The following is a 72,089-nucleotide window of genomic DNA, read 5'->3' as shown; positions in this document are numbered from 1 at the left end:
AAAATCAGTAAATGATGAAATGGATGAAATGGAACAGAAATTATTGCGATATTCACTCTATGACTCTGTGTACCACTTAATAACACTAAGGATGGAAGACACCTTCATCTATATATGCTAGTATAATTTAGAAATAAATAGCTTGCTGCCCTGGAAGGCAGCAAACAATTGCTCCATACTACAGCCTTAATTCAGCAAAGTGGATGAGTCAGTGTTGAATGGAGCTGCATCCAGCCGGTGTCCAGTCACCAATGGTGTTCCTCAGGGACTAATACTGGTCTTAGCCTTGTTTAATACTTATATCAATTATCTGGATGAGGGGATTGAGAGCCCCCTCTGTCAGTCTGAGGACAAGGCCAGGCTGGCTGTGAGTGCTGATCTGCTGGAGGGCAGGGGGGCTCTGCAGAGGGATCTGCACAGGCTGGATCCATGGGCCAGGGCCAGTTGTGTGAGTTCAGCCAGGCCAGGTGCTGGCTCCTGTCCCTGGCTCACAACAACCCCTGAGCTCCAGGCTGGGACAGCGTGGCTGGAAAGCTGCTGAGTGGGAAGGGGCCCGGGGGTGCTGGTTTCCAGTGGCTGCACACGAGCTGGATGTGCCCAGGTGGCCGAGAAGGCCAAGGGCAGGGGGCTTGTGTCAGCACCAGAGGGGCCAGCAGGAGCAGGGCAGTGCCCATCCCCCTGTGCTGGGGCCAGGGGTGAGGCCACACCTGGAACCTTGTGCTCAGCTTTGTTTGCCCACAGCAAGAAGGGCACTGAGGGAGCTCGAGTGTGTCCAGAGAAGGAAACAGAGCTGGGGAAGGGTCTGGAGGAGTGGCTGAGGCAGCTGGGGGTGTTCAGACTGGAGAAGAGGAAACTCAGGGGGAAACCTTCTCACTCTACAGCTCCCTGAAAGGAGGATGCAGCCAGGTGTGAGTTGGACTCTGCTCCCATATAGCAAATGACAGAATGAGAGGAAACAGCCTCAATGTATGCCAGAGAAGGTTTATTTGGACGTTAGAAAACAAAAAATCTGGAAAATTTTGTGAGACAGTAGAACAAGCTGCCCAGGGGGAGTGATGGAGTCACTATCCCTGGAATGGTTTAAGACTTGTAGGTGTGTAGATGTGACACTTGGGAATATGGTTTAGGGGAGGAGTTGACAGTGTTAACAGTTGGACTAGATCATCTTGAAGTTTTTTTACAGTACTTCGGTGCTGTGTCTCCTGTTGTTAACCATGCTGACAGCAAGAGTTTTAGAAAAAAATTTTCCTCAGTCCTTCTTCCTCTTGGAGCTGGCCAGATTTAGCATTTTTTAAATATGGGTGAGAGGGAGAAATTTTAAAATTTGTGGTTCTGTGAGACACCTGAATTTTAGTTGCTTGTACAAAACAAAAAAAAAAAAAAAAGGAAAGAAAAAGAAGAGTTAGAGGAATCTTTCTTCACCTTTCCAGGAGATAAAAAATATTGAAGCATTCTTTTAAGAGATGAGGTGTATTGCTCAAATGCTGTCAAAAGAACAAACGAATTGAAGCTGTTCTAGTCACTGAGTTTTTGGTTTGAAGGAAAAGCAACTCCAAGGAAATTGCTCTCCATGGTCTGAACTCTTCTTGCAAGTATATGACAACTAACTCATACTTCAGAATCAAATGTAGCATTTCACTCAAAAAAAAAAAAAAAGGAAGAAATAAAAGGAGAAGGGAAAGAACCTTCAAACTTAGTTTGTACAACCTATTTTATTTGTTTATTTATCTTTTGCTTATTTTTCATAAAGATATTCCTAGTTATCTCCTATGATTTTCTATGATGCCCTTTCATTTAAATTTAGATGAAGTTTGAAGAGTATTGGGAAGCCTACTTATGTTGGAGAGCATTTCTGGTATATGATTCTGGAATATATAATCCCTCATTAAAAACAGAGACTTCCTTGGATGTATTTATTTATTTAAAATAAAAATCAGATTTTATTTTCCTTAAAATTAAGCTTATTTTGTTTCATTTAATTCCATTTAATTTATTAATAAAATAGCTGAAGGTAATTTTTCCCATAGGAACATGAAGATGAATGTATTAACAAGAACCAAGGTACTTCAAAATTAGTTAAATGTCCCCTGCTGTCCTCAGCCAACTTTCATTTGCCTGATTTATATTCTTTTTGTTGTACTTTCTTTGGATTTTTGGTTGTTCATTAGTTTGCTTACTTTAAAAAAAAAAAAAAAAACAAACTAACAAAACAAAAAAGAAAAAAGGAAAAGTTAATAAATGATGAATTTAAATGAAAGACAATGGGATTCAAAGAGAGGAATAAAAGAAATAATCATTTTAGAATCCATAACGACCAGGTTATGTTATATAGCATAAAAAGATCTTATTTACATTGAGAAAACCCTTTTTCCACTTTGAATTTCACAGAGAGCATTTAAGTTAGGGATTTTTCTTTTTCTGAAATCAGGTCAAGTTTTAAGTTTTCTAGAACACAGTGCCATTATTCTAAAACTTTGCATGGGGGACAGGAGCCAAAAGCAGTGCAAGGATCCAGCACACACAAAACTGCCTTTCTGCAGACAAGTGGGAGATTACAGTATGTCAGGGACTTGGGCTCCAGACAAAGTGAAACCATATGATCAGCAAAACTGGACCTTGATCTCAGTGAAGATCTCAGCAAAGACCTCGAGTTCTACCTCTGTTCCAATCCTGTTACTGCTATTAAATTTCTGTCCAAAAGTGGTCTTAAAAGGAAATTGCAATTGTTGGCAAGAAGTGCTTTCTCTTGATTCAGCCCGTGTCTGCTTGCATTGGGTTGTAATTCTCTGCTGGGATCTGGCATTACCAGAGGGCAGGTTTCCCAGCTCAAAATGATGATTATGGTACTGGTCCTGCTTTTATGCAGTAGTTGCTAAGATCTTCTGGCTACCAGGAAGTATCCAGACTGAAAGTTAGTGATTTTTTTAAAGTTTTGATCTTGGTGACAACATTCATATATTGATGTGAAATCCTGATAAAACTGAGACAGAAGATACAATATGCCTATATACTTTCTATTTAAGGAGCATACCTACACATAATTCTAAATGGGTCCATAACTCAGATTTACTGGTACTAACCCAAGAAGTTTAATACTATTCTCTACAGATTAAGAAAAAAGTCTAAGAACAACCTCAACATTCTTGCAATTCCTCCATGGTAAGTGCTTAAAATTTCGGACTCCGAGAGGTGGATTCTGTTCTCATCTATTTAGATCTTACACCAGAGTAGTTCCATTGGCTATATCAAAGGTCCTTTTTTTTACTGGTGGAACTGAGGGTAGATGTCACTATCCATTTCACAGAATATCTGTTAAGTATCCTTTATAGTCTTACACAGATCCTGCTCCCCACCCCATGCCCCCAGGGTGCAGCACACTTCAAAGTACACTCATGTCAGGTCAGCTCCTATCATCTAGTTAAAACCAGGCTTGGCAATTTGTTATTTCTGATAACCTAGAGATGTCATCCAATACCTGGAATTTAAGCTAAACTTATTTGGACAATCAGCTTCTGTTAAAATTGATTGTTTGATTAAGCATGACAGAAAGCATTAGGCCAAAAAAAAAACCCTGAACAATTTAAGACCTTAAGGTGACTTGGCAAAGTTCATAAGGGATCTAAATGTAGTTATAGTTTAAATAAATAAATCTGAGAATTTTATCTTAGTGTGTTTTGAAAACACTCATTAGAGTATTGTTATGTTATTTTCATTTATCACATATTATTGTCAGAAGATGACCCTTTGGTGAGATGAATAAACGCAGAAATATAGTTCTATACTGGTTGAATCTACAAACAATTCTGTTGCATTCTTTTATTTGTCCCTCTGAAGATGGAAACATGCTTTTTTATTTTTTTTCTTCCTCCCCAGAGAAGAATAATCGGAGAAAAAACAGAGATTAATTTATTAAGGATATTCTAATAACATTTTTTAAAGATGTCTTCAGTGTGTGATCAGTGGAATGGTACTGCACACATCTAATTAATATATATGGTTTGCTAGTTAATCCTTTACAAGGAACATTCTAGAAGTACAGTAATTCATTGTTACCACTGGAATTCTAAACAAAAGCATAGCATTAAACAGATGGTGAGATATATTTGTCCTGTTTACGCCTCATCCTAGTAAACATAGCTATCAAAATGATTGGCTGGCACTTTTTTTGTCATGAATTTGATACTGATGGCTACTATTATGATAGCTATAATAATAATAATAGCAATCATAATAATAAGATTTTTTCCTACTACTTCCACTGAAAGACCTCAGTTAAATTAAGATTCTGCATGTCCTGTGAAGGGAAATTATTTTCATTCTTTCTTACAAATATTTAATACAAAGTAAAAGAAAGTTACATTGATTTGTATTTGCATTCTTTCCTTTTACTTTTAATTTTGTTCTTTGTTGCAGGGATGAATTTTATTCAAAATAAAACTGTAAATTATCATGCAAAATGAGGCATTTCAGTCATATGGTAGTTTCTCATTAGGTTGGTCAAGTGTGTATGTACAAAATAAAGGTTATTTCACAGTCTTTACTGCCTTCATTTGAGTTTCCATCTTTTACTTGACAAGACATATCAATCTCACTTTTCTTATTCTCATACTTTTTGACTTTTTTCTCTGTGTTGAAGTAGCTTGCTTGTATTACCCTTGAGCTTATTTTGAATTTAACACGGGGAGAACTTTTACTCTTTTTCTAGAATCATAAAATGGCTTTTTCTAGAATCATAAAGTGGGTCCAACCCCTCTGCTGTGAACAGGGGCACCATCCACTAAACCAGGTTACTGAGATCCCCATCAAGTTGGTCTTTATTTTCTTGATGCCCATAAATCTCCTGCCCTATATTCAAAAATAATTCTTAGGAGCAGAAGAGGGAGTATGCATTCTTATATGAAGAACAAAGGAATTTAAAAAGTGATATGATATTAATTTCTACCATTAAAAAAAAAAAAAATTAAAAAATTCCACCCCAGACTATTCTCTTTTGTTGCTGGTGTTCCCATCTGCCCTTGGTGTCGGCACTGTAAAAATTTCCTATGCTTGTGAACAAAACATTGTGGACAGTCAGTCCAGAGTACACAGATATCTATCTCAGCATGGACAGTTTGCTTCTGGATCCAAGGGCCTCACTTCCAGACATCACTGGGAATCACCATGCCTCCTGATACGCATCACTCTTGTCCTAAAGGTTCTTGTAACAGATAGGTTCAGACAATGGTGGTATGATAAATCTCCTCTGAGAAAAATACCACCGCAACCAGTGAGATTCACTGCTTTATAATGCTGAATATTGCATGATGTGGCCTTGTTTTTGGCTGAGTCAGAAGAATGACTGAGGCACTTGAATACAGCAAGAAAGCTCCCCCTGAGTCTTCACGTGTTAAGGAGAGGTGGAAACTAGAAGTTAAGTAGTTCCTGAAAGACATTCACCTGAGTAGTAATCTGATGACATCCTTTCACCTTTTCTCCATCAGAGGTTTTTCAGCACAATCTGCTGTGCAGATTGGGAATGCAGAACTGAAGTGGTTGAACCTGTTCAAATCCCTGAGTATGCCAAGCTGTTGTGTTCCAACCCAGTTCCAAATATTGCCTTCCTGGACACCCTTTCCACCCTTTCCAGCTGCATGAAAAATCACCCTGGGGACACAAATTAGTTTAAATCTGCATCTGTCCACTAGGAAGCAGAAATTTGAAGCCTTGGCTGCATCACACTTGTCCTATTAGATCTCTTCCTCTCAACTGTTTTTTCTGTATTGAAAAAGGTCCGGAGAAATGGAGCCTACGGTAATGAGGAGAGAAAACAACATTCAAAAGGTACAAAATACAAATAAAAATGAAGGAGAAATAGTCTTAAAAGCTAAAAGAGGAACAAAGCCAGCTTATATTCAACAGCTCTTCAGGTAGCAACTCTCAAAGAGCTACTAGTTAGTATTCTATTTCCAGGCTTTTGCAAGCACTGCATCCCATTATGAGGGAATATAATCTTCTTTTTGCTATATCGTTTGTTTTTAATAAATCACATGCAGAGCTTTTATAACATAAGCCTCCAAAGTAAAACTTGTGTACACACATTTCACATAAATAAATAAAATAATAAACACACATGCACACTCACACGAGCAGAAGCCAAATAATTACTGTGTTGCCAGGGTCCCAAATGCTGGATTGTAAATTATAAATTAGTTTGAAAATTTTGCCCTGTTTGACTCAGTTATGATAAATATGCTTAAAAATGTAAACTGTGTGATGTTGATATACTGTGGGTGTATTCACAAGGTGTCTGTGTTCCTCTGATATATTATTGTGGCTAAAGACAAAGGTCAGAATTTTACCTGCTTCTGGAGGAACGACAAACACTTTTAGGTCTGCACAATACCATGAGTTTTCTATGGCAAACTATTCTCTTTTATTATGTTAAAAGTGGGAGCACTAATTTCATACTTGGCTACCATAAGGACAATAATGTAATTTTCTAAAGAACAGCATTTAAAATCTACTGTCCAGATATGCACAGTAAAACACGTGGAATTATTTAAAATTAAGGTCTTTACTACAACAATAATGTAGCTTTTTGGCTTGCCTGATAGTTTTGTTTGTGTGGCTACTTTTAGTTCATGCTTCTCCAGCTTCTTGAAACAAAAGCATGTAAAAACTTTTAGGATCAAGCAGGCTTTACCTTAAGAAAGTCACACAGCTTTATGAATTTAGGAATATAAGTTCAGATTTAAGAAACAAAGTAGATTTTTTTGAGATGGAACAAACTCATAGCACAAAGTATATTAAGTATTTATGGCATGATATTTTGTACTCATCGGAAATTACACGGCCCATCTTTGTCCCTGTGTACTACAGGATGAGGGTAAGAATTTTCTCTCAACAAGTCTCTGGATGACATAAAATTGGAGAGAACTACTATGACTTTCAGGGATCTCCACAGCTTGCAGAAAGGAGCCTTGGTAAGTTTCATGAAGTTCTAAAAAGGCAAATATGAAGTTTGGAATCTAAAATGGAATAATGCCAGGCAACAGTACATACTGGGAACCACCCAGCAAGAAAAAAGCTTTGCTTTGTTCTTTCTAAATATAACTGGGGTTTTTTTTGTTTTGTTTTTTCTCACTATGTAATTCCTCAGTCTAAAAGGCAAAAAAAAATTGATGGAACTGGGTTTTTTTGTGGCTGTTCCATCAGTAATTTTTCCATGGGTTGCTGCTTCAAAAAACAAGAAGAAATGGTTGAGAACCAATGCCAAAATGGCATTATCCCTTTATACTTACACATAGTCTTTTTTCATTGCATATTGCTCACATTTTTTGAGCCCAGGCCACTGATTCTAATGGCCCTTAAGAAAATTTTTTCAGGGTCCCCTGTGCAGTAACTCAAAATTTAAAATACAACGGATGCAATGAAAAATACTCTGTGTATCTGCAAGCAGAAGGAAAATGGGGAGCAGAAGTGAAAGGAAAAACAGAAGGTGAAGGAGAAAGAGAGAAATAAAGGGAGAGAGGAGGAAAGGAAAGAAAGAGGGGATGAAAAGAGAATATAAACCTGGGGATAATTGATAGCCTAAAAGAATCACCTTTCAGCTTCGGTATTTCATGAGGTAGGATTTAAAATCTTAAGTGGCATAAATTCTTTGTCTCTGTAAGGTATGGTAGGCATTTGCTATATATTACAGATGCATTAGACAAGTAGATAAGATTGTAAAAGGCATGGAACAATCATTGGACACAAAACTGCTTCAGGCACAGCAATCTACAGGTGCTAGCGTACTACAATTACAACAACTAGGTTGAATTACAGCTACCCAGCAGAGATGTAATAAAGGTATGAATTATTGACTTGGCATCATCCTGAGACAGCTTTGGTCACAGCCTTGCTATGTTTTGGAGATGATAGAATGAAATTTGTGTGATGTAAAATTATAATCAAAGAGAGTTCAGGATGAAAGATGACCGCCAAGGTTATGAACCTTGGTGGGAGGCTGCAAACTCGGATAAAAAAGGCACTGCAAGGAAGAAAGTATTGATCATTTGGTTTCGCGAAGCCTACTCAAAACACCATGGTCCATTCAGAATATAACTTCAGGATTTATTCACTCGCTCAAGCAGCATGTGTAGCTCAGGGAGTTAATTGTATCAGAGTGGGAAAGGATGAGAACACATATCCCAAACTGTGCTTTGAACCCCAGGGTCATGCAGTCTGCCACTGGAGAGAAAAGAAGGTGGGAGGAAAGTGTCTGTGATGTCTGGTCCAAGGCGCTGTGAACACTGGGATAAGAATAAAGATTTTTAAAATTACTTTGCAAGGCAGCAGTAATGCTCTAGTTTCATACCTTAAAGCTTTTGTTTAGATTAGGTTAATTTTGTTTTTAATATTTCCTATGTGGCTGCTATTTTTAAATTTGAAATAATTAATGTCTCACAACATTAGAAATGGGAAGTTGAGAGAAACTAAAACCAAACTGTTCTGGACATCAGGACAAGAACAGGTAGACGAGAGAAGACAGAGAATTGGGATTGTTGAGCCTGGAGAAGCTCTGAGGTGACCTGAATGTGTCTTGTCAACACAAGGAAAAGTATTTTTGCAGAGACATGTAGGAATAAAACAAGTGGGAATGGATTTAAGCTGAAAGAGAGCAGGTTTAGATGGGCTGTTGGGAAGAGATTCTGTGACATGGCAGTGGTGAGGCACAGGAGAAGGATGCCCAGAGAACCTGTGGATGCCCCATCATCCCTGGAATTCATCAAGGCCAGGCTGGATGTAACATCAGTTATATGCAACAGGTGCATAAAAGGTGACGTGAGAAAAGGAGAATCCCAATGGCTGCAAAATTTTGTGATGGACTGGTACAGGGTGGTTGGATCTGTATGTCCTGAGAAAAGGGATCTGAGCATGAAGCTGCCCAAAGCATCTGTCTACTGCCAGCAATAGAAGTAATGGACTGAAAGACACTGAGGCTGGGAGCCAAGTCTATACAGCACTACCCAAAATTTCTTTCCCCTTCTTTTCTCTCTCAGATCCAGTTTGTGTTTTTCATCAGGGACCTATAGGCTTAGCTTGCCTTGAATTTTAAGAATTGTGAAAAACAGAAATATTGAAAAAACAGCAAAAGTAATTGGAGAATTTATCTTTTAAAAAACATAAAATTCATATATTTGAATATCTTTGAAATATCTGAACAAGAAATTTTTATAAGCAATTAGAATTATCCTTCCTCTTTACTCTGAAACAAATATTTAGATATTTTACTGAGTACTATTTATCTCAACCCATTTTTAGATAGATAATTTCTTCTTTTTTTTGTTAGTATATGTTTTTACTAAACATTTCTAAAAAATTGTAAACTCCTACTAAAAAGTAAGCTTCAGTAATAACCAAATATTAGAAAATATTCTCCTTAATCAGAGAGAAACAATCTAAACTATCACAGTATGTTATATGTGCTTTAACTCACTGGTTTAATGATGATATGAAAGACCTAATATAAAGTAAGAGCCAAGACTGAAAATGTTAATTGCAAGCTCATGACTGGGAGAATTCTATGAGGCAATGAATCAATTGATTAAAAAAAAAAAGGTTTATAGCAAAAGACTCAAATGAATTTTGATTTCTCAGGGTTCTCAAATAACTATATTAGCTGAATAAAAACATCCAGTGTAGAATTTGGAGCATAAAAGAAGATAGGAAAAATAAGGGGGTGGGAGGTTAAGATGACATACTTAAACCTGGTCTTTATTTTCCTAATTTGTTTTATTACAAAAAAGTTGTTGTGAGGGAAAGAAAGAGAATATAGGGAGTGAGGAGAGGGAAAGTAAATAAAAAACCTTAGGGATTTTAAAATATTTCAGAGCAATCAAGAAAATGGAAAACGTAGCAAACAATAATAACCATAAAAAATAATATATCTATATATTTGAACTGTTTTTACTTTTAATAAAATATATATTTCCTGTAAAAATATTTCATTTGTAATATTTAGTTTACAATATAGTTGTTTTGTCTTAGTTCATCTATATCTCCATCAGGTCCTTTTGCAACTCATAATTATTTCACTCAGTTTGAGTCTTTACCTTGTTATTGTTCTAAAAAATCTCCTTTTCTTTTCTTTTCTTTTCTTTTCTTTTCTTTTCTTTTCTTTTCTTTTCTTTTCTTTTCTTTTCTTTTCTTTTCTTTTCTTTTCTTTTCTTTTCTTTTCTTTTCTTTTCTTTTCTTTTCTTTTCTTTTCTTTTCTTTTCTTTTCTTTTCTTTCTCCTCTCTTGTCTCTCTCTCTTCTCTTCTCTCTTCTCTTCTCTTCTCTTCTCTTCTCTTCTCTTCTCTTCTCTTCTCTTCTCTTCTCTTCTCTTCTCTTCTCTTCTCTTCTCTTCTCTTCTCTTCTCTTCTCTTCTCTTCTCTTCTCTTCTCTTCTCTTCTCTTCTCTTCTCTTCTCTTCTCTTCTCTTCTCTTCTCTTCTCTTCTCTTCTCTTCTCTTCTCTTCTCTTCTCTTCTCTCCTTCTCCTTTCCTCTCTTCCCTTTCCTTCTCCTTTCCTTCCCCTTTCTATTCCCTTTTTCTTTTTCTTTTTCTTTTTCTTTTTCTTTTTCTTTTTCTTTTTCTTTTTCTTTTTCTTTTTCTTTTTCTCTTTGTCTTTCTTTTTTTTAATTTTTTTCCCTCTTTCCTTCCTCCCAGCAATGATTAGAAGAATAAAGATTAATAACAGTAATCCATTATCTCAATAATGAATGAAGTCTGAGATGATATCATGCAGTATTGTCTTCCTCACCATGTTTAGTTCATAGCCAAGTTTTTCCAGATTCTTAAGGAATTTGGGTCAAAATCTTCTTTGTAGCCTTATTTCATAAATGTGTTTAAATCAAAATGATTAAACTGAAATTCAGAGATTTACACTGTGCCACCAAAGAGTTTCATATGTTTACATAATTTCAAATACACATGAAAAATTCAATAACTCATATTAATGCATTTTCACAGCACAATCAATTAAATTGTATTTTGCAGACATTGGAGTACAGTTTTATAGCATCAATAACAAATGTAATAAAACTGCATTTCCTTATTAGGTCTTTTTTAAAGAAAGAAACAACTGAGAATTATTTTCCTCAAAGTTGCTTTCTTTTAAAAAATGGTTTAATTGTTCTTATATTGCATAATAAAAGAACAGACGGTATTGACAAAATTAATTCTAGAAAAAATGGTTGCTGTTTGTTTTTTATCTTTCAATAAAGCACAATGCTTGACTGGAATTTGAAAAATGGCCTAATAAAAAGAAAACACAAAAACGTGAGAATTGCTAAAATAGTTTTTTACTTTTTTGTCATTAAATAACAGATTTAAAGAACTGGAAATTGCTGTAAATATTTTTATTTGGAATAACTTTATTTGTAATTATTCCAATGAATTATAGAAAATTTTCTGGAGTAGGATTTTTTTTTTTGGTGTATACTTGATACATATTGCTTTTCACCAGACATTTCTTGTCTTTCCTCTCCACTTGCTGCACAAAGGCTTTTATCTTCAAAACTTTTTTCTTCCCTGCTGATACACAGGCTGGGAGAGAAGGGAAACTTACTTACTAAGGAAGGGGGTAAATTAGCCTGTAGAACTTCTTTTATGAGGTCTGAGAGATTTTCATTGACCTTTGACTGTCTGAGAAAGATGATGTTTGTGTGGATCAGAGACATCAATAATTCTGTGATTCTTTTGTCCTAGGTCTTTGAAATCCCACTCAGTCTGGTCCCAGAACTTGTCTGGGTCAGTACATCACCTAACAAGGAGACTGTGGAAGCAGATTGACATAACAGGCTGCCTGTGTCTACTGTCATGTGTGGAGTTTGGGGAAATGCCTGGCGGGCAGAACCTCTCACTTTTGGAATACACTAATTTACTAATCTCGAATAGGCACACGGACCATAAAGAGTCATTAGTATTCTTTATGTGTTGCTGGAATTCCTAGCTTGGGTTTATTTTCAAAGTTCTTTCTGAGAAGAATTGAGGGTGACATTCCACGTGAACTTATGTTCTTGCAGGTGTCTTTGTTGGTCTCTTTGAGACTGGACACTTCCTGCTGTTTGTGTACCTTTCCTTAGCATCAAATCTAGTAGATTTTTATTAATGCACTAGAGAATACACCATAAAAAGTAAGCAGATGGTGTGGTTTATTACTTCACTTTGCCATGTATTACATTTCTAATACCACTGCATTAAATTATAAGATTTAGGACAAAAATACAGGAAAATTTGTTAAAGTCGAGATATTGTCCCCATAACATCTGATGTCAGAAATACATGGTTTTAATGGGACATTTGATTGCCTCTGCAGTCCAAGTACTAAAGAGAAGCAATTTATGGCTCCTTGATCTTCTATATCAGAATGTTTTGAATGTGGGCATCTGTAACCCCTTTGGAAAAAGAAAATTAATTTCAGGTTCTCTGTTCTCTACATAATTTTTCATTGGAAATTATGACCGCCTCAAAGCCTGAAGAGAGTTTACATGTGGAGGCTTCCTTAATTTTAGTTCATAGAATGTTGGAATGTTGAGGTTTCCACACTGAAGCCTGGAAACCTCTTTTTTAAGAATATTACCTTAGTATTCAGATGTTATCTGTCACTGGCAGAAATATTACAATACCTGTAGCAAAAGAAATTTTGAACTACCCTGGCATTCTCAAAAAGAAAAACCACCTCAAAGAATTTAGGAAGTTCCTATTATGCTCAGGCTGAGCTGTCACAGGAGCATTTGTGAGAATCACCTCTTCAGGAGACAAAAGGTGTAGGTCTCAGAAATCAGGGGTAAGAGTTTATAATTCTTTGATGTATATTCATTCATGTTTCAATGTTCAATAGTGTCTCAGTATATGGGAGTGACAGATTCAGTTTAAATCACTGAACTTCCATTCCATATTTACATATCCATTTAAAATAAAATTAAAGCCCTTAAATGAATACCAGTATTTATAGACGAGGGGATTTTTTACCTTTAACCATAAGACTGTCTTAGCTTCCAAGTAGTGATTTATTTTGTTCCCTGCTGTTTTTATCCTAAACAATATTCAACATGACAACAACATTAAAAAATTATTTTACTTCATCCTATCTGTTTGGCACAAAAAGAAACAGCCAGAGTTATCTTTGTAGATTGCTTTTTTGTTTGTATTTTGAAGGCAGTAGAACTTCGTATTAATTTAAAGGAAAGGAAAGAGGAAAAGAGGAAAAGAGGAAAAGAGGAAAAGAGGAAAAGAGGAAAAGAGGAAAAGAGGAAAAGAGGGAGGGAGGGAGGGAGGGAGGGAGGGAGGGAGGAAGGAAGGAAGGAAGGAAGGAAGGAAGTGTCGGAAGGAAGTGTCGGAAGGAAGTGTCGGAAGGAAGTGTCGGAAGGAAGGAAGGAAGGAAGTGTCGGAAGGAAGGAAGGAAGTGTCGGAAGGAAGGAAGGAAGGAAGGAAGGAAGGAAGGAAGGAAGGAAGGAAGGAAGGAAGGAAGGAAGGAAGGAAGGAAGGAAGGAAGGAAGGAAGGAAGGAAGGAAGGAAGGAAGGAAGGAAGGAAGGAAGAAAGAAAGAAAGAAAGAAAGAAAGAAAGAAAGAAAGAAAGAAAGAAAGAAAGAAAGAAAGAAAGAAAGAAAGAAAGAAAGAAAGAAAGAAAGAAAGAAAGAAAGAAAGAAAGAAAGAAAGAAAGAAAGAAAGAGAAAGAAAGAAAGAGAAAGAAAGAAATCAAGAAGGATAGAAAAAGAAAGAGAGAGGATACAGAGTTATTATACAGAATTCATAGATAAGAAAGGTTCAGTTCAAGAAATGGATCTCTTTGCAATAAATCAACCTTCATATCATATTTATGCAGTAGGTCTGGAAAATCCCACCCTTTATGGAAGCAATTGCTACATAATATATAAGAGTATTATTTATTATTTTCACAAAACTGTGTGTTGCTGTGACATCTTATTTTTAAGTGTTTTAAACCACTTTATCCTGGTCTATAGCTTTGTGCATCCTAGAAAAAGGGTTATCCATCCATTGTGCTCTTTAAACTTGTCCATTGATAAACTCTTTTTTCCCAACTTTCCAAATATAGAGGATTTGAGAGGGGTGTTTTGATCTGTGATCTGTGCTTAGATAATTATAGTGATAATTTTTTAGATATGCACAGAACATTTTGTCAGAGTGGAAGAAAGTCTTATCAGAACCTGTCTTCAAAGACTTTTTCTACATGATCCTATGTGGTTTCCTATCTCTTCAACATATTGCACCAATTATTATAATAATTTTCACATGTCAAAATTATCAGCTTTTCTTTTTCCCATTGAAGCTCAGAGTAGATTTATAAAAATTAATTTAACAACTTGGGGTTCCCTATTACCAACATGCTCTCCTGCAAAGGGTATTTAGACACTTATGAGAAGGTAGACAGATGACTGATTAAAAGATGATATAAACGCATATCAGTTTAATAGAACTGGAGCATCTCATTTTTTAAACTCTGAGAAAAACAGCTATTTCATCTCTGGAAGTGTAGCAATGGTATTTGTTAAAAACCCTAACTTTTGTCCTTTCTCTTATTTAATATGTAGGTTTTCAAACCTGCCTCTATAAACAATATTTTGTGTATTTAAATACTGTGTACTTGTGGAAATGTTTGTATGGTCATTCTCCTATTGAGTTCCTATTGTTATCTAATTTTGAAATATTAATAAGTCCCTCGAAATGGAAAAGTATCAATATTGAAAACAGCTAAATACAATTTTTTGTGCACATAATTTTGTGAAGGTGAAGCTTCTGGATATTTAAATTTGCAATAATTGTTCTATTTTTTGGCATTGTTTCATAATGTCTCTTAATTAATTGTTGTTTTAATACATATTAAACATTCAAAGTGGCATTTAGATACTAAAATGAACTAACTGTTCTGGGCATTTTCTATGGGAGCTTCATACTAATAACTTTTTTTCCTTTCCAATTTAGAGGGTTAAAAATCCCAACTACTTATATTTCATCTCCTGGCAGACTTCAGTATATTCTAGAGATGCAGCTCTATTGATACCACCCTATAAGGTATCAATAGAGCTGCAAGGCATCAGAATTTAGGAAAGAATGATAATTTTAAATGCAGTATGGGCTGCTTGGAGTACATCTGAAGGAGAACAGTTGTGCAGAATAGACATGTTCCTTTCTTTTTCCAGCAAAGAAGTACACACTTCTGTGAAGATTTTTGTTTTATTGTAGTTTGGTTTTGTTTCATTTCAGTTTGGATTTGGTTTATTCTGCTTTGGTTTGGTTAAGATATAACTGGATCTAATTGGACAGGGAGCATTAGCAAATCAGATTGTCTCAATCTCTGAGGGAAGTAGGATGGCATTCATCTGACTGAACTCTGCATCTAAATTGGTAACTCTAGGACACACTTTTGCAGTCAATATTCAAATATATGAGAATATATCTAAACCACAAAGGATTATTTGTGCCTTATGCAAGAACTATCATAGCTGTGAACATCTATGCACCATGGATGTGTAAAATTAGACATGGTTCTCCCTGTCTCTCCACATTCCAGATGAGAGTGAAAAGATGATCAGCTTCTTAGGACATGCATTATCAGGAGGCTGATATGAGAAGGACACAAAGTGCTCCTCTCAAAACAGTTGGATAGAGTTTCACATAGCACTAAGGCAGTTTTGTGCAGGATGGGTAACACCTGGAGTTCTCCTGAATCCAGGTACCCTCTGCAAAGGGATTTGGTAATCAAACTTTACAGGCAGCAGAATCTCTTGATTAGGATAGACAAAGAGTAATCAGATCAAACATATGTTATTAGTGCAACCAGTTTGATAGATACTGTGGCCTGCATGTGCCCTGCAGGCTCTATCTCATCTATGCTTCTATTAAAAAAAAAAATAGAGCCTCTGGAAACAGAAATGAGTTGGTCAAGTATTTGTCCACGTCTCTTTTCTTTTCTAAAACGTTGTATTGCAAATCTGAATTAATCACTTACATTTTTACTGTCTGTAAGAACTAAGTGATGAAAGGTGCAAAGTCACAAATCTCTGTAAACCTCTGGCAAAGGTTCCAGAAGCCAAAACCTACTCATAGGAGCACTAGGAAGAGATTTTTTTCCCCAGGAAAAACAAAACAAAACAAAACATAATTAAACAAAATAAATCAAACCAAAACACTACGGCTGGGTAGAGAGAAGCTGCATTAAACACTGTTTAGGATGTGCTTACATCCTGTGGGTGAAAACCTAAGCTCAGGAAATAACCTGTTTCACACAGGAAATTTTGTTACCTATTTCTTTGTACGTTTCAAATTAGAAAGTTTTAAAGTATATTTGAGGAAACAAAAACAAAAACCAAACAAACAAGCAAACAAACAAAACAAAACTCCTAAACCTTTTTCTTTTTCTTTTCTTTTCTTTTTTCTTTTCTTTTCTTTTCTTTTCTTTTCTTTTCTTTTCTTTTCTTTTCTTTTCTTTTCTTTTCTTTTCTTTTCTTTTCTTTTCTTTTCTTTTCTTTTCTTTTCTTTTCTTTTCTTTTCTTTTCTTTTCTTTTCTTTTCTTTTCTTTTCTTTTCTTTTCTTTTCTTTTCTTTTCTTTTCTTCTCGTTTCTTTTCTTCTCTTTTCTTCTCTTTTCTTCTCTTTTCTTCTCTTTTCTTCTCTTTTCTTCTTTTCTTTTCTTTTCTTTTCTTTTCTTTTCTTTTCTTTTCTTTTCTTTTCTTTTCTTTTCTTTTCTTTTCTTTTCTTTTCTTTTCTTTTCTTCTTTTCTTTTCTTTTCTTTTCTTTTCTTTTCTTTTCTTTTCTTTTCTTTTCTTTTCTTTTCTTTTCTTTTCTTTTCTTTTCTTTTCTTTTCTTTTCTTTTCTTTTCTTTTCTTTTCTTTTCTTTTCTTTTCTTTTCTTTTCTTTTCTTTTCTTTTCTTTTCTTTTCTTTTCTTTTTTCTTTTCTTTTCTTTTCTTTTCTTCCCTTTTCTTTTCTTCCCTTTTCCTTTTCCTTTTCCTTTTCCTTTTCCTTTTCCTTTTCCTTTTCTTTTTCCTTTTCCTTTTCCTTTTCCTTTTCCTTTTCTTTTCCTTTTCCTTTTCCTTTTCCTTTTCCTTTTCCTTTTCCTTTTCCTTTTCCTTTTCCTTTTCCTTTTCCTTTTCCTTTTCCTTTTCCTTTTCCTTTTCCTTTTCCTTTTCCTTTTCCTTTTCCTTTTCCTTTTTCCCTTCCCCATTCTCTTTCTCTTTTTCCTTCCTTCCTTCCGCCACTTCCTTCCTTCTGCCACTTCCTTCCACATCTTACTTCCTTCCACCACTTCTGCCATTTCTGCCACTTCCTTCCACCACTGCCTTCCTCCACTTCCTGCATTCCTCCCTCCCTCCAATCCCCTCCAGACCTCTCTCTTTTTCCATATTTTTTTGTTTTAATCTAAGTGTCACTGGACTTTACTATTTTTAATGGGGATAGGAGGGAGAAGGCACTATAAAGCTAAATTACAGCCAATCAGATTGTACTCACAGCTGAACCACTAGAAAAATTGCAGCTCATGAAATTTTTCATGGGTCAGGAGACTGAGTAATTTCATTTTAATCAGTCCTACTAGAAGCAGATTTGCCATTGCAGCAAAGGATTCAAAGAAATTTAAATCTGGGAGAGGGAATGCATAAAAGGAGATGCACAAAAAAGGGAGCCTTTTGAGGGTGGGGGTGTTTTTGTGTTTTTCATTTTTTGGAGTTTTTTTTGGTGTAGTTTTAGGGTTGGTTTTTTTTTTTTTTTTTTTTTTTGTTATACATGGAGTAGTCACCATATCAAAGCTAAGAGCTTTCAATATTAGCAGACATCTTGGAATCATCATCGAGTATGAAATAATTTGAAATTTACCAACATCCTTTTTACTGATACAGTTAAATTTTTCCCAATTATATCCCAAGTATGTGTTCCCTTGATATTGACTCTGGCTTAATCAGTAAATTTTTACACACAAGATCTTCACCCATCCACAGTTTTTCTTTCAGTATCTTCCTCTGAGTTTAAATACCCTCTGAAATTTGCAGGTTTCTGCATGCTCTACAAGAATAAAAGTACAACTCAACTGCACAGCAGAGAGAAATGCTATTTTTTTTTCCTAAAGAACCATCTTAGACTCTTTAGCCAGTAACTAGAATTGCTAATGCAAATTACATTAAGATTTTCCTCAAATTGCTTGTATTTCATAATCAGAACTCTGCATGCCGATTAGGTTATAGCTGTAGGGAAGAGCTGATCTTAACACATGAGGAATTACTGTGCATAAAAGAAGAAAAATTATTTTAAAAGTTCATTTCTAATTTCTTAGGGAAACTGGAGGTAATAATGAGGCTTTGCACGTATTTAATTTTAAAATACAGATCTTTAAGTGTTTGAGCCAAACAATAAAGGAGCCAAAATACTATTTTCCCCCAGCTAGAATTTAGAAACAAGGTCAGGTATATATAGTTTCTCAAACAGTTCTTAGCAAAGAAAAAAAAATTAACAGTAAAGCCATTCCTTGTCTTACACAGCTGATCAAAGCCTAGAGTATGTGGAAATAGGTTGAATGGCTCTTATCTTCCTTTTATTAAAAATAAAATAAAGTGTTTAGAGTCATTATTTTAACAAAGCTATTTCAAAGTTCCTTTCAGGGATTTCCTTTGGGGAATTTTGGAACTTTGTGCAAAACATTTTGTTAAATCCTGTATGACTCTTTTATCAATATGTTTATACTAGTACTAGTCATTATGTAAATATATTTATGTAACTGATGAAGTTCTGTGATGAGTGACACCTCCAGTTTCTACCACAACTGGTAGTCCCTGTTTAATAATATCAAGGTACTCACATCCTAAATAATAACAGAAAGAGAACAAAGGGGAGGGGGAAAAATAACAGTAGCAACAACAAAACAAATAAAAACCACTGAACCTTCCAAACCTCAGACCTTTCTAATCTGATGATCTAAAGGCAAAGAGGAACTCAGAGTGTGAAGTGCAGATTTTACCTTGAAAAACTGCATGTAGGTAAAATGTTACTGGGGAGTGTCTTCTGGGGGAAGATTTTCCAAGTTACCTGTGCAGAGACATTTATTTTTGTCCTTCTCCCACCCCCCCTGCCCCCCTTATTTTCAGGAGTCTCTAAATTTTTTTCTGTAGAATCATTCACAGATTATTATTAGTGACTGTAAGAGATACCTTAGAAAAATACCTCAGTTATCACTGATACATCACTAATAGTATTAATCATATAGTAAGCACATTTAAAACTAAGTTTTAGACTTGTGATGCATTTCACACAGATTTCACATACATGAACGGTTTTATGATCTGCTTCTTACATATTTCTTTCAAGTGTGATGCAGTTCCTCTTCATTAAAAAAAAAAGGCAAGAATTTGATTTTTCATTGATATACTTGGTTAGATTTACAGAGTAAAGATACACAGAAACAAGAGGGAAGGAATAGCTCTTCATCCATTGTTCTGACAAAAAAAAAAACAACCAAAAACCAGAAAAATCCCTTTGTGCGCCCATTTTTGCTGAGGACTTCAGTGGGCCTTGTTGGGAAACTGCATTTGTCAGGAAAATGCGTGGTTGATATGAGCTCATCAGGGGGATGGATGGCCCTGACAGCCCCGAGAGCTGTCAGCTGAGCGATGAGTTCTCAGCATGATCGGTGTATGATGTCCGGACACCAGATTGCATAACAACCAGTCCAGCAAATTTATTGATTTCTTTTCTTCTTTGAGTGTAGGAGCAGGACAGTTTAACACATGTAGGAGCTCTGAAGGTTGTTGCCAGAAGGAGTTTTCTTCTGTTAAGTATAGTAGTGTCATTCTTTCTGTGCTAGACCAGAAAGAAGGTTTGTATGACCAGAATGATCAATTGTGAACCTAATTTCCAACAACAGATCTCTGAAGAAATGTGCATTTTTAAGAGAAAAAAAAAAATCCCTATAGAGAAAAGATGTCTCTCAAACATGAAGCATGATAAATACATTAATCTGAAAATATTTATTGTTTAATCAATACTGTACGGTTAAAATTGCAAAAAATTTATATTTACGTATCATTTTTATGTTCTTTCTCCTCATTAGGTTTTTTACTTATGTGATTCTTTTACAAACAGAGATGTTATTAGTTTTTGTGTATCTCCTTTTTTTATGAAGCACTCTTCAAATTATTCTTTTAGCAGCTAAAATATTCCTTTGATTTTAGATCTGATTCATGTCATCATATACCCCACTGTGATGTTCCCATAACACTGAATTCATTTGACTTTATATTAACTAAATAAAATATAGGCATCCAGGGCTTTGACCCAGGCTGGGTGCCGGGCACACAAGACCATTTCATCATTCCCCTCCACAAATAGACAGGGGAGAGAAAATATTACAAAAATTTCATGAGTTGAGGTAAAACCAGAGAGCTATCAGTCACCAAATACCCTCACAGGAAAAACTGACACAGCTTGGGGATATTGTGTTTATTGCTAAGATAATCATCACAATTATGAAAACTAAAACAAATTTTAGAAACCTTGCCCTCAACCCTTCCTTTTTTTGTGCGCTCTCCCTCCTTCCCATTGGTGATGAAGGGAGTCAGCTCTCCATGAACTTCTCCAGCAAGAGTCCTGTCCTTGGGCTACAGCTTTTCACCAACTCATCCAACACAGATCCCTTCCCACAGGGTCAATCCTTCAGGAACAGGCTGCTCCAGTGTGGCTCCTGGCCATGGGGTCTCAAGTCCTGCCAGCAAACCTGCTCCAGCCTGGGCTCCTCTCTCCATGGAGTCACAGGTGCTGCCAGGATCCTGCTCCAGCACAGGCTTCCCATGGGGTCACAGCCTCCTTTGGGCATCCCCTGCTCCATGCTGGGCTCCCCCAGGGGCTGCAGGTGGATCTCTGCTCCCCCGTGCCCTCCCTGGGCTGCAGGGGCACAGCTGCCTCAGCCTGGGCTGCTCCAGGGGCTGCAGGGGAATCTGAGCTCCAGAGCCTGGAGCAGCTCCTGCCCCTCCTGCACTGCCCTGCCTGCCTGCAGGGATGCTCCTCTCACAGGGTCTCACCCCATTCTTCTCTTTCTGTTCTCTTTCTGTGCAAAGATTCCCTTCGTGTTTTTGATGTTTTATAACATGTTTTTCTTAATTTTGTTTTTTTTTCATACTGTTCTTTTCTTCCATATAGGACAGCAGTTCAATTTCTCAGCTGCAAGGGTTAAAAAAAAATATGAATGAACATCTAGAAATTACTTAAAGTAGCTGCAGCATTAGATAAGCAAATAGTGGAATTAAACAAACCTCGTTTGTGCTTAGCAACAACATGATTGTTTCACAAGTGTAATGGATACCATTATTACAAAATATGAGCCTTTGAGGAGGGTTAAATTCAAGGGAGAGATCTGGAATGCTTGTTTTGCCAAAGCTCATTTCCATGCTGATGGCAAGAACATCAGAACTGGGACATGGCTGCCCGTTTAATCACAAATCTATCCTACACACTAGCTGGCACTATCCATAACTATCACCTCTATGAAGGAACAGAGCTGATGTTCTCAAACTTACCACAAGATATAACCCTGGAAGTACCTGTGATCAAGTTTTTCCAGACAGACGTTAAAAATAAGCCAGAAAGCAGGAAATGCAGAACATGACTCACTGGTGTCATTGTTCATACATTGTTTTGAAGAGTTTCCTGGCTATAATTCTTCCTTCAAAGCAATTTCCTACTAGCATTTTCTAACCTGTTGCAGGGTGGCTTTTCTTTCACAAAATTCTTCATCCATGTCACCTTCTGTCCCTCTGTCTTTGGTTTTCACATCACTCTTTGATAAGCTAGGTATCTTATTTCAATGAGGGAGTTCAACAGTAGCTTTCAGAGAAATTACTGAAATGCTTTCTTTTACTCCCAAAACAGTAAAAGCAGCCATCTGATGTGTTCCTAAATATATTTTTGAAAGGGTATATTATTCAGTATATTTAATATCTATAAAAAACAAATAAAAAGTAATATCAAAAATTAATATAAGGTTTTTCTTTAAATGAAACTATATGTATATATGTATACAACAAATATATCATTATGATAACAAAATACACTTTAAAGAAGGAATCATAATGCTTTATGAACTTAGACTATAAGTCAGAAGTTTTCTGATTGTGTGTCTGTAATTAAGGTTTTGTTCTTTAACAGTTATAGCTTGACTCCAGTTTTGCTAACTGTAGAACAAAAATACAATCAGTGCATAAACACCATATTGTCCTGTTCAAGAACCTTGAAAGTTGTTAAAAATCATGCTTTTTGGCACAGTAATTATAGCTGATATGTCAACCAGGAGTATGATGTGCTAGAACAGAGTGAATGCACATATGTACATATATATATATACACGTTTGTATTTTTATTAGAAGATATTTTGTGACCTAAAAGAAAGTTTTTATATTAAAAGAAAAAATGCCACACTTTTTGTGCTAGAATGCATATAGAAATGGCTTTTGCTTGCTGTCTTTTTCCTTTATTTTCTCAAACTTAATCTGAAAATTGTAGAAATAATATGAAAGTAAAACTTTTGGGAAAGTGTTTTAAGAAGTTGTTCTTCATCAAAACATAAACCTATAAACCAAACTATATTTCAAAAATGCTCCCCCCCAAAGCTGTGACGGAAGTACATAATTCAGTTTTCTAGTCTTTGGTGTTGAAAGGCAAAAATCCGTTCTAAACAAAATTTTATCAAAATATGGTTTAACCCCAAGCAACTCTCAGCCACTCCCTCAGCAGTGGGACTGGGGAGGGAATCAGAAGAGCAAAAGTGAGAAAATTCATGGGCTGAGACAGAGACAGTTTAATAGGGAAAGCAAAAACTGTGCACACACGCAAAGAAAAACAAGGAATTTATTCACTGCTTCTGTGGGCAGGCAGGTGTTTAGCCACATCCAGGAGAGCAGGGATCCATCAGACGTAGTGGTCACTTGGGAAGACAAATGCCATCACTCCAAATGTCTCCCTATGTCCTCCTTCTTCATATACTGAGCATGATCTCACATGGTCTGGAACATCCCTTTGGTCAGCTGGGATCACCTGTCCCAGCTGTGTCTCCTTCCAACCCCCCAAGCACACCCAGCCTCTCACCAGCCTGGGAGAAGCACCCAAGGACTTGGCTGTGTGCAAGCCCTGCTCAGCAATAACAAAAAAACTCCATATTATCACCCCTGTGCTCAGCACAAATCCAAAACACAGCCACCAGGAAGAAAATTAATTCCACCCCAGCCAAAAACAGCCCAACAGACAAAACTTCAGATTAAAAAAGTTTTTTTTTTCTAGAAACTAACTTTGTGAAATGACACCATTCTGATGGGGAACTTTTAATGTTTTTTTTTTTTTTCTTTTGTTATATTTTTTTATGAACAGTTATAGAAGTTTCAGATTTTAACCCTTCCACTTCTGGCATCTTTCCTGTCACTTTGTGAAAATATGTGCTATTTTCAAAGACATTGTGGGCTGCTGGAGAGCAGAAGAAATCTTCAGAGAATGTGTACCATTTTCCCTTTTGAAAATCATCTGAATCACATCAGGTTCCTATCACTCATGTCATTTTCCATGATGTTCCATGACACACACTGAAAACACAGACAGAAAAAGCCACTTTAACAGTTTCTGTTGGTTTTGGTGTTTTTTATTTTTTTTAATCCCAGCCATCTGCCAGAATGTATTATCCTCAAGAGCACTGACAGAACAGGTTTCTTTAAAAACATGATTAAAAGAGTCACAAAATGTCAATGAATGAGTAAAGAAAGGAGGGTAGTAAAAGACACAGGCTGTTAATTACTGCTTTCCATCCAAAGTATTAGATTTAATAGTTAATTAACATTCCTTCAGATATTCTGATCCACTAATACAATGTAATCTAAATGTGTCCTCATATTATATTTCCAAGGTAATTATTACTTGCTATAGGTATCATGTCTCATAAAAGAATAATAATTTTTAAAAATCCTCTCTGTCATGATGATAACAATTATTTCTCTTGTATATATTGATTTATTTTGATTTTACCAAGGAGATGCAGACAAATATAATTATTTTTTAAGCAGCTTCTATGGAAAAAAAAAAAAAAAAGAAAAAAATTGTCAGAATAAATCTCTGCTGCTTCCCAAGAGTTTTGCAACATTTTGATAGAGGTGTTTCAAAACACATTGGAACAAGATAGAGATGTTTCTCTCATTGCTTTGACCAAGTGAGGTCAATGTTAAACTCCCTTCCTAGGGCTGACTTTGAATACCTACATCAAGGTTATAACAGCAATGTCCAAGCTCTGCACAGTGTGGCCTCCATGCTGAGATACCTACTTACTGTAAAAAGATAATCTTTTTTTATTGAAGACCTACTTTTGAGAAATTTCACATAAAAGTTGTGTTTGGCGAGGAAGCCATCTCTATTATGTCTACAGAGGACAAAAACTGGTGTCTCCCTGGGGGAATTTTATCACAGCCTAAAGTAAGATATGTCACAGGCATCTTTAGATATTTTAAGATTTGGTGATATGAATCCTACTTTTAGTAATTAACTTTGGAGTAAGCAGATGGGACACCAATGAATTAATTTTCCTTCTGTATTCTTTACTTAAGAAACGTCTGTCTTCATGTATTTTAAAAATGATAAAGCTACAGGTGACTCTTGAGGGATTTAGTAATTCGGCAATTAAATCTCAGATATTTGAAAAAGACTAAGTAGACAATTTTGGGGGGTTTTTCGTTTTGTGGTTTTATTTTTGTTTTTGTTTTAACCCTACAAAACCCAAATATCAAACAAAGGCCTGTGGATAAAATACTTTCTGTATTATTTTAAAGCAAGAAATCATCAGCAAACTTGCTGAGGGTATATTCTACTCCTTCATGCAGGCTGTTGACAAACAAGTTCAATAAAACTGGACTCAGTATTAATCCCAGGGGAAGGACACAGACCACAGCCCTCCATTTGGATTCTGCTCCACTGATCACAGCCCTCTGAGCCTTTCCTTTCAGCCAGTTCTGGATCCACCTCACTGTCCGTTTATCTGACGCAGAATTCCTGGGTTTACCTGTGAGCATGTTATGGGAGACAGTGTGAAAAGCTTTGCTGATATAAAAACAGATGACATCTACTGCTTTGATGACATTCAGATGACACTCACTGCTCATCAACATCTCATAAAACCCAGCTACTGGCCCTACACTGGACAACCCCAAGAGTCACAGCCTGAGATCATTGTCCAAAAGCCTCTTGAGCTCCAGCAGTCTTGGTGCCATGCGCACTTCAGGGGGAGCCTGTTCCAGTGCCCAGCTATTCTGTGGGTGAAAAACATTTTTCCTGACATCTGACCTAAACCTACCCTGACACAGCTCCTTGCCCTCCCTAAGACAACTGGTATGACCACAGGAAAGAGAGGCTGGGGCCTGTCCCTCAGATCTGAGGTCCAAAAGAACAGGCTACATCATCATTTTGTTTTATTTTTGTAAAAGATTGAGTGATACTTTATTCCTGCGCACAGCTGCACTCTGGACCCAGAGCAGAAGGACCCATGCAGGCGCCAGTGCTCAAAGGTTTGCTGGAGATTGTTCAGCTGGAGCACACAAAGGATGCACCAGCACTCATAAAACAACAGCTGAATGAGCAGACAATAAAAGCCTAAATGCAAGAGGAAGTTAAATGATAAAGAGATGCTGCAGCTCTGAACTTGCTTAGGTAAGAACTTTCTGCCCAGTGCCACTCCATTATGATTAATGTGTGCACATGCAGGCTTTATGAAAAAGATAATGAATTGATTGTGTTCTTAAATGATGCCATTTTAGACCTGTTTGGATTCCTGCCTTCCCTGGGGAGCAGATGACCACAGTCTGTTAGCTTAAACAAATGAACGTTTAATGGTCATCTTTCTGCCAGCCAAGTGGAAAAGGGGAAACATTTATCAAGAGAAGGTAGGAAAAAACTGATCAAGCTGGCTATTCATCTGGGATTTAGGTGCTGCAAAGAGGCCATTGAGAAAGGAAAACTGCAGCAGTTACCACGCAAAACTCACTTCAGGCATTGTTCAGAATGTGGAGGTCACCCAGTCCACAAACGGAGAGAATTTCACATCCTGGCTTTCTCAGAATACAAAAGCCATGAAAGGTTAGTTTAATTACTTAACCACACAATGAAAACAGCAACAACAACAAAAAGCAAGATGAGGAAGATCTCACAGATGATATGATTATTCTTCAATGTTTTTAGTTTATACATTCAGCATTCTGTTCATTGAAACTAGGAACTAACAAAAGCTTTTGGCTTTGTAAAGGGTTTTCTTTTCCTTTGTTTCCATTTGTATACCTTTTTTATATCTGTTTTACTCTAATTTTATTTTTTTTAAATCACACTTAAATTTATCTTCTCTAGTCAATTGATTTTATTCTTAATGGATGCATTCCTTAAGCAAAGCAGATACTCTAACAATTCAGTGTCTTCCCATGTATTGGCTTTATTTCACTTGTTTTCAGATGTCTATTTTCAATGAGAAAAGCTATCTGGTGATTAGTTCAAAGCAAACACCTAACTTAACATGTTCAAAGCAACACAAGTCCTTTGTCCAGACACTCATATTCATCTTTCCTGTTAGTAAATCATCATCCATATTTTTCTGCAGTTTACAGTGATTAGAAAATAGAAAAAAAAATCCTCCTTAAAAAAAAGCACAACAAAACCAGAAAACAAACCGTAAGGAGTTATTATAATATTTATTATGATAAATTTTGAATGATCAAGTTGATGTAGAAATTATTATCTTTATGACAGTATTATTTCAGTGCCCACTGGAACAAGAGAGAATTAAGTATGTAGTAATGCTGTCTGCCTTCCAATTCAGTAGGAAACAGCTTTTCAAAAAGGAAATAGTTGGTATCCTGGTGGATGAGATGAACAGGTCAGCAGTGTGTCCTTGCAGAGAAAGCTCACTGCATGTGGGCCTCTATTTGCAGCAGTACAGTCAGAAGATCAAGCTGCAATAGAAAAAACTTTATTCTTTTTTTTGCTTTTGTTGTTGCTGGTTTTTTATCCTGTTTTGTTTTTTTCCCTCCATTTTCAAACAATGAAACAAAAGCCCAGAGAATTTGTGGGCTACCCATACTTTGAAACATTGAAAATCTGACAGGGTCAAGCCTTGAGGTATTTCATCTAACCTTCAAGAAGGCTCTGAGGTTGATATTAGAGCAGGTGACTTGCACAGCTCCCCTCAAGAATGAACTGCTCCATAACACTGCATGAATCTGTGATTATAAAGGAATAATATAAAAACCCACACTAAAAGTTAATATTCATATGGAGAAAGACTTGAGAAGAAAGGTGCATGAATGAAACATAGGACACACAATAACACCTCCATTTTGACTGTTAACCTTCTGAATAGCTTTGAAAAATAGGTCGATTTTTTTACATAGGCACTTTTTGAGTACTTATGTAGTGAAAACAAACAAAAAAATAAAAAACTTCCCAAAACTATTAAATCAAAAAGCTGCTCTTCTAAAAAGCTGCATTCAGCACCATGTCTGTGCTGATATATGGTATATATTTCATGAATTCTTCTTGAGATATTTGCAGAACTGGTCCAGTTCTCAGCATCACTCACCTACATCTAGTTGTCCTTCTCCATTTATAGTTCTTTCATTTTGAAAACTTGTTTATCCTAGAGATAGCTTCCCTGAACATTATGCACCATGGCATGAAATATTTTCATGCAAATAGCAATTTTCATTCTTAGATATTCTTCAATTAAACTTCACCCAATGCTAAACAAGAGGCTGACAAGCACAAAGACTTTCAGCTGGACAGCACCCTAATTTTAAATGATCTGGGCAATTTCCCTGATCTTTTTTCAGTACAGGCAATCAGGTATCTAGTTTGATGCCCATCTAAAAATTACTATTTTCCATAGCAAAACACTGTCTTAATACATTGTTGAGATATATCCTGCAAAATGTTTTAAAGAGTACTTCATATAAAAAATAAATCACTAATTCCTGCTAACATGTAATATTTATTTTCCCAAAAGTTCTGGACTAGTCTTTTTGAAACAAGTAGAATCCCTTTGACTTTTCATGAATGTTGGCTATCAGCTGCTATTTATGCCTTCATTTGCAGAAAATATCGTTCATCAAGGTGTGCTCCGTGACATCTCCAGAGCTGAGTGTAACCAAATTTTTTTTTTTTTTTTTTACTTTCCCTGAAGTTGAGTTACAATTCCCCCAAAAAAATAATTGGATTGCATATGCAAGTAGTCATGAACTTCAGGCTGAGCTGAACACTTTAAGCTCTTCATTGTCAGGGATGTTCTGCCAATAAATATTGTCAAGATGATCCCTATTTAACCAAGGTTGGTTTATGGGTTTTTTTTCCTTTCTGTCAGCTTCCTCTTTTCAGACTACCTGGAGAAACACACCTCCAGTTAGTGATGTAAACCAGATGCTCAGCTCGTTCGTTCTGCTAGCTACACTTCCTCTTTGTAAATTATAGACGTGCTAACCTATTTAAAACATAACTCAGGTGGCTGGTGAACCACAGCGCCTGCCAGCTCCTCAAATAAGGAGGATCCACTCACTCATCTGCTCTGTCTCCATCTGCCTGTTAAATTTGGATTAACTGCTCATGGTCCAAACAGATAGCATAAGAATCTCCTTGAGGAGAAGAATTCCTCTGAACTTCTTGGTTTTTGTTTTTTTTTCTTTTTCCTCTACATTACCCTTTCCACTTATAAAACAGGTTTGTTGCTCTGTGTAAATGTGACATGATGTAAGATGAACTGTCACCACACATCAGAAATTAGAAAGAAAATATTTTTTTTCAGAAAACAATTCCTCATGTGATTTTTTGTTTCTTTCGGCTCTTAGCAGATTGAGTATTGAATTGTTCAAGCACAGTCTGTGGATAATTTAATACCCGGAACATTCCTCCTAGTGTGAATTACAGACACATTAGACTTGTTCGACAAGGCCCTGAACATATTGTTTCAGGCCTTATCTATTTCATGGGAATCTTGTAAAAATTGATTGATAAAATCCCAGAGAAATCTTTTTTAACAAACCTGCTTTTCTTGGGAAAAAAAAAAAAAAAAAGAGAATCGGTTAGTTGTTATCTTTTCCATCCACATCCATTTACAGGCACTGGATGGACATTGGATGATATTTGCAGGCAGAATGGAAGCTTCAGGCAGCATTTGTAAGGGAAGCCCTCCTGTTGAGTCACAAGCTGCAGAAAAGACACCCCTGCTTTCTAAAATCCTTTTCAGAGAGGTGTGTAGTTATGGCTGGATCCCATCTTATCCCCAGAGACAGACTACAATTTATGTTTAAATAATATTTTAGGTGTAATTCAATTTTTGTGCCATTTTTTTTTTTGCGTGGGATTAAAGATGGCAGCCCAAATATATTTATTATGCTAACAAAATAAATTACTACTTCTATTAGCAATGATAATGACTAGAACACTTTAATCAAAACTTTTTTCCTGCACAGTATGTATAGTCATAGCTAAAAGTCCAGTGCACTGTTTTTTGAAGCAATACTGAAGCAATAATATTTAAGCTAGAAAAATAAATTATTCTTAAGTAGAGATTTATGTTACTCATAGTAACAACTGTGGGTAGATTTCTTTGCTTAGCCTCAAGGAGTAACCTTGAGGAGCATTCTCACTCAAATGAGGAATCTCCATGTGCAGTCCCAGTGTTAGAAGTGCCTGTTGTTAAAAAACAGGACAAGGCCTCTTGATTGACTGTCAATCATATATTTCTAGGCTGGCTGTGTCAGCTCAGCAGCCTTTAGCTCAGCTAAAGATAAGTTATCAGTAAAATCACTTGTGGGCTCCTTTATCAGAAACTTCGTCTGACACATCCTCACCAGTACTAGTTTCTGTCAGGAAGCATTTTCTTCACATCCTCAGAATGCTTAAATTTGGGATTGGTGAGTCAGGCTGTCCTAAACCTTCTCCAACACCAAAAGCAATGTGACTTTCCCTTCTCCATCCGTCACTGACAACGTGCAAATAGTGTAAAGTTTGAACTGTTTTACCTCCACTTAGGCAGAGAAACCTGCTACAGGGATGTAAATCAACACAGATACATCACTTACAATTGAGCACCATTCACTTTCATTACCAGAAAATCTTATCTTTCTCTTTTTTATCCCTTGTACTCAATCTCCCTCTTTCAAAAATGTGTGAATAGTAAAATGTAGTGAATCTCAGTCAAATCCATGAAGGTATTTCAATGGCGATTTTGCGAGTCAGAAGAGAATCAAGATTATTAAATTTAAGGGGTTTCTTCAGGTGGATGAAAGGGTGACCATATCATTGTGGAAAACTGAACTTATGTAAAGTTATAGCAACACTGAGATTCATATTGATCTTACTCAACTTTAGCCATCTGCAGGAAGGGGAAGTTCATCTCAATGATCTTCTCAGATATCTGTCTACATCCAGCTAAATCATTCTTTAGAGGTGCTTTTGTTTTCCATAGAGAACAAAGGCAGTCTAGACTCCAAGCATAGATTAGATATAAAATGTTGTGTGGTTAGTATTAGATGAGATTAATCCAACCTTGGGAGCACAAAGAAATAGAAAAATCTATTGTTACCATGCAAACGTTCAATTAGGTAGTAGTTTGCCTTTTCTTTTTTTAAAACTGGGACTTTAAAAAAAGTTGTTTAACTTTTTATACATATATAACTACAATTCTTAGATATAACTACAATTCTTAGAATTTGAAGATGATTTTGGAGGTACTTGAAGTGAAATTGGACAGAGGGATCATAAGCAGGTAGCAGTAATTCAGTATTGAGCAATATATGAACAGTGAAGAGTATAAACTATTCTGCATTTAGCAAAGAAATATTTGGTGGGGAGATCTTCTGGCTTTTTACTTTATAAATTGTGCAGGTTCTAAATAGGTCAATGGTCAAATGAAGACTTCTCACATCAATTTCACTGGGCGTAAAATTGTTCCTGAAGTGTCCCTGAAACTTTGTCAAGTGTCAGAGAAAAGGAGGCTCAGAGAGAGAGGACCTTCCTGCTGTTCACTGTCCTACAGCCTGACAGGAAGCTGTAGCAAGAGGGAACTGATCTCCTCTTCAAGGTAAAAAGTGAGGATACTGAAGGGTCTGGAGGGGAAGTTGTATGAGGAGAGTTTGAGGATAGTTGATCTGTTCAGCCTGGAGGAGACTGAGGGGAGAACTCACCGGGGTCTTCAGCATCCTCATGAAGAGGAGTGCAGATATTGATTTCTTCACTCAGTTACCAGTCACAGGACACAAGGAAACAGCAGGAAGCTAGGTCAGGAAAGAGACAGGATTGTTATTGATGCAACAATATAAATGCAACATTATACTTCATAGTTAAATACACATACATAGTTATTATATATTAGTATATATATTAATATATAATAGATATAATTATAATATATATTATATCTATTTTATAATTTCATATCTATACATAATACAGTGCTGCATTACATAATTACATTTTGTGCAATATACAATATTACTTCAACTTCTGTAATAATGAGATGTAAAACCAGAAAATCTTTATGGATGAGAGAGACAAAGTATGAAATTTGGGGTAAGAAACCTTTTGTTTACCAAGAAAACAAATATGTATACTATGGAGGGGCTTGACAGCTGGCCTGCAAGAAAAGCTGAGTTAATAGAAGAAATAACAATTGATGATTTTCGAGTGTATCCATGGCAAGGAAGAAAACAAGGCTGTCAGCATGGAAACAGATTAGAAAAGAAAAATGAGAATTTTTGTAAGCTAGACTACGTGCATGTGTATACATGCCTTATTAAATTTCTGTAAAACTGTTGCCAATGATATTGATGCTGATTGCTTTCCACCAATGACTGTAATAAGTTATTGTGATGTAGTTAATGACTTAAGATCACGCTTTGTTAAGAGTATATAAGCAGAAGAACACACAGAATAAAAACTACTTTCTTTTTGGACCTTGATCACATGTATATGTCACATATGATCTAACAGTGTCAGGGTACAAGTAACAGTTTTCACAGTTTCAAGCCACTTGGTATGGCCTTAGCTTAACTTATGCAGAAATGCTTCTATATGACAGAAAGTTTTGCAGAAAGAGTTAAAATGTGTACAGAATCAAGGCTCAAAAATATAACAAAGTCGTGTCACAATCTACCAATGTCTTTCCAGAAATATGTTGTGGAGGCCTTCTGGCTCTGGCTACTCCAATAGTTGGTTGGACATTTCCAACCAAACTATTCCACGTTGTTTCAACCTGTGGAAATTCTGGAAAATCTTTCCTTGAATCCAGCCTGAGGATATTATCAACTTGTTTGTTAGTCTTCTTTACTTTCTCAAAATGACCCCAAATATTTTGATCTTTCCCCATTGGTTGTTTCTAGACTTCTGGTCACAGTTTACTCTCCTGTGTGCACTTTCCACTTCTGTCTCTGAAGTACAGCGCTCAGAATTGGATACCATGCTCTAGCTAAGCCCTTATCATGAAAATGAGAGAAATAATTCAGGTATCTCACAGGCTACTTTTGAGTTTATGTATCTCAGTATGGTGTTTGCCATTTCATTTTTCTTCTTATTTTCATTTTTCTTCATTTTTCTTCTTTGTGTCTAAACACCTCAGTTAAATAATGGAAAAATCAGTGTAGTCTTACTTTTATAATTTTTTTCCCCTATCTCCAGCAGTACTCTCTTAGTTGTGCTGGAGCAAATTACTTTATTTTACTGTGCCTCATTTTTCTTATTTTTAAAGTAGGAGTACTGGCACTGCCATCTCTGTTTTCTTTGAAATCTAAGGATAATTGTTACAATATGTGTAAGATTTGTACTCTAGATTATACATAAGATTTTATAGGACATTTTGCTATTGTCAATTTGCTTTGTTTCCAGACTAAACTGATTGTGTTTTAAGAAAGTGTGAAAATTTTAAATCCTTTTGGCAAATATATAGACATATAGCATAGAGCTTCTGAAAATCCTGTGGTTTTTGCACATTACCCCAAATTACTAAAACATTGCTTGTTTAGACTCCAGTCCCACACTCTGAGACCAGATTTATCAAAAATTTAACTTTGATTTTGTTATGATGTTGCAACTCATTGCATAACTGCCTCCATTTTTGCAATAGCAAAATTTTGCCACTCTCTACCAGTAAATTCAATGTCAAAAAATCTATGAAAGTAAGCCAAATGTGGGTGTAAAAATCTTTTAGGTGCCAGTATGGACTCAGTGAAGTTTGAATTTATCAGTAGAATGTATTAGCAGAGGAACAACATTGTTATTTCAATAAAAATAAAGGCATGGATACATGTCCATTAAAAACTTAATTCTGTTGGAAAATAGTTCAGTGCCTTCTTATTTTATTATACTTACTTTTTACTGAGAGGCAAAATAAAAGGCTACACACAAGTATTTTGGAGTCTCTTGTGAAGGCAATGCTTTTTCCTTAAAGCAATGCTCTTTCTGAAAAAAAAAAAGGCTTTTTCTAAAGTGTGACAAAAAAATAAGAATATCTAGTATTACAAGGAGTATCAAGCAAACTTAAGACAGTCAATAATACTAAGTTATTACTGTTAATGTTCAAATATATCATAATTTAAGTTGTGATCCACCTTACACTCAGATGCAGCACCTCTTCACATGAGGTTATCACACTATATGTTAGTGAAATATTAAAAAGGAAACTAGCGAGGAACAACAGGAAAAACAAAAAAAAACAAACCAAAAAAAGACGAACCAAAAGCAACATAGAATCATAGAATTGTCAAGGTTGGAAAAGACCTGCAGAGCTTCAGGACACAGTATGTATATCTGCTTGAGCTGCTAATAAGTATTTTCCTATACATTAGCATAGAAGCAAACTCACTATTTATGCACCAAAACCTTTAGCACCAGCTGAGCAAAATTATGCACAAGGCTCCAAGCTATCATTTTCAGTGTGCAGGGATGTTGATAATATCTCTACGGCAGGAAGCTGTCCATAATCACTGATCACCAAACCTCTTACTCTGATTTGAAGAGTGGGAGAGGGAAGGCAATTTTAGTTTTAACTGTTCTGATGATTCAGAGCAGAAGGCATACTGGGTGATGGTTTAGAAATGGTGCGCTGAATACTGATCTTCAGCACAACAGTTTCTGATACTGATGGACTTCAAGGTTGAGAAATTATTCTACTGTGAATATAAGACACCACAAGTCAGAATATTGTCCAGAACAACCAATTACTTGAGACACTGAAGCAAATCTTCCAGGCCAGAGAGAGAGATAACTTTTCATCTGAAATTTTAAGCCTTATATCAAAAAGGTGAACAGACAATTTTTGGAAAAATATTCTCATGAGGTATTATTTTTGTAGGAAGGAAAAGATCTCCTGTCACTTATGAAACTCATTGATCTGGAAATGTACTGTCATGAAGTTTGGAAAAACTTTTGCAAAAACTCTCCGAGTATTGTCCATAAGTAAGGTTGTTAGGCAAACGGTGATAAATGACCACCTCTGTTTAAGAAATACTGGTGTAAGGCTTTATTCTTTGCAATCAAATTTCTATGCCTATGTTATCTAAAAATAAATGTCACCATATGTTTTTATTTCAGTCACACAATTTCAATATTTATTGAGTATTTATTCTCCTTCCTTCCTTCCTTCCTTCCTTCCTTCCTTCCTTCCTTCCTTCCGACACTTCCGACACTTCCGACACTTCCGACACTTCCGACACTTCCAACACTTCCTTCCTTCCTTCGGACACTTCCTTCCTTCCTTCCGACACTTCCTTCCTTCCGACACTTCCTTCCTTCCGACACTTCCTTCCTTCCTTCCGACACTTCCTTCCTTCCTTCCTTCCTTCCTTCCTTCCTTCCTTCCTTCCTTCCTTCCTTCCTTCCTTCCTTCCTTCCTTCCTTCCTTCCTTCCTTCCTTCCTTCCTTCCTTCCTTCCTTCCTTCCTTCCGACACTTCCTTCCGACACTTCCTTCCGACACTTCCTTCCGACACTTCCTTCCGACACTTCCTTCCGACACTTCCTTCCGACACTTCCTTCCTTCCGACACTTCCTTCCGACACTTCCTTCCTTCCGACACTTCCTTCCTTCCGACACTTCCTTCCTTCCGACACTTCCTTCCTTCCTTCCGACACTTCCTTCCTTCCTTCCGACACTTCCTTCCTTCCTTCCGACACTTCCTTCCGACACTTCCTTCCGACACTTCCTTCCTTCCTTCCTTTTCCTTGTCATTTTTGATGGAAAATATTGACTTATAACAATCACATAAAGCATAAAAATATAAAAGGAAAAATATATCCTAAAACAGAAATCATAAGTATTATCTCCAACCCTGTCACATATACAGTTGTATGATATGCACTAATTTCATACAGATTTTAAAAAGGATATACGCAAAGATCACTTTCAAGTCTGGAAACTCTGAAACCTCCAGCAAGGAAATGTATTTTTATTTGGTAAACATCTGAGCTGAGTAGATAGAAGTTTGAGGTCTATATATATATATAATTGAAAATAGTTTAAACATAGGCAGAGAAATTCTACGCCTTCTGAAATTTGTATCAGGTTAAAATTAAGAAATGAGATTTTAGTCACACTTTTCTGTGTCCTACTCACCCCCTCCTACCACATGGCATGAATCCAGAGAAAAAGCTTTTGTAATGTGAAAGGCTTTGCCATCCAAAAACTCCACAAAGATCTGGGAAGCTTCTGAAAAGTCCTTGAGGTTCTTGCTTTTGTCACCAACTCATCAGAAGTTCTGCTACACAGCGCTGGGTTTTGCTTTTTGTAAGATTTCACCCAAACCAGAAGATGTTTAGAGGGCATACCAGCCAATGCACACTTGCACACAGGGATAAAGCAGGTTGGCTTTTGGTGTCTCTGTCATGTTTTCTCCGTGTGGTGGTTTCAGTTCACCTACCCCAAACACAAATTTTGTGAAACATATCTTCATGAAGTGAAATGATGCAGCTCTGTTTCCTGGGAAGTGGCTGCACATCGTTTACTCATAGAAAGTAGAGAACAAACCTGGTTTTTTCTCTTTTTTTTTTTTTAATGCACAAAATTCGGTTCTCTTTAGTAGACTGCTTTATCTCAACATACAAGTTGGTCTCCCTCTTATTTTCTCTGCCCTTTCCATCTGGTAAGTGGAATTCTGAGAGAGACTTGGTGGATTTGGTGGGCAGCTGGTGGTCAGCCAAGGTCAACCCATCAAAAAATTTACTTATTCTGCTAAGAACATATTTTCCACAGAGGACCAAGAGCACTCTAGGTGCCTGTCAGCAGGAGCTCATAGAGGCTTAGATTGCCTGATATGCTACAGGGATGATGCTGTAGCCTGCTTTGTCCTTCCATCAGACTGTGCCTGCTTCCAAACCTGACTGCTATTTCTGCTGTAATTGCAACCACTTTGGTTCCTCAAGCCATGTCAGCTCCATCTATTCTCCCCTGGTCCCCTTATAGAAAAATAATTTGCTTTTCTTTCTCTGCCTGAAGATTTCATAAACATTGGATCCCATCCCAAAGTATCCCCTCCACCCTCCACCCATTATTTATGGACTCTGCAGCAACTGATAGGATCAGGAGGTGTGTGGAGGATGCTTTAATAGGTAAAGAGTTTAGGGCTTAGACACGAATTCCCTGAGTTAGGGACTGAGTTCAGCCCACTCAGTCAGTCTTCCCTATGTTCAAATTAAATAAAAGAATAATCTTATCCTTTACAATGTTAATAAATATTTGCTTCCCACTGTGTTATCTAAGCCTCTGTGTGACCTTTGGGTGGACTGCTGGACCCCATTGTCTATTTGTTTATTTATGTATTTAAATAAATATTTAAATAATGAGAAAGCTTAGATTTCCAGATTCTCTTTCCGTTTTTGATCCATATATAACACAGATCAAATATTATACATTTCCATGCCATGACAAGGAGCTATCTTGAAATCTATGAATTATTAGATAAGATTAATATAGACATTTAATTTTTATAAGGTTGATAATGTTTATGTTGTATCTATTAAATTAAAATGAGGATGGGGGATAATAAAAAAGATGTCTCTTACTTAAAGGAAATGGTGGGTTTAACACAGGTTTTCCTGTCAGCCTTCTGCAAGAGTTGTCCTTGACACCAAATGCCAAAACATCTTTTTTAATATAAATTATTAAGAAAGAGCATTGCATATATTTTGCACCAGATAAATTATGCACCCATTTTAATCTAGACGAGAAATAAGGAATTCCTATTTCACTGCACATCTGAATTTTGTATGGAATTTTGCACATACTGTGATGCTGGGCCCAATATTTTATGCATCAGCATATCTCATGTTTTCTTTATAAACTGCAGAGAATCTGCACACTGAGTTATGTGTTTTATAAAAGGAAAGAAAGAATCTAAAATTAAAATAATGTAATCAAACAAGGAGTGTTGCTTGGGTTTTTTCCACCATTTCCTGCTTCTTTCTACCCCCTGAACATTTTCTAGTTCTCTTTTAGATTATTTTGAATCTCTGCAGTTACATGAAATTTCGCAAATTAATTTCTCAGTAGGAGGCCAAAGAAGAAAAAAACACAGTGCACCAAATCTAATAATCTAAATGCTACTCTGGTCTCAGACTTTTGCTCATTTGAAGTAAACTCAAGCAAACTTTTTTTTTTTTTTAATGCGTTGAATAATGTGGTTACCTTATTAATTTTCACCATGTTTTTAGTCCTGCCAAGATTGCCTCTAGCAAGGGGTATTGATAGGGAAAGATGAGAAACATAGAAGGTTAACACAGAAGGGCAGATAAACAAATAGGATTTGATCCAAAGCCTGCTTGAGTCAATGAGAGATTTTTCCATTGACTTCAGGAGACTTTGGGTCTGACCCATCAGGCATTTATGTATCAATATGGTGAAATGCTGAGCAGCTCCTATGAAATGTCAGTTGTCTTCAACTCCCATCTATGTCAGAAAGAGTTAGGGGGGTTCACTGCCCTGGAGATTTGGAGTGTTTAAAAGTTAATAAGAAAGTACACAGCTGAGAGAGGAATAAGGGGACAGAGACCACAGACTTTACTTACAGCTCCTGAGAATGCCTGTTAAAGTCAATCAGATCAAGCAGGCACAACTGCTTTGGTGAATTAAGCAGAGTGAAGAAACAGAAAAGAGGAGATAGCATGTGAAGTAGAAAAGGTAAAAAAAAAAAAAGCAAAAAAGCAGAGTTTAACAGAAGAGTGGAGAATGTAGGAAAACTCAGAGGAGAGTTAAGATCAAAATTGAAGCAGGAGGATGAATACTCAGTTATGCCTGATTTTTGCCTCCTAAACACAATCAACAATAGGAGTTCAAACATTTTTATTTGATGGTTTCATTCTCTTTTTAGCACTATTTAGTTTTCACTTCTGATTTCGAGCAAGCCCTAAAATTGCATAAGGTCTCTGGGACATTTACAACCTTCTATTTCACATAACACTCCTGGGATCTTCCCTAGGGGCTATATTTGAGAGGCAAATTAATTTTGTTCACAGCTGCTGGCATGACACAAAGACTGTTTTTCCCTTTGCAAATTTAACCCCTTACTACATACATATTTTTTTCTCCTATTATCTTCACTGCTGTGTCAGAAATACTTTCCATTTCTGAGATGTGTGCTTCATTCAGCCAGCCTCACAAAACTGAGGTGCTATTAACAGACCACGTTCAAAATGGAAAATGCTGGAGAAAGGCAGAAGACCTGATTTGTGTTAAGTTACATCTTCTAGGTCACTAATCCTAAAAAGAGTCAAGAACAAGATTCACAGATTGTCATTAATCACTCCAGAGGGAATCATAAAGTCCCTCCGCCTGACTAAAGCAGGATCAAGAATTTCTAAACTATGTTTTAGCTCTGCTCATATAGACAAAGAAACAGGCCAGTCATGTACAGACAAAGAAACAGGCACTTTGTGTGTTTTATAAATAACTGCAGCTAATTGATTAAGCTCAAGCAGGCATCATTTCTCTAATGATAAATAAAAAAATGTTTGAATCTGGCTGCATAAGAATGGTGTAATATTGAAATTATACTGAATAAATTATTTTAGGTGCTCTATCTTTTCTAGCAACTCCCTGCTCCCTGAAATACACTGCATATGATATTTTTTAACCTTTTATGCATAAGCTTTGGTGATATGGAAAATAGTATTGCTTTTGTTTTCCTCAAAACTGAGTAATTCTTTTTCCCCGGGCCAAAACAAGGTCTAGGTGTCTGTCATGCTGCATGAAAGTCATGAGAATAATATAAAATCTTTAAAATTTGCCCAAAATTTTGCATTGTTTTTGTTTATATTACACTGCCAATATCTAAAGTATAAAAAGTCGTAAAAGTCAAAAAAGGGAAAAAATAAAAGAGAAATAAAAGGAAAATTGTTGAACTGATTTTCTGGGGGAAACGGAGAAAAAGAAATATTATAAAGAATTTAGTGTGAATAACATTTCCAGCCTTAATGAAGGAAAGAAATATTAAAATAGTTTCACAATGTTTCTCTGCAGTTTTCAAGTTTAAGCGATTTAGCAAAATAATGGGGAAAAAACTCCCAAGCTTTGTCATTCAGCTTTCAAAATATTGCAGTGAGCAAGGCCTAAAATGCAGTTCACTAGACTACAGAAAGTATTTGAAAATTAAATTGATCCTGAGGAAGTTTTATTAAAAAAAAAATCTATTGAATCTATTTCAGTAAAAGTGGTGTTTCTTCAAAAATGCATATAAACTATTGAGTTATTTTCTGAACATGGTAAAATTTTCTCAAGTAGTCATGGCTGAGACCCTTTGATGAAGGATGAGTTCAGCAGTAAAGTCACTAAAGATGGGATTTATTTAAATTGATTTCATAATCTGGTTACTAATAGATATGCATATTTCCTTTGCAGGTACTGGTGAGAGAAACACCTGGAACACACCAATCAGTTATTGATACATGAAATAAAATAGTCATGCCCTGGAATTATTTGCTTTATTCCTTCTGCATTTCTCTTTCCTTCTCACTCTCCCTTCCTCTTTCTCTTGCAGGATATTTCTCCTTTGTATCCTCTTCCTCTGTCTCTATTTCTCTTTCTTTTTGTCTTTTTCAGTACAAAGGAAATTGATATGATGGCTTAGATTACTTGGTTACCATGCAAACTAATAAAGGTCTGATAGAATCCCCTTGAGTTTTCTTTTTCAGTAGTATAACAAAGTTGAGAAAATACCAATCTTTTGAATCTGCCATGATCTCTGTTTATCAACATTTAAAATTGATGCCATATATATAAATATATAAAATCTACTTAAAACTCAGCTCTTGGGATCTTTAGACATTGGTCATTTTATTAATGTCTAGTGACATTTCTTTTCTTTTAAAGAAATTATCTGATTTATTCCAACTATTTGCTAAATTAGTTTATTAAAGAAACAGTCAGAATTAATTCAAGGAACAAAACATTTAGGAAAAACTTATTACAAGAAAGCTCCTGAGAGTATTTAGGCAGCTGATTCAAATGAAATTTGGGGTTATTTCTGGCAGATACACTGTTTTAGCAGCTATGGATATGTTGCTCACTTAGTAGCATGTTGATATATCATCAAAGAGTGTGCTGGTGCTGCTCACTCAGGAGGTTGCAACTACCTGGAAAGGGAATTGAGCTCTGGTTTTCTAAAAATAAAACCAACAACAAACAACAAAAAACACAAAACAAAAGAGCTAAAGAAAAAAACCCCAAAAAACCTACCCTCATATTTGCTCTTTATTACTCAATAAGTTGATTTTCCTTTTTTTTTTTTTTATTTTTTCCTTTTTTTTTGTTCCCTTACACGTGAGCAAAGTCCATCCAGAGCTCTCTTTTGGAAGCACATTCCCACACTTGTGCTGCTGTTTTGGTGGCTTCTCAGAAGCAGAACTCGAGCGAGTGCTGCTCTGTTGCTGCTGTACCTGCTGCTCCCTGTGAATCCAATTTACATGTTATCTGTGCTGTCTAAGGGGCTCTGATAGCGAGGTCATTATGACATCTTGGCTTGAGGGGCATTAAGGAATCCATTTTAAGTCAGCAAAGAGCCATTGTTATCATTGCTCTGCCGTATGATTAATAATTTTGAGGTTTCTTCTCCCCCACCTAGCCTTCCCATACGATGTGTTAGTACAAAACCTTGACCTTGCAGTGAAAGATAATAACAGAACATATCTGTGGTATCCATGTGATTAATACAGCAGTCTGGGAGTCACAAGGAGACTTATGGAATACAACTAAGACGCTTGAATACATCAATGATCTCTTCACGTTGTTCACCTTCTTACTAAATAATTTATCAGCTTAATGATAATCACATTCAAGTATCATAATTACAGCCAACTCTTTAAAAAGCATCAATTCAAAAGCTGAAAATGTAGCCATTCTTTCTTTCTCCCTCCCTCCACACTTTCTACCGTTAGCTATTAATGCCAAAATATGGTCTTTATTCATTCTACTGACACAATATAAAACCAACGTAGATTTCCCATTTTTCATAAAATTTCCATTCGCACTATTAGTTTCGCTGATAGCAGGCTGGGAAATGTTGTTAGGCTACAAGATGGACGACACTGAAAAACCTCAGCATGTTAAGAAGCCATAAAATTTTATTCAGTTCATTTACTGCTACAGTCCAGTAACCCTATAGTAACAGTGTGCTATTTTTATTGTATATTTATTTAAAGCTTGAATATTCCCTCTTCTGGGCCATCTAACCAAATTACTCAGGTTTCCTAATGAACTCTATTGTGGAAAGTCAAGAGTGTGCTTCTGACCCATGAGTCCTCTTTCTTTCAGATATTCTTGGGAGAGTTGTCTGTTGTTTCATAAATGATGAGTTAGAAGATAAAATAAAAAAACATACAAAGCAACAAGCCATGAGTTGAAAAAATTTTGCCTTGAGGAAGAATTTAGGGATAGGATCACAGAATCTGTAAAAGAAAAATCTTTTACTGAGACATGTAAGGACTCTATTCTCACAGCAAAGGATCTTAACACATCTTTAGTGACATGTTGAACCCATTTTAACCTGTCAAAACACATCATCCTTTTACTAGATGCAGCTTCTGTCCTACAAACAAATTAGTTTAAATCCTGTAATTCCAGGTAGCTCCTGAAAACTAAGCATAAATAACAAATTTTTATACGTGGTAGTTCAGGTAAATGGCCTAAATAGAAGAAGGAAAAAAACCCCAAAAAAATCAAAACCAACTCAATTGTATCAGTCTCCAACCAGCTAATGTGTAAATTGCTTCATTTTTCTTCTTTTTTTTTTACTTGTTTATTTGTCAGTTTAATTATTTATTTATTAGCCTTGCTGTAAAATCTTATTTCAATTAAAAGTGTTGAATAACATTTTGAATAGCATTTCAACATTTAGTACAGGATTCGAGAATACACTCACCAAAAATTTTTATTTAACAGGGGTTTCAGTTCTTTAAATCTTGCAAAATAACTGGGGAGTTTAAGGCCAATGACAAGAGGCAAGTGAGGTAAACCTCCAGAAAATATTTCTCTGGAGCATGCCCAGAGAAGGGCAGCAGAGGGGAGAAAGGTCTGTAGAATAAATCATATTAGGAGAAGATTAGGAAACTGGGGGGACTCAGCATGGGGTAAAGGAGACTCAGTGGACACTTTACTCTCTACAAATCCCCTAAAGGAGATAAAGTCAGGCAATTTTGCAGGCAAAAAGTGACAGGACAGAAGACATAACCTCAGGCTATGCCAGGGTAGGCTCATGTTAGACATCAGGAAGAATTTAGTCACAGAGTTGTTGTCAGGCATTGCAATGGGCTGCCCAGGAAGGTGGTGGAGTCAAGATCCTTGGAACTGTTCAAGAAATGACTGGATGTTGCAATTATTGCTAAGGTCTAATTGGCATGGCGATTTCAGACAAAGGTTGGACTCAATGATCTTAGAGGTCTATTCCAACCTAAGTGATTCTGTGATTCTGTGACTAATCAGGCCATGGCACAAGCAAAAACAATCCCTTCTGTAATCATCCATGCTATCAAACAATCAGGTGAGATTGAGCCTAGTCCATCTGCTGTTCTGTCAGGTTTCCTCCTGACACAGTTTGGGGTTAATATGATTTTGGACTAGTAGGTAGTGTGGAGGGGGCTGATTGGTTTTGAAAGATAAATTAATATCTTTAAGTCCAAACTGGGCTGGACCAGAAAGTGGTTCCCTTCTAATTTCATCTGCTAGCATAGCTGTAGTCTCTATTTGCTACCACCTTAGCAGGAAGGCAGGGTGCTGGTGGACTTGGGTCGCCAAGGTGACATTAGTGAAGTGAGGACAGAAAAGTGTTGCACAACAGAGGCTGTCCTCATTAGCACAGGTGAGATCCATCTTGGAGACAGCCATATGAAAACAGGGCATCTAAGTTATTTCACCTGGACTCACTATTCAACCCAAAGGAGCCATATCTGGAGAGAAATTTTATTCCAACAACCAATCATTTATTTTGCAGCAGACTAAATAGTCCTTGGGAACAGCTTAATGTTTCTTTAAGAAAGAACCTAGATGACTATTTGAAACTGGAAGCTTAGCTTCCAGATGGCTATATTTACGCCAGATGATCTAAATGCATGATTAGAAGTTGCCAACTACACCTAAGTAATGAGGAAGAATCTATTTAACATAGAATAAAGTAGATGTTCATAAATTAATTATGAGAGCCTCATAAGGACCAAGCATGACTGTAGCTACAAGACAAATTGTTAGCTGGAACAGCTTGCAAGCTGCCTTTTAAAAATTCCTGCCCATATGAACAAGAAGGATCTGACCCAAGATGTTGTTAACAACACAGTGTACACAATCTGTGGTTCAGGAAGTCCCAACCTCACAGACTGGAAAGTGAATATATAGTGAGGGACAAATAGCTTCATACTTTCAGTGCATGTCAAAATCTTTCCATTGGCATCTGCAGCCTAAGTCAGAGAAACCAGGGAAAAGATCAGGAGGTTTGTGTTGACATTTCTATGAACACACTCCACTATATTAAAAAAAAAACCAAACAACAAACAAACCTTAAAAATGGAAAAAAAAACTACACCCCCCTATAACACCTCCAAAAAATCTTTGTAGTTTTCCAGCTTGAGAATTTCTCTTCCATGGCACACAAGTCATAAATTCCACCCTGGAGCTGAAATGAGATATATTTTTAATAAAGATATCAGATTTTGTTCTAACAATTTCCAGCAGGAGTGTGTCCATTAAAATTCTTGTGAACTGCTCTACCTTTGTGATGTTCAGAAAATAATGTCTATTTTACAGCAACTTGTGGTATTTTAACATGGATTTAGATTCCAAATCAAGACATAAGGAAGAAAGAGAAGTTGATATCTGAAATGTGTTCTGTCAACACTACCAATTCATTTTAAGACAAAAGGATCAAAATGTTGGATTTCACATCAAGCAGTGATGTATTCAGAAGCATCATAGAAGTATAACCAAAAATAGGTAAAAAATTTTAGGCTAAGTACATATAATAATTAATGTATGATGCTATAAATATTATGCTAATCACCATTATTGTAACAGAGAAGAAGTTCAAAAGATGATTTAAAATAGAATATTTCTCTTTTTTCAAAATTAGACAATTTAAGATTATGAAAACAAACTGAATGCACAATAATGTCTTCCCCTTGGGTAAAGGTCTTTGGAATGACATATTTCTGCAAAATATTTCAGCTGGACTGTCTCGGCATTTTCTCATGTAGAATGGTCATGTCTATTTTGTCTGTGCTACTGATTTTCCTCAGATTTTGAAAAGTGTTATGAACATTTTTGATGGCATACTGTACACTGAAATCCTTTCAACACTTTCTTCTAAGTACAATAGTTTTGTCATGCACATAAGTTTCTTTTTTTGGGATGATGGGGGCAAGACTACAAAGAAGCAGAAACACGAAACAGAGAATTAAATAATATCAATAAGAAGATATAAAATATATCTTATGTTGATGTCTATAAAATATAGACATCAACAGCAATTTAATTGTCTTGAACCCTGAATTGCATAATTAACAAAATCTGGAGACTCACTTCTGCTGCAGCTGGGAAGATTATGATTACAGTTGGAGTTATTAAGATATTGCCTTCCCCTAGTAATGGAATGGACACATAGAAGTGTATAGAGCTTGTGTCCCCCTACCCCCAGGCCACAAGAGAGAGGGAGCAAGATGTGTCCATTTACATTAGGGTAAAAGGCTCTGAATGTATTTATTCCAAAGATCTGTGTTAAAGACTGAGAGGTCATGAGGAATATGCCACAGACATTTCCCAAGGGATGGGGAACATACATTAAGATGAAAAGAGAAACATGTACAAATTAATCAAACAGTGACTATGGGTGCTTTCAGCATCTTTAACACTGGTTGGGGAACATTTAAGAATCGATATGTGTAGTAAAAAAACAGCCTCTTATAGCAAAATGTCACACACGCTTCCCAGAATGGCTAATGTCAAGTTCCAAACAATTCTACTGACCAAAGCAAAATGAAGCAAATTCAAGTAAGTAAACCAAACTGTGTGATTAACTGGGATTGAATGCAGCATTTTTGAAAGGGATAATTTTCCCAATCAAGAGAAGGGGCCTGATTTTCACAAGAAAGGAATGTCAGACACTGTTTAGTGCAGGCTCTCAGGCACAAAGAACTTCATGGGATTGTGTGCAATGAATATGCTGCCTGTGAAGTCTGAAATGTTATACTACAGTGAAAAGGCAGTACCAGCATGAAATGAGAAAACCACAGATTTCCCTTTTGACTGGTAATTTAGGAGATAAATAAGGAAAACAAGGATTAGAACACAGACCACCTTTCTCTCAGTGGAGTATCAGAGGCATTAGGCTTCCAAATTATGTTTTCTTTTTCATGCTCTCTCCCTATGAATATTGATGAGACAGTGTGGAGCCAGGAATACCTCAACAGGAGTCACAAATTTACGTATATTTAGGGGATGGGGCTGTCCTTGGGTAACAGAAGGACTCATTCAGTCTCAGGAAAGATGATTCTTAAGTAAGTGCTTAAAGCACTTGGTTATAGAGAAGGAAACATGAAAACTAGGAATAAATCAAAAACATAGCAGAAAATTTTACCTCTTGTTTCTAAAAAAAATTCCCAGACCTATGTGGTATTCATCTTTCTAAGTGCTGGTTTAAACAATGAAATGTGGCATGTAATGTCCCAGTAAAAATCCTTTATGTATGAAAACTGAATGCACCATGATATTCAATACTTGTTCTCACTAAATATCTAGGAAGACAGGTGGCAAATGTTTACTCTGATCTTACATCAGTTTAAGAAAAGTAAAACACAGAATGGAAATAGATATCTATCAAAGACATAATAGGAAAAAAAACCATGGTGGGGATTTTAGAATAAAGTATAAACATTAGGTAAACTTATAACACAGTGAGAGAAAAATAAAAAGTCAGAAAACTATACAGAAAAGAGGATGAGTGCAAGCCTCAGAAGAGCCTTTTACAAATCAACATATACAAGATACATTTCAGGGGAAAAAAAACTACAACAAATCCGTAATACTATTATTCAAAAAGAAGACTCTTTGCCCCAAGGCTGTAGCTGAGGCTGGGGCTCATCAACCCTTGCTCCCTGCTGACATAAAGAAAAGAATTTAAAATAAGAGAGTTTGAAGAACAAAAGATGTGAATCTCAAAGCAACTAATGAAAGGAAGAGCAAACTCCACCTCCCACTCCGAGTTAACTCAAGAAATAGGAAAAAATGTATGAGCACAGCAGAGCTTCTTTTTCCCCTTTTCTTTTGCAAACTCTTGAGAGAGGAAAAAAAAAAAGAAAAAAAAAAGTATAGACAGAACATTCCTGAACAGAAACTTCAAACATGTAAAGCCAAAAATAAAGCTTCAATAGGCAGACAAAGCCTCCTTGAATATATCCTTCTCCGCATGCATGTGTGCAAGCTCTGCTATTTTTCATGTATTAAGTTATGTCAGGACATATTTTCTGAAAAAAAACCAGAAAAACTTCACTTATGCTTCTATTTCTGTATGGTTTTTTTGTCACCAAATTTTGCTTTTGCAAAAGTCCTCATTACTTAGTTTTTCCAGACAAAGTCCAAGTGAACTCTGAAGTCTTTTTAGGTTACCTGGGATTCCCACAGCTCTTCTTCAGTACCAGGTTGTTTGGATATTTTTTCCAACTGCTAAGTTTTACTTTAAGAAATATTGTTTTCATCTGTAGACTTTTATATAATTTAGCCAGAAATATATGGTCCAGTGTTTGCTGTGATGATGAATTACAGTGTAGAATAATGAAGAAAATCAAATGTTTTTAGACACTGTTAAAGCTTTTTTTTTCGGTCCAAATGAATGTTAATAATAGTGTCTCATACGAAAATCTATCCTTAAAAAGGCTACTGAGGAAAACCAACAAATTTTGTACTGAATTAAACAGAAAAATTTTAAGTAGTGATAAACAAGAAGTGCAACTTTGGTTTACTTTTTTATTAATATTACCTTCCTCTTTTTTCATAAACCTCTCTTTCAAGTGTCATTTCTTTATTATTTCATAATTGAAATTCCAAGTCTTGGGAGTGTAAAATTCATTAATTAATACTGAAATGAGAATAAAAGCTTTGGAGAGCTAAAATTTGAGGAAATGAATTTTAATATTGTTTTAAGAGTTTATAGAGACACAACCCTTACACCATGCCCAGCCATATGGTGGATCTATGACAGTTCAGACAACAGTAATGAACAAACAAGACCATTCCTAGCTCTGGTGTTATTTTAAATCAACTGAGACATGGCAGGACAAAAGACTTCAGCACTCTGAAATTTTTAGATATGTCTGTGCTGTACAACCTTATGCCAGCTCAGGATGCCAGGGCTTTTATGCTTACAGAAATATACTGGTGGTGTACTGGGATGAAAAATACTTGCCTTGCCTCACCTTTTTTCCCATTAATGCTTACATATCCCTTGGATGAAAGGATTTCTGCCCAACAATAAGGTATAAAGCATTTATTTTATTATTAATTATGGGAGGATAAAGAAAGAACATTTTCCTTACAACACAGAGTCAGGTAATGTGAATGAACTCAGCTAAAACTTTGATGTTTCCAGGAAACAGTTACTATTTCTTCACCTCCCAACAGGCTTTTCCCATTTCAAGTAAAGTCTATCATGCTATTCCAATACTCCAGGGGATTTAGGGACTCAGGTGAAAGGTTTGTTTTGATTGCTTCCTAGATTGCAATTCTCACTGGAGATATTACAGAACCATCTGGACACAGCCCTGGACTACACACTCTGGGATGATCTGGTCTGAGCAGGAAATTTGGGGCAGATGATCCTCTGTGGCCCCTTCCAACCTGACCCACTCTGTGATTCTGTCATATCAGGTTGGCAGCTTGCCTCAGAAAGTCTTCTTGATGAATTTTGCTGAATGTTGGGTGGACAAGGCAGGCCAAACAGCTGTGAGACAAGTGAACAGACAAAATTTTGTGACTGTGGAATTGCCACATGCAAGTATGTGCTCCCAGGCTGTACGTCATTTCTAAACAAACCTGGCAACTAACACAATGTCTGCTGAGAAGGCTGTTAAAATAACCTTTGTGTTGCTCTTCTTTATTACCTAATTTCTGCCCCAGAGCAGGCTGCAGTTGCAGAATATCATGTCTTCATTTACCTATGCATAATCAATGAATCTTAGAAAGAGCTCTAAGTGCTCAGATTCTATGGCAATGGGATGGCAAATCCGTGCATGCAATTATCAAGGCAATTATTGCCTTAGAAAATGAAAATGCAACAAGCTTGATTTGCTGTGTTTCTTCAATCAAACCACAGAGGCAACTGTGCACAAAGCTTTAAAGGGAATGAGGGTCAATTCAACCCTTGTCAGTATCGTGCCTACTTTTGTCACACAATAGAATCTGACAACAAGATAACCCCATCACTTTGATTTCAGGAGGAGAACATGGGAAGTGAAAAAAGCTTTTCTGAATTCCCTGTAGCTCCTATTTGATCGAAGAACTCCAGATAAAAGAATGAAAAGTTGTTTAAAATACATAATAAAAAACTATTTCAACTACCATAAAAGTTACTGCCATGAACATAGCAATCATCTTCAATATGATGTAAGTTTTCTGAAACTACAAAGGATTTCTTATAAAACTCTTGCCTCTTTAAGGGAAGTCTAGGTATGTTTTTGTTTGATTTGGTTTTAAATTTTATTGTCAGCAAAAGTATTACAGGGAAGCTGTGAATGCATGACAAAATCTGAGATGTATTCAGTGATTCAACCAATGAATTATTTAAGCCTAGGAAAGAAACTATTTTTTTTTTTTTGCCAGTTCCACTCTTGCTGAGGATAGTTTTAGGCAGCATACCATTATCTATCCTTTTACTATACAATGCAGAAACTTTGCTATGCAACTTGTTTTCACATCACTGTTGTCAATGATCAAAAAAATCCTTTCTTTCTTATGACTCTTGGCATGGCTGCTGGGAAATGAAAGTTGAAAATGCTTGAATAAATAAAATATAGAAGATTTATTCAACAATTGAATTATTTAAATCTACATAAGGAATGAGACCTGTAAGGCAACACTTCTGTTTGCAATTCTCCAGGCTTTTGGGGGCTTATTTGATATATAATTTCCTTAACGGCTTACTGTGGTGTTTGAATCTTGCTATTTATTTTTCTTGAAATTACTAGAGTAAGATGACTGCTGGAGAAAAATCTACAATGAGACAGGTTTTGCTGATCAATTAAAGTCCCATTTTCTCTTAGCTTCATAAGTGTAAATCAGGAATAACTATTGACTAAAACATTTGTAGTGAAGTTACTCTAGATTTACTGACAAAAGTGAAAACACAAGGGAGTCCCTGAGGTTCTTTTGTGCTCAGGTAGTAATATTAGGTCTATTGAAGTGCCAAATGGGTATTTGGCAGTGTTTGAATTCTGTTGTTTCATTTCACCCTTCACAATAATTTTAAAGTTTGTGAGTATTGTTCTCCTCAAGGGGGTGCAAAAGTGATGGTAAAAACTTTAAATAAAAATGCATTTTTTGGTTCTATGCCTCAGTTGTTACTTCATTCATTGCATGATTTTACATCTGGAGATCAAAGCTACATGAAAAAAGGATAAAACCTGAATCAGATGACTGGAAGTTTAAAGGCTGTGGGAGAGCTCTGCCTATGACTTAGCATATTTCACCTAATTTCACCTTGTTTACCTCTGCTTTGATTTCACTCTCTACAAAACTGCTATAATAATTTCGTTGAAAAGACCAAACCTTTTACTGGATTTATTTAATTACAGCCTTGTGAAGACACTGCCTTTGCAAGATGCTGTCAATGTCCATGGTTCTATGTGATACAACTTTCTAGTCTTTTCCAGGGGATTATGAGAGTTATAATTAGTTGGGTTTTTGTTGTTGCTCTTTTAAGAAGAAACAATGAATTCATATTTTTTTAATGACTCAGGTAATAAGCATATCTGCTTATAATAGGGATTCAGAAGAAGATGTCCTGATTTTGGGTTTATTTCATAGTAATTCCATGGACCATTTTTAATTCCCTTCTCAAATTTCCTTCCTTTCTAGAGCTGGATATCCAGCTTTCTACAGTCATCCTTATGTATTATGCATAAAAATTTTGTATCTTTTTGAGGAAGAAAGGAGAAATTTTAACATGCCTACTTTTTTTCCTTTTTTAAAAAAATTCCTCTTTTTAATTGTTATTTTTTTAACATTGGAACCAGTGATGTAATGAAAAAGTTGTACACTTACCTATATTATTATGAAGCAAGGAAGCACTTGGAAGAGAGCTATGTGGGTTGTGGAAAGGCTACCTTGAAAAAGACCCTGGTTAAGCTTTGTGATAAATTTCATGCCTACGTTAATATTAGCATATAGTTATTTCTAGTGTGGTGTGCAGACAAAATGCCACAGCATTGCATTTGACACTACCATTTAACTATACACACAGTGTGAAGTCAGCTAAAACTAATAGGGAAAGTGGTGAACAATACAAAGACTTAAAGCAAGATACTTGATTGCAGACCAAAGTAGTTATTTTGTGCAGAATGGGCTTGCTCAGTTTGTTTTTTTGTATAATACCTCAAAGGAATGCTAATGAAGACAACATGTCTCATTAGAGGAATAGAAGATTTCTTTAATTTGTTTAATTTGTTTATTTTTTCTTTTTTTCTGTTTTGTGTTTTTTTTTTCTTTTTTAAGGAGAACTGATGCACTTTTCTGTAGCTTGAGTAGCATTATGGATGTGGCAACCAGCCTGGAAAACTGATCCCGCTTGGCTCTTTTAATGAATCCAAACTAAACCTTCTCAGAAATTCTTGAGTGATTTCTAGCGCTTGTGATCATTAGCATATTGGTGTTTTTTGGAGGAAGCAAGGGGATTATAGGAACAATAAAATTAACTCTTTCTGTGATACTTTTTGCTTGATTGGAAATTAAGAATTGTCAACCAGATTTATAGAGAAGTGTGAAGATATATATGGCTGTCTTCATAGATACATGGGGTCATGGAATCACTTGTGTTGTAAGACATCTTAAAGAACATTTATTTTCAATGCCCTGCCATAGGCAGGGACACCTTCCACCAGACCAGGTTGCTTCAAATCCTGTCCAACATAGCCTTGGACACTTCCAGGGTGTGACAGCCACAATTTCTCTGGATAACCTGTGCCAGGGCCTCATGACCCTCACAGAGGAGAATTTCTTCCTAATATCGACTGCAAACCTAACATGTTGTCTTGCTTTGTGCATGGAAACACCAGAGTTTTCATGCACCATTAAATAGGAGCAAAAATCTTTCCAGGACCATAAACCCTGTGTCACCTTTCTGACCATGGCTTCAGAGTCTGCTGTGGCTACCACAAATTAGCTATTTGAGATGTGTTTTCATCAGAAGAACCCTCTCAGACACAGACCCTAACCTCAGTGTAGGGATAAATGCATCCTGCAAAGATTCATCCAGCTAAGAGGTACAGCTTTGCACATTACAGAATTCTGCAGACTGAGCTAAATAGCTGTTCAGAAATTTTGCATACATTTCTGAATATTTATCAAAACTGTGGTTTTGTTCTGAAAATAATTATTTTGACAAAAGTACTGAAGTTTTCCCAAGTCAAAGTTTAAATTCAAGTCTCAGAGAATCACAGTGACCTAGATAATAGTTGAGATGTCAGGATATGCAGGAGGTAGGTGGAAAACAGTTATAGGTCATTGATCTCAATGTTGTTTTTTTCCTAGACGCTAAGAAATAAAAAAAAATGAAATTTTTATCCTGCATCAGAACAAGAACTGATTCTGAAACCATCTTTTTTTTCATAAAATGAAAATAATGTTTTCTAGACAGACTTAATGAGCTGCTATAGTACCAATAAATTATATGCTGTTGAGATTTTCTTCATAATGTTGTGAAAAAAAAATTTCTATCAAATTCAAAAAGCATCTTAAGTTTGTACATATAACTACTTCAGTTAAGTTTCGGAGAACATACATGACACAAATGAGGAAAGAGTAAGATAGAATTTTTAGTATGTTCCTTTATCCAAAGAATTCTTAGAAATAATCATCTTTTTCAGGCTAGCAGTATAATTATTCAGGACAATTTGTTGTCTCTTATAAAGATGGCTTTAATGCACTTAACACCAGATAATGACTCAAAAATATGTTTACTTGTCTATAGGTGTTTCCTAAAAAACACCCCAGGTTTAGCATTGTGCTAGGTGAGTTGGCAAAAAAAACCCCCATATTTTGTTTTTAGAATTATATTCTGTTCAACTATCCTTCACACTCCACTCAGCAAGACTGGCTTTGGTTGGCTGTTGATTTCAACAAGCTGGTTTGTGGTGCTTGCATTCATCACATTGATGGCATGATGTGAGAGGACTCAGACATCCTTTTTAACCGCTTAACAACTTTCTATTACTGAAAACAGGGAGTCTTCTAAAGGCCAAGAGAAGAGAACTTAGAATGAAGGATCAAACCAGTAGAAGGAGAAATAAATTGCATGTCAGTAGAACAAAAGCCACAGCATCAACAAAAGGGAATAAAAAAAGGATATGGGCTGAATTGTATAAATAGAATTACTTAGAAACAATAAAAATCCTCAAAATAAGCATGAATAGAGGAAAATGGTTTGTAATATATTCAAGCCTAAAAAAATCTTGATTTTTTTTTAGGCTTTTTTTCATCAGTTCTAAGACAGACAAAACCAGTTTTGTAATTAAGGTACTGAGGTAGGTAGCACCCAAGAAGCTTCAATTTATTTATTTGCTCTAGTAGATACTCTATGCAATTAGAGAAAATGCCTTAGATATTGGGGTTTAAAGGCCCTGGCAACAAAACAAGGACAGAAATATTTCTCTCTCCACTCCTTAGGTTCAATTCTTTTCCTCCAGTTTATGTTTGTTAGGAAAATAAAACAAATATGAAAAGACTATTCATTACTTCCATAACCTAACATGGGAACAGGGCCTAGCCAAGTCCTGGCTCCTGTACTAATGAATATTATTTACAAAGAGGGAAATAATTTTACTGGAGAAAACTAGATCTATCTTATGCACATGTGAAGACTGGCATGTTTCATTTTCAAATATGTCAAGACCTACAACTTTCCACCCCAGGTATGTTCTGAGCTGTGTATATAGCCCAATACATAAAATTTCTGCTGTGACTAGTACGAGGTAACAGGCTTCATGCTGACCTGGTCACCCAGGATGTCAGGACTTTTTCAGATTGTATTGACCAGACGTGATCTCAGCATGATTTGCCTATTTTAAAAAGTCTTTTAGTAAGTGGTTACTGACTAAATTGTTTCAGCTTAGATGTTTTAATACTGCACAAAGTGGAGTTCTGACAACCACTGAAGTCACTAAGAAGCAAACATAAATTCTTTATGCTAATTGGTGCTGAGGAAAGTTAATGAATAACTTCAGCTAATAGTCAATTTAAGGTGATTTAAATTTTGTAGTAACCAGTGAATAATAAGAAAGGAGGCAACTTGGAAAACTCACAAAATCTTCCAAAAGAAAACACAAAATGAAATCAGTCATCATTATGGTTAGCTGTTTTATTAAGAACCTTATTAACTGTCAACCCCAAAAACTCGCATTATTCAGTGAAATGGTTGATGTTACAAGCATATTTGAGTGCAAACTAAGGGATGGGCTGGTAACTGTAAAGTTTGTGTGTGTCAGTCTTAAATGAATTATGAAATGGAAGTGTATCAGTCAATCTCATTGGAATAATAACAACCACCGTATTTTGATAAGACAAGGCTTGACCTAAAATAACAATAAATTCTTATCAGCACTTAATCAATCTTATCCATTTTGACCACAAGAATATTGGCAGTGTTACACTAAAAAGAAGAGTAAGAGGCAAACCTTCTTTGAGCCTTGTCCAGGGATAGAAGTTATAAGAATGTGAACTGACCAGCTGGATTTACAACAGCAAAGTTGTGCCTAATGGTCTAGAGCACCTTTATTTTGAGAGGACTGGCTTGAAAGATAGTTTAGAGCAGTATAAATAGTTTAACTTAACTTCGTGAGTTTTTAGGCCATTTTCCTACAGCAGCAGGAAAATTAGGGGAAAAAATATGAACTTATATTAAAAACCTTCCTAAGCTCTAGCTTTGAAGTTGATTCTCCCCAACACCTCTGAGCAGGTATCACAAGAGATGACCTCCAGAGGTCACTTTCAGCCTAAATTGTTGCACAATTTTTTGAGTGCATCATCCTCTACACATTCAGTAGAATGGCTGTTTAAGCACCCCTTGAGGAAATCTGAGTCTCAAATGGCTTTGAGTCTAGTAAAAATTTGGAGATCATTCCAGTGAACAAATTGATTTGCATGGCAAGAAATTAATTTCCAATTCAGCATTGCTGCACAATCATAGATCCACATCCCCAAGTAATTATACAAAGCTTATTTCTCTTCTCCCATCAGGAAATGAATGCACGACTCCTAACAGCCTAACAATGAAAGCAGTTTCTATGTGAACACCGATTCTTCCTTGCTTGGGAACTCAGAGTCACCTTCACTAGAGCCCAGCTGTCTCAAATTCAAGAAGAGAGATTTGTTTTGTCTTGCTTTCCCTGCTTCAGTAAAATACAAATTTGGCAGAAATAATAAGATCCAAATGCTCATAAGTAAATGGCAGCTTAAACAAAGACAGTTGGGCAGTAATTGTTTCTGTGTTTTCAGTTGCTTCCATTTCAAGCTTTGTCATTGACTTTATCAGTGCATGTTCTCTGTTGGCTAAGATTTTGGTTAGACATGCCAAGAAAAATAATTTAGAATTTTGCAGTCTAAGCAGTTCACAGCCCTCTGTTACCTGAACTATTTTTCAAGTATTTTCTTATGTCCCTCTTTGCTGAATAGGGAACCTGAATTCTCTACTCATACTGAATATTTTCTTTTTGAATACTCTGAGCAAAGGCTTTTTAGCATTGATATTGACTAAAGAGAGAAAAAAGAATACCAAGAACACCTGATAAAAAGCTGTGACTTGTAAGGCAAAATTTTATTTCTGGCGCTGGGGTTTGACCAGAATACCTTTTATTCACAACTCTGTAAAATCTGTGAATTCTGCAATAATGCAATGAATTGAAAAGTTCTAGTGAGTTCAGCAGGCCAGATCCTTGAAACACATAAGTTTCGGGGGAAGGATGATACAACACAGGGCAACACAGTCACCCAGAAATCCTGGTGTGCATATGAACATAATCATTGTGGGTGATGAGGGCTTATATTGCATGGTGGCAAGAGCTGGGACTCACCCCCACTTTTAGCTGTCTTGAAGTGTCCAATTTAAGCTATTCCCTTAGACTGTCCATAGTTAATGCAGAAATATATCTAAGACAAATCGCTTTCTGTAGATCTCCCTCTTAAATACCCATCATAAAATGAGTTTAATTGTCCTCCAGAGGCACCAACCCTCCACAGCTGGCTATAGAAGCAGCCCAGTTGTCTAGCTCAGTCTGAAGATGTGATCTCTCTTGGGATGCTATTTTTACCATTCTGTTTCATGAATAGCTATCAAATCAAAAGAAATCATTGTTTTCAGATGTGAAAAAAAAACAAAAAGATGACTGTTCTGTAATTCTGTAATTTAGGTCTGATTATGGGTTTGTTAGTTGTTTTCTCCTTGTTTCCCCTTTTCTTTCAATGATAAAACTGTTTTAAGGAAATTAAAATGTAGCATGAATACCTACTGAGAATGATCCTGTGTGAGCTACAAAGTCAGGCTTTTGCATTTTCCTTCTCCTGTATTGTTGCATTACTTGTCTTGTGTTGTCTTCATGCTGCTCTGCACAAATCAAAGAAACATCCTTAATAATTAGCCAGAAAACCTGTTTTCCTATCAATCTGTCTGGTTTCTTGCCTTTCCAGGAGGAGAATGCAAATTTCTTTCAGCATAGAAATGCAAAATTGTGGTTTAGAACTCTACTGCAGGTTATATTTCTTGTCAACATAATGGGCAGATAAAGTTCCTTTCCTTGTCCAGAATAATTAATTTTTTTTCACTAAAATCTGTCTTTAAAATCAATGATCTTTCAAAGTAATCGCAGGAGGTGAGATATAGCTTTAAATTTTTTCTGATGCTAGAGTTAGGAATACAGGCTTCCTCCTTTGAGGAAAAACTGGAACAGACTCAAACTGACTTACAGACCCACTGGTACCTGACCTCCTAATTTACCACATCATAGAGACTGGGCACAAATTTCTTTTTAGAAAGGATTTTAAAGCAATAACTACTACTCCTTTACCAATCTCCTGCTATGAATTTTACAATCAGATGAGAAAATTAGTGGATGTTAATTCTATCATATTTTCTGGAGTTTCAAATAATAATATGCGTTAAACTGAAGTGACTCATGCTTGTTCTAAAGGGATTGAATTGATCTTCATTTTGGAAATGACAGAAGATGTTCCTGCCCACACCTTTCAGATGTCTCAAGGGAGAGTAAGTTGGCTAAATATAAATTACTGAGTTTGTGTGGACTTCCCCCAAAAGAGATTAAGTAATGTAAGGAACAGAGAGAAAATACTACTGGACCTGAATAATTTTGAAGTCTATCAGCAACATTTCCATCCTAATGATCTCACACTCTTCACTTTTCTTAACTTTTCACTTTCTGGAATGCTGTCTTAGCTAGTTGTGTGAGATACATATAAATTCTGACATCTCAGAGAAATTCATGCACCATTTGTTTGTGTATACATTAACTGCTTATATTTAACAGTACAGACTTGGTGTTGAAGGGAAGTTTGTGAGGAAAATATTGCATCCCATCTTTAGCTCAGGAGAAGCCACTGGTACTGAAAGTACCTGGCAGGGCAGGATCTTAGGTCTCATCCAGTCTTCTGCTGACTTGAGGAGCTCATAGGTTGTTTTAACCCTGATGCTTTTTGTATTTTGGTCAAGTGGTTATTATCCAGGCTGTTTTAGTTTTTAGGTTTGAGCATGCAATATGAAATAGAAGTCTAAGAAATCTCTGTAGTCATTGAGCAGAAAATTATATTCATTTTGCTAATGGGCTGGGGAATGTTGTTGTACAACATTTAAATTTTAGCTGGACATAAATGGAAAAAAAGTTGACTATGTCTGAGAAAATGTATAAAAAAGTGTTTGCACCAGGTGGATCCAAGAAGATCAGAGTCAAGGAAGCAGTGCCCATCAACAGCATGTTCCTCCCAGCGCACGATTTGGGACATGGGAGAGCTGTTGTCGGTTTTCTCCTCTTTCCTGTCCTTCTTCTCTGGGAAAACTGATGTTGTGGACTGCAGAACCCAGAAGAAAAGTTAAGCATAAGATCAGGGAAAAAAAAGAGCTGTATAAAACACAGATTAAAACTTTTATTTAAAAAAATCCCAACCAACCAACCTACCAACCAATCAAACGAACAAACCCCCACACTAAACAATTATCACAAATCTCCAAAATACTTTCAAGTCCCTCTGAGGAAATCCACTAGAAAAAAAGATATTATTTGAGAAATATAGAGAACAGGCTGTAACTCACAAGCTTTATGCCTCTATGCATCTTCATGAACTGACCACATCAGTAATGCCACTTTTATTGGGCCACAGCTGGTTGGTTGTATTCCATCCTGTCTTCATGGTGTCACAGAATGAGAAGAGTTAAACACAATAGTAAATATACATAGTTGAAAACCTAAAAGGTCAGGTGTAGTCCCACAACACACAAATTTCTCTGAGGTGCTACAGCTACAATTTCGGTTTTGTTTTCTTTGTTATTTATTTTTAATATTATTATCTAAAACTGAAAATTCAATTTTCTTTAGGGATTTCCTCTATCCACCATAAGCTATAAGCTTGTTGTATTCATCAACATCCTACCACATCCAGTTTCCTGAAAACAGGGTGATTTCTTCTGTTTGTTCTTATAGAATCTTTCGCTAGTTGGACATATCTCTCTGTAATTAAATATATGTAGGCTGATGTTCAGTCTGAAAATTTCCCTGAGTAATTTAATGGCATTAATTGTAAATCAGTCCCTTTGGAATGATCTAGATAAAACTTGGCTTTTCCTATTGTTTACTTTTTTTGAATGTCTCACAAACAAACTCTAACTTCTGAAACCAGTCATTTGGTCAATATATATTTATTTTTGAGCTAGACAGAAGAAGGCCTTGTGGATCCAGGGTTGATCATCTGAGGGTTATCCTCTATTTGTTCTTTTTAGTGAGTAGCAGTGCAGAAATGCATTCCAGATTTGATCAAAGACATCTAGTATCTTACTCTGTTCAAAGGCTGCTCATTCATATTTTACAGTTTCAAGAACAGCATTGACCCAACAATCAATATAAGATGTTAAGATTATTTTTTTTTCTTCTGTCCGTACCTATAGTTGCTTGAAAGGAACATTTATTTATAAGCTGTCACCAAGGCAACTCCATTTTTTTTATAATCAAGCCAGCAGTTATGATGATTCAATCCGAATGCAAATTTTGTTAAAAGTTTTTGTTACTGTAGATGGTGGAAGATGAGTTTAGGCACAAACCAGTCGTGTGAAGCATATCAAAGAAAGACAAAAGCACTTACAATACCCAAGCACTGGTGAAACAATTGCAGAGGTAAAAAGCTCAAATACAAATTTCAGGAACTTTTCAGTATTATTCAAAGTATCCCACAGCATTTAAACCTCTGAATTTTTTATCTTCTCTCATAATACACATTTAAACTCTGTTATAATAGAATAATAGTTGTTTTTTCACACCCAGGAAATTCTCCATCTCACAGAGCCACAAGCCTGCCACATAAGTAAACAGTGGCAGAGAGCATTTTCAATGATAATAATAATAATATTAACAATTATAATAATAGTAATAAAGCATGTAATTTGTCCATCAAATTGGTAAATGTTTTTTCTTGTTTATTTTAATCTTTGCTTTCCCCTCGTAAACATGAAATTTTTTTGGGTTAGAGATCAACTCTCCTATTTCTTGTGATGAGTGTAGAGGGCAGATATTTTACACTCACAAAACTCTGAGTGCCTCAGGATATTTTTAGGGAATACATAAGTTATATATTGAAGGTTCTAATTTTCAAGATTTTTGAGTGGGGACCCTCCCTTTGCTTTTCACTTGCATCTAAGGTGAATGATGCAGTCCCTGCATTCAACCTCTATGTAAAAGTAATGAAATATTTACTGGGCCAGATTGAATACACAACTGTATTCTCATAGCCCTGGGGCTAGAGCACTCACAGACAGGGAAGCAAATACCTTTTTCCAGGCTGAGCCAGGTACTGGAATTTGAAACCAGATTTCTTGCACCTTCCCTTCTCAGTGTCCTTACACTTCTCTTTTTGTCACCCCCTCCTTCAAAAATAAAACTCAGGAACCCTAGAGGGACTATTTTAATATTTTTGATTCTTTAAATACTCAGCCAAAACACGCACATTTGAATTGAAATAGTGTTCAGTTGTAGGGTAGGAAATAGACATATTTTATGAACGACAAATAAATCCTTGAGACATTCTTTGCTTTTTTCCCGTTCCCAAGCCTGTGCTTTACTGATATCTTCCTGAAGAGAGTCATAATGTTGGTGAAAAACCTAGTGGGTAGTGCCATGGGACACCTTATGAGGAAAAATATATCTGCATGTATGGCTAGAGAGTTAATGCTAATAAATGTTTACTAGCACATAAAAATAAAATAACTTTGATCAGTAAGATAGTTGGGGATTTTTGGTTCACTTTCCTTGAGTTTTTGATTCATTTTTTTAGTTGTGGTTTGTTTTCTTGTTGTTTTTTTTTTTTTTTAAGGAAAGGTTGCACACATGTGAATCACTTTACTATTGAAGCTGGGGATAAGGTTTAATATCTGACTGGTAGAGCTGGTAGAGGCTCAGGTGTTGCCATTATTTTTAATGGTGATAGCATGGGGGGGGTAAAAAAAGGAGGGAAAACCATCTTTATTTTACAAAATGTTTTTGGAATACAGCTTTTATAATGCATCAGTGCTGCTGCCATCTACTGAAGAAAACAGGATATTCCAATTCAGCAATCCAGCAAGCAGAGTACCTCTGCCTCTGCATTTGTTTACTTGAATGACGAATCTTATCTCAGATGCAGCGTGTGTGAAGTTAACTGAGTGTGTACAAGTAGCCACTCACTTCCTGCAAAGCCAGCCCAGCCAGCACTTCCTTGCAGATACTGTTATGCTGTCACCAAGAAAAGCTCAACAGGTGATAGTCTCATCATCTGCCTCTGGGAGAATCTGAAATTACAGAAGTTTATTGCATTTCATTTATCATGTCGTGCTTGTTAACATGCTGTTTTATAGGCACATTGCTCTGCAGTGTAACAATTTTAGTGTGCAAACTCTATGTTTTTAGTTTAATTTGCAGCAGATATGATATAAAGATAAACGAGATAGTGTTTTTTACCCACCAAATGGAATTGTCCCCAGCAGTTTGCTAGCCATCAATCACAACAGGGATGGAAGACCTTCTGCAATGCACATTAAGAACACCTTATTTGCAAAGGCAAAAATGAAGTAAAGGGAAATCACTATATATAATCTCACCCATGTCTCTATATAACAGATTACAACTATACAGAGATTTCATACCCCAGAAAATTACTATGGAGACAAAACCAGACTCGATGAACAGCATGCTTGTTTGCACCAAATCTCCTAAAAGTGCACATTTGCTTAATCGTGATTTATTGACATGGTTTGAAAAAGGCCAAGACTGATTTTTAGCTAAGTTTTGGTACTTGCATGAGGCCCTTAATTATCTTCCTTTTCTCAGGTTAATGATAGAGTTCCCTCAAGCAATAATAACAGAAACACAATTTTAGACAGGTACCTACAGCAACTATTCTCTTCTTTCAGGTGCTCCTCTGAGGTCTCTAAAATTTCAATAAATGAATATTTCTATGAGAACATCAGATGACACAGAATAAGACAGTCAGAAATCTTGATACAAGCCAGGATAACTGTGTCCATAGGTGTGCCATTTTTCTCTTTGCCAACAGGTCACTTTTCACCTGTGAAAATCTTTTACCTTTTTCACCCATATGAAAGATTGTGTTTTCTCAGGCTGCCTGTTATAGAAACATTGAATCATAGAAAACTTTGGGCTGGCAGGGATCTTTAAAGGTCATCCTTTCCAGCCTTCCCTGCAGTCAAGCCCTGAAGCCAGGCCAGCTTCAGCTTGACCAGGGTGTTCAGAGCAACCTTGAATGTTTCGAGGGATGGGGCATCCATCATCTTTCTGGGTAATCTGTTCCAGCAACTCACAATCCTCACCATAAAAATCTTCTAATATGTCATCTGAATTTACCCTCTTTTGTTTTAAAATTTTTAACCTTTGCTTTAGTGCAATAGGACATAGCAAAATATTGTCCCCCTGTTGCTTATAACCCTCCTCTCGGTACTGAGGGGCAGTTGTAAGGTTTCCCCAAAGCCTTCCCTTCTCCAGACTGAGCAATGACAACTGTCTTAGCCTTTCCTCACAGGAGAGGTGCTCCAGCCCTCCAATCATTTCAGTGGCCTCCTCTGGGCTGACTCCAGCAGGTCCCTGTCCCTCCCGTGCTGGGAGCCCAGCTCTGGATGCAGTGCTCCAGGTGGGTCTCAGCAGAGCAGAGCAGAGGGGCAGAATGCCCTCCCTGCCCTGCTGCCCACGGGGCTCTGGCTGCAGCCCAGGACACGTTTGGCTCTCTGGGCTGTGAGTGCCATGGCAGGGCATGTGCAGCCTCTCACCCACAGCACCCCCGAGTCCTTCTGGGCAGGGCTGCTGTTCATCCCCCAGCCGGGGTTCATGCACTGACTCCAATGGAGCACCTTGTGTTTGGTCTTGATAAACCTCATGAGATCCCTATGGGCAACTTTTCCAGCTTGTCCAAGTGCCCCTGGATCACATCCCTACCTTCAGGTGCGTCAACAGCACTGCCCAACTTGTTCCATCCGCAAACTTACTGACTGTGCTCTCAAACCCTTTGTCTAGGACACTAATGAGGACATTAAACATTGCTGCCTAACAGCCCAAAGGAGCACCTCTTTTTATAGACCTCCATCTAGACACTGAGCACTTCCCCATGGACATGACTATCCAGCCAACTGCTCATCCAACAAACTCTCCATCCATCAAATCCTTGTCGTTCTGGTTAAGAGAGAGGGAGGTTGTGGTGCTCCATGTCCCAAAGGCATCCCAGCATTCCATACAGATGGCAGCTGTCTCCCTTCCCTTGCCAACTGATGCAGCCACCCCATCATGGATGACAACAAGGTCCCTCCCTCCTGTTTCAGATGAGCTCTTCAGAGAAAGCTGTGTCCTGTAGTAAGCAGGCAAGGATCACACACTCCTAAGGTGATGTCAGCCATACTTTGATTTCCTACCTTTTGCTCACATCATGTTTCGATGCAAGAATTAGTTTAGTTCAGCACAGAACTTTTCAATGCATTGAAAGAAATATGTTTTTATGACATGAACAGAAACAGTAAAGCTCATTCTTTTTCAGTTAATGGACGATAATATATATTCAGCTTAATTTATTGATAGACTTTGGATAAGAATGAATATAACTTTTTAATAGGATGTGCTCTGTAATTATTTTTTAAGTTAGATGTTATATAAAGATAAATCGTCAGAGCATAACTGCATTGTATAAGATAACACATTTTATTTGCAAGTTAAATGTTTAACCTTTTTAGAATTTTCAATAAATAGTTGTTAAATATTTTTAATGCATTTATTACGGTTATTGTTGTTGGTTTTGTTATTGTTATTGTAATTACTATTACTATTATTATGACTGTTAGAAATATTTCCTTTCCTTTTTTACAAGTATTCCACACCTTGACTTTTCCCCCTTTAAATAGGAAACAAGGAATATAATGACTAAATTAAAATGATAATAAGCTCACATCAATCAATGTGTTTATTTTGCATTTCTATCCTTTCTCTTTCTTAAATTCTTCAGTAAGGGAAAACCTTAAAAATATTTTTTTTTAAACAGAGAACCTCTTCCCTTTATAATAATTAGAAAGCAGCTTTCCAAAAAGTTTACACATCAAAGATTAAAGGGAAAACAAAGAAACATTAAAAAAAAAGAAACAGAAATATTTTTTAATGGAGTATGAGTGAGTAGGACAGGAGAATTTACAAGGAGAATGTATTTTGGTTTAAAAAAAAATGTTGAGAGGATAATTCTAAGAAGTATGAATTAAGCTGTGAAGCTCAAATTAGAAAAACTTACAGTTTAAAAAGAATAAACTGTCCTTCAGTGATTTTTGTTTGTAAATGCAAGTCCAAAGTGGAAAGGACAAAAAAATACAGTAAAGACTCAGTAGAAATTAATAAGAAATATTGGGGGGGGGGGGGAAGGAAGGAAAGATTAAATTCTAAAAAAAATAGCTAAGCATACATATGTGGTCATCAACAACAGCATCTCCCTTTTCTGAGAAGGATCATGCTGCAGTCATTATGTTTTACCTGAAATACATACAAACACGTGGATGACAAGCTCTAAGGTGCTAGAAAGCAGCTAAATATTATACTCTACTTTTCACTGTGTTTTACTCGGTGAAAACAACAGAGAGGGAGAGATTTTTCAAGCAGATAACACAGAAAAAGGCTGTCTCACTGCAACCCTTCAAAGACCACTGATAATTTGTATGTGCTCTCTGATGCACCGATTTTAGTTTCCAGATGCTCATTTTAAAATTCAGGCAGGAGAAAGAAAAATGTCCTTAAAACACAGCCTCAATAAGCTACATGAAATAAAGCTAGCTCCGTCTAAGTATTCACATTCATACCCTGAAAATGAAAGCGTGCAAACCAAAATCAGGAAGGAAAAAAAAGCCCCCGAAAATAAAATCCAGAATGAAACCACTAAAGCTGACACAATATAGGGAAGGTTCTCCACTTGCTTAATTTGACCATTTCAATGGAGCATGTTGTGTTTATGTTCTGGCTGTTGATGTGATGAACTAATGAAGCTGTTTTTCCCTTTAAGGGGCCAGAGGGATTTGGGGAGTCATTGCGAGGTTAGCATTCGGGCTAGTGGTCTGTTCAGACAGAAAAGCTGCTGGGAGATGCCCACAAGTCATGCTGTGCAGAAAAGCTCTGCCCAACTGCATTTCTGAAGGGACATGTGTGTTTTATCTATGCAACAGCTGTTCCATTACCTCCCTTAAAATGACTTCGTAAAGCAAAGAACCTTTTCCCAATTTATTTTACTTGCTCTCACTGAACAGCTTATCTGGGGTTTGCTCCAAAGCCCGTGGAATTCAATGGAGAGACTTTTCATTAACTTTTTAGAGCAGGCATCAGATTCATTAGTGAAAAAGTCTGTGGATTATTTCTTGTTTCCTCTGACAAAAGTCCCTATTTTCCTCAACACAGGGCATACTATATCCCCTATTTTAGATAGAATTAAACATCAAAGGGGAAATTTCAAAGGTTCAGAGCTTTAGCTCTGTTCATGTATATGTTGTGGTTCTCATCCTAAGTTTAGTCCAATATTTTTGTGTGCTGAATGAGGCTAAAAATCCTGAAGCAGTACTTTACAGGTTTTTTTCTAACTGTGTAAATGTTTACAGATTCCACCTAAGATTAGTTAAAGGCATGAGAGAAACAAAATTGAGCTTGAAAAGAGTCAAGAAGAAGATCATTTGTATGTAATTTGCTTTTATTTTTTTAAATCTAAATCAGTGTGTTCAGTAAAAAGTTATTTTAAATGAAATCAAAGATTTTAATTGGATGAAAATACTTTATTCTATTAGTTCTGCAACAAAATGTATAACTTCTCCATTTCATGAAAGATTTTCCTTAATAAACCAGCTTATGACTCCAATTTGATTTTTGGAACAGAGATAAATTTAAATAATAATTTAAAAATAATGAAATAATCTAATTGCAACCTCAATTACTAATATCAATTATCTTTTTTCTTTATGACTGCAGTAGGTGACTGTTGGAAAGGTCAGGATTTGAAGTCGAATTATAGGCTGCTCTTGTTTCTCATACTACTTATTTCATGCTATCAGACCAGCCAGATGTCAAGATGCTTAAAAATCCTTTGAAGACTCAATTTCTAGTGGCTGAAAGACCAGGTTTATTGTTTGTTTTATTGGTTAGGAAGAGGAACACTAAACAGTTGCTATTTAGGCTCTTTGTGAGCAAACAAGCAAAAGATAACAAAAAAAAACCAAACCAAACTAAAAAACAACAAAACATAACACCAACAAAAAGCCCAATCGGCTCTTGCTAATGTATGACATTCCTACCTTGCCTTGTTGAGGTCCACGCAGAAAAATATTGCTTGTGCTCCACAAGCAGTGTAGTCAAGGAATCGTTGAGTTAAACCTAACTGACCATATACATATAAGATTTAGGCAGGCTTTCTATCTTCCACTAGAAATTAAAACCTGAAAAAGAAATCTTACTAAGAAGTGGGGCACATCTTGAAGTAACTCATTAGTCTTTTTTTTTTTTTTTTTGGATTGACTTGAGAATAAGTGCAAAAAACAAGAGCATCATGAGTCTTTGTGAAAGCAGATCAGGAGTGGCTTCTGTCCATGTAAAAACCATGTTCCTATTGGGGTGGCAGCACTGCCTAGAAGGGCTAGAAGTGAGGCCCCCACTCTTCTGTGTGCCCCACACATCCATGAAATACCACAGGTTTACAGCTTCTAAGCCATCTAATTACTACTCATTTCCTCAGAAGTTAGGAATGTGAGACTTACCAAACTGGATGAATGCAATGAAAGAGGGAAGTGGAGATTCTACTGACACCTTCATAGGGCAAATCACTGGCTAGAGACATAGAATATCCTCAGCTGGAGAGGACCCACAATGATCATCAAGCCCAACCTCATCATTTTTTCTTTCTCAGTCCTTTCCTATGGTTAAACAAATCTCCTCTTGAACTTGCCCACAAGAAGAACAGTCTGATATGGTTGTGTTTAGACATCTAAATGTTTGACATCAAAGACAAGGAAGACACATCCCTTTGCACGTGTGGGAAGTGACCACAGTCTCTAGTCTCTACCAAATGGCTCAGTAGTGGAGCAAGGGCACAAAGATGTGAGGTCCTAGGAAAGCTAAGCTTAACTACATACAATCTGGGTCTTGCACAGTAAATTATATAGACAATAACAAAAACCCCAGTTGACTGAAATATCATGGTCATTACGAGGAAGAGAGAGGCATAACTGAATTGTTGTATGAATAAGCTGAGTGTGAAATTATTTCAGTTATTTTTCTCAAAAATTGTCTTTTAAAAAATAAGATAATATGTCACACAGATTAAATACCTTATCACATATTTTCTTTGTGAGCAGATCTCTTGGAACAGGGTGAGGGAGGATGTGGGAAAGGAAGAGGAAATAGAGAGAGGTAATGAACCAGAGGGACAGATTGAAAAAGTTGCTCCTGAAGCTCCAGAGTTAGTTTGGATGGTTTCAAGCGAGAGATACACAAAATAAAACTGGGAAGATGTAAGGGTCAGCCAGATGCAAAAACCAGTTTACACCCTTTGCAACAAAAACAGCAGAAGCTGCTGAATAGCGCCTTGCTCCCTGAGCTGTCCCTGATTTCCCAGGTATGATACAGATGTGCAAGAGACTTCTGATGTGCATTACACTTCAGGACTCAGGCTAAAGCCATCAGCCTGGTCCTGATCCCATCTTTAGCCTGTTTAAGTATAAAGGAAGATTTTTTTTTTAACTTTAATAACTTTTATTGTCTTGTGTCTTCAATTGATGCTAATGTCACTGAAACAGAGATCCACTGCTCTAAACAGTCTGCAAAGCAAGAATCAGCTGCCCTAAGAATCAGTGCAGAAGTCTGCAAATAGGGTTCATCCTATGATATTTCTATGCCCCTCCAAAGTGAATTCGTAGACAAGAGTTTTGACCACTGCACAGTCTGGACAAGCAAAAATGCTTCTTCAAGTTTAAAATTAATTTCTGATTGGGTAGTTTCCTTGGTGTGAAGGAAAACTCATTGAATTTGCAATATAATGTTGTTAATTATATGTGAAGAAAACAGAAAGAACTTTTCATTTCCCCCTCCTAAATTCCATGTAAATATATTCTTTGATCTGTGTAGTTCATATGCCAGTTATATTGCTAAAAAAAATTACATTAGCAAAGGTATAGACTGATACTTTAGCTCAATATAAGGCTTTGCTAATATTTGTCATTTTTTCAACTATTCTCACTCCTTTCATCTATTAGGCATGCAGGTTAAGGCAAGGAAAAAAACGATTGCTTTGTTTTGCTTACTTAGTCAAGCTCTGTGAGAATAGGTAATCCAGCTGTGGGACTCATTACCACAAAACATAGCCAAAATTACAAATGAATTAAATTGCTTTCAGGTAAAGTCATTTGCAGAAGCAAGAAAAAGTCCATTAAAAAATGTTGAGCAAAATAATGTAGATTCAAAATTTGGGTCTGGAAATTGTAAGGATTTTGTCTTCCCTGCTGTTTAAACCTGAGGAGGGATAACAAAGGGAGATATTTTTATTGGTTGTCTTGTTCTTCTCATCTGTCCAGGCCTGGTACTGGCGCTGTGAGAGGCAAGACACTGAAACAACTGAACCTGTATGTGACCTGTTTACCTATTTTTATATTATGTCTTTACAATGGAAGTGTGGAAGTGTCATTATTCCTGCTTTACAGGAGAGAAAGACCAAACATAGAAAATGATTCACCCAAGGCCATGCAATGCATCATCTGTGTCAGATGGACAGGTCAATTTGGTCCACATTATATTCCATGGACAACTCTTTGCACAACCTGGCTTCGCTCTCAGGATTTAGTCTGGAGCAAATTTCACTGCTTTAGAGAAGTTCAGGTGTAGGAAAAACACCAGAGCCCTGTTTCAGTCTGTGACATGAGCAGGAGCGCAGAAGGACTGTTTGACTTGGACCAGGCAAACAGGTTAGAAGTAGTCTTAAAAATCCAAATCCATAAATATCCCACGCAGGAGTAAACTGAGATGCTGATTTTAGAGATTAAAGTACAAAGTTTGGAATTCAAACTGTGGAGGAACAAGATGAATTCTGTAAGGCTTGCAGCCTCCATTTCCTGGATCTGAGTGACTAAAACCTTGGTGAAGCAAAGATCAAGCTTACATTCTGAATTTCAAAGACCTTAATTCCATTTTTTTTATTAATTAGAGATACTGAATTTTTATAGAAAAGAAAGAAATTAATTCATATACTTACTGTATCATTGTAACATAATTGTAACTAAAAATAAAATACTCAAATATAAATATATTATCATTGCCCAATAGGTTATTTCTGGTTTTTTTTTCCTTTTTCCTTTTTTTATATATTTAAGAAAGTATTTTCAAGTTGGTTTTTATTCAGGGAAGTTGTTGTTTGAAAATAGTTAAAGCCAGGGGAGTGATTGTAGAAGGAAACAATTTGTGTTCATACATTAAAATACATATGTGAAATCTATAGACCCCTTAAACTTTCTTCTTCAAATAACCTAATGACTTTTACTTTATAAGAAATAGAAGGCATTACAAGGGACATCTCAACATTGTTTTTAATATGATGCATATGATTCAAACTTTTAATTTTTATGCAAATAAAAATGAAGTAGTCAAAGGTCAATTATTTAACTTTTTTATGAAAGAAGATAAAAATTTTGTGGTTATTTTTGCTCTTGAATGCATTTCTTTACTGTTCCTGAGAAAATATTTTATGCATATCTGAAAGATTTTGAAAGGAGAGAAGGTTATTTACCTCACTTGTATGCATCTTTTCTAATATCCCAGTCCCAACAAAGAACTCAACCATCAATGCACTCACTTAGCTGTTCTAAATTATTCATTAGCTTCTAAAAGCGACAACAACAAATAGAAACAATAACAATAAAAGTATAAAAAACCCAACCAAAAAAAAAACCACACTGGAAATAAACACTGCAAATACAAAACAAAAAAACCCCAAAAATAACAAAGATGGCGTCCAAGATAGGAGTGTAATCTTACTGTAAAAGCTTGAACTGTAAGATTGAAAAAAGCAAATTAAAAAAGAAATATCACTGAATTCAAATTGTAGGTATCTTCTCCTGGACTGGCTATGAACTTTAGTGTTAAAAATTGTGCTGCCCTGCACCTGCTTGTTTCAGAAGATGAAACTTGGTTTTAAGTTAATTTCTTTTTAGGGGCTGAAAAAAAAAAGTTGAGGTAGAAACCATGTGCTATGCAGTGTTGACAGAGTTGAAGAGTTTCTGCTGATTAAGAGTGTGTGTGAAAGGGTGGAGAGTCATGAATTATATTTTCCATGTTGCATATCTCTACATTAATAGCTAGCTGCTGTGTCTGTGTTTATGAATACAGCCAAAGATCATTATTGAACAGTCCTGGAGCATAAAATTTCCACCTGTCCTGCCAGAAGGAAATGTCTTTCTGTTTTATGCTGTTCAATTGAACTGTCTGTTCAGGAGAAGAAATTCCCCCAAACCAAGAGAAACAGAATGTGGCTGCATCCAGAACGACTGTATGTCTTCTCAAATATCAAAACAGTAGTTTCCATAATATTAACATTTTGGGGAAGATTTAAACCCACCAAAGTCAGGAAATTTGGCATAAAATCTGCCATTCACTCTGTAACTTATTACTATATGTCAAAAAGAGGACATGATGTTATTTGCCATATGTGTGGCTATATCACAGCCTGGTGAGCTGAGCTTAGACTTGCACTGGGAAACTCCTTAATTCTGTGGATTTAAATCAGACCTATAATGCTGGCATAACAGTGAGCAGTGTCCTCGACGTACAATTTGGTTTGATGTGAGAATCTTTATCTGTGAGTTGTTGCTATGGGAAGCTGTTGCTAACTTCTACTGAGAGAGTAAAAAGGATTCTGTTTGCATATTTAAAAATATACACAGATGGAATATGTACGTACACAAGACACACAAATACATATGCATTGACATAGACCTCTTTTTTTATATTTTCATTTATATAAATTGTCCATAAGAAGAGATTAGGCTTAACTGGGTTATTGACACATCTTATAAACCAGAAAGAAACAAAAGTGTTTTGTTGGGTTGTTTTTTTCTTTCCCTTTCAAAGACTGGGCATTGTCTAGATGGGGGCCCATTAAGAGTGGACTGTAATTGAGGCAGTAAAATACTCTCTTTACTCTCTTTTTTCCCCTTTTCAGCCACAGGAAAGGCTTTACAAAATACTCAGCATATTGGCTGCTGAGGGCTTTTGACAATCAAGTTCCATCTGCTCAGTATTGTGCAAGATGAAATATACATATATAGTCCAAGCCTGGAGAGTGTATAATATGATCTGATCCAGGTAGGTGCTTCACTGACTATCCATTTGACACATGCAGTGACCAGATCTGGACATAGAAATGCAGTATTTGCATGAATTTCCTGGCATATGTTACGATAAGGATTCAGAAACTCTTGAGCACACCACTGCTGATTTTTTCTTTCACTGATTTCAGGACCAGACAAGCCACTCTTAGTGCTAGAGGAGCACTCAGTATATAACAGATAAATACTTCTAAAGAGAACCATATAAATATATGAGCAGCTAATTGCAATTGAAATTGGTAGAAACTAGGATTTGGTGCAGCTCTAGGGCTTAAGCCCTGTTTTTAATTTAAATCTCATGTTGAAATAAATGCATATAAACACGTATTTCATAAAATCTTTTGCATCCATTATGTTGGAATTGAAACTGAAGCTCTTTCCTCACTTTTATATGTGTTCAGAGAGGGGTCTAATGACTTTACTTTCTATTATTTTAATTTGGATAGAAATATCCTGGCCACCCTTCAGCTGAAGGGATTCAACTGCACTTCAGGTAGAAGGTTTTATTCTGTTGATACATTTCACGTGCTATTTTTTAACCTATCTGTGGGAAAATATATGTACAGCGCTGTCTTACAAAAAACACTAATGAAAATACCACAACTTGGTTTTCACTACGTTTTCTAGAAATGCTGAGAGTTGCAGTGTTAGCTTTGTGGATACCATAGTACACAGTGCCTGGTAACTCTGGTGTCATTAAATAGCACTTACATCAAGACTCACTGTATGATTTACTTCCTGTCATAAATATGAGCGTTATGAAATAGGAATCTAATGTCATAAACTTTTTTCCCACTGAAAATAAACTGTTAAAGACTGGTTGTCTTCACCACTCTACAAATAAAAAGAGGACTTTTCCAACACACCTGCTGATGGCATGCACTGAAAACCAGATTACTTTACAGTAAATAATTATGTAAAATATATAAAAGCAAAAATGTCTTTCCAGAAGGGCTACTATCCTTCCAAGTTTCAACACAAGACAAAAATAACAACTTGCAAGAATGCAAAAAAGGCATCTTGAGTTGACTTTTCACAGATCATTGAAAGGTTGAGGTTGGCAGGTGTCTCTGGAGGTCATCTGGTCCAACCCTCCTGACATCTAGAGCTGGTTACATGCCAGGGCCACATCCTAACACAAGCTGTGGACTTTTTTCCCTGCAATGCACTAATTTCCTCCAATGAAATTAGTAACAGTAACATAAACCTTTTGTTGGATATCCCTGGGTTCTTGTC

The sequence above is a fragment of the Fringilla coelebs genome, assembly GCF_963513975.1.
Source record: "Fringilla coelebs genome assembly, chromosome: Z".
Lineage (NCBI taxonomy): Eukaryota > Metazoa > Chordata > Aves > Passeriformes > Fringillidae > Fringilla > Fringilla coelebs.
This window is presented reverse-complemented; position numbering follows the sequence as displayed.